This window comes from Trichechus manatus, unplaced genomic scaffold, assembly GCF_000243295.1.
Source record: "Trichechus manatus latirostris isolate Lorelei unplaced genomic scaffold, TriManLat1.0 scaffold00067, whole genome shotgun sequence".
In the NCBI taxonomy this organism is placed as follows: domain Eukaryota; kingdom Metazoa; phylum Chordata; class Mammalia; order Sirenia; family Trichechidae; genus Trichechus; species Trichechus manatus.
The window spans coordinates 10,845,541-10,906,837 of record NW_004444003.1 but is presented as its reverse complement, the minus strand read 5'-3'; the positions used below and the strand labels follow the sequence as shown (position 1 = coordinate 10,906,837).

At 36.6% G+C, this 61,297-nt stretch overlaps 2 protein-coding genes across 4 annotated transcripts; one reads left to right on the top strand and one right to left on the bottom strand.

Annotated features, from left to right (window-relative positions):
• Positions 1 to 3,720: 3,720 nt before the first annotated feature.
• KIN (Kin17 DNA and RNA binding protein) lies at positions 3,721 to 33,014 on the bottom strand. 2 transcript variants are annotated; one of them, XM_004379704.2, is made up of 13 exons: positions 32,858 to 33,014; positions 28,903 to 28,997; positions 25,239 to 25,282; positions 25,032 to 25,154; positions 24,074 to 24,255; positions 21,027 to 21,075; positions 20,122 to 20,182; positions 17,058 to 17,187; positions 15,488 to 15,538; positions 10,444 to 10,512; positions 9,538 to 9,637; positions 7,896 to 7,996; positions 3,721 to 4,621 (listed from the first exon to the last, which is right to left on the bottom strand). In XM_004379704.2, exons 1-13 carry the CDS (start codon positions 32,969 to 32,971, stop codon positions 4,559 to 4,561), a joined length of 1,182 nt encoding a protein of 393 aa, XP_004379761.1. In that variant the 5' UTR covers positions 32,972 to 33,014; the 3' UTR covers positions 3,721 to 4,558. The 2 variants fall into 2 exon arrangements, with proteins under 2 accessions (XP_004379761.1, XP_023590158.1); XM_023734390.1 differs by lacking the exon at positions 28,903 to 28,997 and having other exon boundaries at positions 3,889 to 4,621; positions 32,858 to 32,974.
• A 130-nt stretch (positions 33,015 to 33,144) lies between these two features.
• Positions 33,145 to 56,319, top strand: ATP5F1C (ATP synthase F1 subunit gamma). Of its 2 annotated transcripts, none has more exons than XM_004379701.3 (10): positions 33,145 to 33,303; positions 44,256 to 44,290; positions 44,838 to 44,969; positions 50,131 to 50,335; positions 50,866 to 51,009; positions 51,132 to 51,196; positions 52,383 to 52,538; positions 53,013 to 53,109; positions 55,486 to 55,522; positions 56,183 to 56,319. In XM_004379701.3, the coding sequence occupies exons 1-9, from the start codon at positions 33,248 to 33,250 to the stop codon at positions 55,490 to 55,492; spliced, it is 897 nt and encodes a 298-aa protein (XP_004379758.1). In that variant the 5' UTR covers positions 33,145 to 33,247; the 3' UTR covers positions 55,493 to 55,522; positions 56,183 to 56,319. The 2 variants fall into 2 exon arrangements, with proteins under 2 accessions (XP_004379758.1, XP_023590157.1); XM_023734389.1 differs by lacking the exon at positions 33,145 to 33,303 and adding an exon at positions 33,886 to 34,292.
• The last annotated feature ends 4,978 nt before the right edge of the window (positions 56,320 to 61,297 follow it).

The following is a 61,297-nucleotide window of genomic DNA, read 5'->3' as shown; positions in this document are numbered from 1 at the left end:
TTGTGCTTTTAAATTCCTGATAATTAAACAACTTTTCTTAGGGTTCGACAACTGTTAATACAAAGAAACAACTAAAATAAGAGAATTAAAGAATGACTCACTCATGAATCAGGAGTTATTTTAGTATCTACTGGTATAATGTCTTATGCAAATCACTTTACATATTTTAACGGGATCACTTAATACCATAAACACTGGCACCTTCTCTTCAGCCTTATCCCCAATAGAAATAGATAGTGACTCAAAAGACCCAGTAAAAGCCAAGTAAAAATTACCTTTCTGTCTGCATACATATAAATGCTTGTATGCTATAAGAATTTATATCATTTTTCTTTTATTAATACTTTTTCATACTGGCCAGGTCTACATTGGTGACTTCTTCTGAAATATCCACCTAAGAGAAAGAAAACTCAGGGATGCTTCCCTTCAATGGTAAAATGATTCAGTTCTCCAAATAACATTGCTGGGGTCACTTCAGTAAACCTAATGACTAACTTACAGTCAAGGATGATTCATATTTTAAACCCTGCAATTCCACTTTACTGAAGTAGGAGCCTAGGTATAATGCTACTGTGATCGTTAAGATTGTGTGTCAACTTGGCTGGGCCACGATTCTCAGTGTTTGTTATGTGATCACTCCCATGATTGAGTATGCTATGAGTAGCCAATCAGATAAAAGGGAGTTTCCTTGGGGGTGTGGCCTGCATCTGAATATAAGCAGATGTTCTGGCTTTTTGCTCACTCTGGATCCTGTGGCTGCCTCCTGTCATCTCACCTCTGGTTCTTGGGACTTGAGCTGTCAGCTTATCTGCTGAACTTAGGATTCGTCGATCTTCACAGCCTGTGAGCAGAGCCCTGCTCTCTGACCTGCAGATCTTGGGTTCGCCAGCCACTGCAGCTACATGAATGAGGAGAAACCTTGCGGTCTTGCCTGCTGACCTTGGAATTCATCAACCTTCACAGCCTGCGAACAGAAGCCCTGCTCTCTGACCTGCCAATCTTGGGCTCACCAGCTTCTGTGGCTGTGTGAATTGGGAGAGGCCTCTACCCTGATCCATGGACCTAGGACATTCTAGCCTCTACAACTGGGTGAGCTGTTTCCTTGATATAAATCTATATATATTTATATGCTTTACTGGTTTTGCTTCTCTACAGAACCCAGCCTAAGACAGGTACCAAATTAATATTCTCTGAGGTCCAGCAAAATCAGGGCAGATTTTTAATCAGTTGTTCCAGATTATCAAAAGCTTCTCTTTACTGGCTTATTATTGCATTTCAATATCAATTCATGGAACACTGTCAATTCCTATACAACAGGCATCTTGAATCTATACCTCTTCTCACTTTTATATCTCTAGCACTAAGGCACTCCCTTACATACCAGAGGCACTCAGGAAATGTTTGCTGAATGGATTTGACTCAAATGTGTCAGCAAAAACTGATACAGAAGTAGATGCTAGAAGACAAAGAAAAAATCAGCATATAAGGCAATGAGATTCAATGACATTGCAATGAAGAAAATTCAGGGAATCTGATTTTCCAGGACAGCAATGCCAATAATTTGATATGATCACAAGCAAGGTGATCTAAGTAATAGCTAATGATGCTTCAAATAGAAAAAAAGAAAAAAAATCAATACAAGATTTGATTTTGGATGTCTGAAGTCATTTTGCTTAACATAACCATTATTGACTTCTAAGAACTTAGGGGAAAAGTGTGTCCTATAGTCTATCTACACTCATATTTTGTGCCTCAGATATTTTTTAATTGAATTTAAGCTAAAGTATGCTACTTTATTCTGAGATTCTTTCACGAAGATGCTGGAGAAAGGAATTAAATGAACATGAGATTAGTAGGAGGCAGAGATGAAATACTTTTTCTAAATACCATTGAGTTGATTCCAAAGTTACAAATTTTGGAGGAGGCATATGTAATCTGTCATGTTTTACTGCATTACTATCAGGGAGAACCATTCTCCTTATTAAAACTCTTCACGCCAGACTTATACCAGGCCAGACCTCAAAATATTGTTTCTACCTACTGCCAGTACCACTCACTGTTGTTAAGCTGCCACTGAGTTGATCCCAACTCCTGGCAACCCCACGTGTGCAGAGTAGAACTGTTCAACAGGGTTTTCAACACTGACCTTTCAGAAGCAGGCCTGTCTTCCAAGCTACCTCTGGGTGGGTTCGAATTGCCAACCTTTCAGCTAGTAGTCGAGCACTTAACCATTTACTCCACTAGACCTCAAAATATTGCTTGCCTCCCTCTACTGCCAGTACCACTCACTACATTTATTAAACACCTACTATGTGCTGAGTATTGTATCTGACATTTTACATGTATTTTCTGTAGTTCTCACAACAACCCTGCAAGGACCCATTATTTCTGACAACTGATAGATTAAAAACATTGAAATTCAAGAACACTAACTTTTCTAAGATTAGAGTTAGTAATCAGAACAGCCAAAATTCAGTCTTAAGTCTGCCCAACTCCAAAACCCAGACCCTTTCCATGATACCATGCTGTCACTTCTGAAACACCTTGATTCATTCAGGAAGAACATTTTCTGTAAAGCTACTAATATCTTCCTATTACTATTTCTTATATTGCCTCTTACAGTTGTTTCTGCTTACCAGCATATATTCTCCCATCTTCTGATAACAGAATTTATATTTTCTTGAGGAAACCACCCCTTCTCATTCTCTCAGTCCAAGAGAGATGGCTCAGGGGTTGGCAAATGAATCAGGTCTGGCCAGTCAGTATATTCCAGTCTTATCTGGAGTATGGTATAGGTATGGTCCAATAAGACTCAATTCCAGGGCTTTTGTTTGAACTGCTATACAAGATAATCTTTCACTGGTGTTGCTGAAGGATATGATGTAAACCTGGAGATGCTAGTAGTCATCTTGTTATTCTGAGCGCCTAAGAATGGAGCCAACAAAGAGGAAGCCAGAGATGCAGAGAGGTCTGATAAGTGTTTATACTCTGATCTCATGGCACCTGTAGCTAGGGTCTACTCCTTTTCAGCTATGTAAACTTATACATTTTCTTTTTTTGAATAAAAAAATGTGAGGTGTGTCTTCTATCTTTTCTACCCCTAAGTTATACACTATTCTACTTATTAATAATGTATAGTTCAACATTAGTCCCTGGGTGGTGCAAATGACTAAGTGCTCGGCTGCTAACTGAAAGGTTGGAGGTTCAGGTCCACCCAGAAGTATGTTGGTAGAAAGGCCTGGTGATCTATTTCTGAAAAATCACCCACTGAAAACTCTGTGGAGCACAGTTCTACTCTGACACACATGGGGTCACCATGAATCAGGATTGACTTGATGGCAACTGGTTGGTTGGTTAAGTTCAATGTTGCTGGTAGGATCACAAAATGGCACAACCATTTTGGAAAACAGTTTAGCAGTTCCTCTAAATATTAAACATAGAGTTACCATATGATTCAGCAATTCCACTCCTAGTTATACGTATACCAAAAAAACCTGTTGCCGTCAAGTTGATTCTGACTCATAGCGACCCTATAGGACAGAGCAGAACTGCCCAATAGGGTTTCCAAGGAGCGGCTGTGGACTTGAACTGTCAACTTTTTTGGTTAGCAGCCTGGGCTTATGACCACTGTACCACCAGCACTCATATATATACCCAAAAAAACTGAAAACATATTTTCACATGGATGTTCATAGCAGCATTATGTATAATAGCCAAAAAGTGGAAACAACTCAAATGTGCATCAACTGATGAATGGATAAACAAAATGTGGTATATACATACAATAAATATTACTTAGCAATAAACTGGAATGAAGTGCTGATACATGCTGTAACATGGACGAACCTTGAAAATATTTTAAGTGTAAGAAGCCAGTCAAAAAGACCATTCATTGTATAATTCCATTTATATGAAATTTTCAGTGAGGACAAAGCCATAGAGAAAGAAAGTAGGTTAGGGACTGCAGAAAGAGGGAATTAGGGAATTGACTAGTAATGGGTCCAGGGTTTCTTTTTTGGGGTGATGAAAATGTTCTAAAATTAGATAGCAGTGGTGGTTGCACAACTCTGTGAATATATACTGAAAATCACTGAATTATACATTTTAAATGGGTGAATTGTATAGCATGTGAATTATACTTCAATAAAGCTTTTATATTTATAGTTCAACTTTTTAAAATCTACAGTTACTATATTTATAGTTCAAATACTGCTAAAAATAGAGGGTATGTAAAGGATATCCTCCAATAATATGATTCTAAATTGTCTTGTATAAAACACTTTACAATAACATCCTTTTAATAAAGATAAAAAAAATCATCAAAAAATATTACAAAGGAAACAAAAATAACAAAGACAAAATTACATAGTCTTGATACTTCATAAGACATAATTAGATTTTTATATAAGTTTAGCGCAACAACTATACAGTAGTATTTAAATAAATCCATTTGTTTTATACAAAAGAAACACCCTAACACAGTAGAGTCTCATAATGCCTTAGAGAACACCAATTTGATGCTTTGGGATTTTAATGTGTTGTTAACAAATTTTCAAACTCAGGCAAGTTTAGATATATCTTCATATTGAATTCCTTCAACTCTGCGTCCTTTTAAAGGGCCCTACAAATTAAAATAATTTTTAAAAAAGGTTAAAAACACACATATACTTAAAAGATGAGAACATGACATCATACTTATGGACACAAATGTACCTTTTCCATATCACTAAAGTACTACTAAGGTAGCTAATATTTCTATACTTCTAAAAATTTTAGAAATCATCTACAGCATTCTTATTAGGAACTACTTTCTTCAATGGTATTTGAAAGAATTCTGAGCTGCTCTATTAATAAGTACTATGGCAGAGATTCACTAGCTGTTCAGTATCTCTTCTGCTCCCTAGATAGTTACTGCACTTCCTAGCTCCCCTTGTAGTTAGGTGTGGCCATATGACAGAGCACTAAACCTTGGAAGTGAACAGAAATGATGTGTGCCACTTCCAGACCCAGGCAATATCCTCCCCTACACAATCCGTCATGCTCACTTCCCTTTGCCTGATGCACATAAACATGGCAACCAAAAAAAGGCCCTTGTGGAAGATGGTAAACGTATGAGTTGGAAGGATCCTGGGTCTACAAATCACCACTTAGAAAAGGTTACTCCCTGATCAAGAATACCCATTTGTACTTTTAGAATGAGAAGTTAATTTCTATCACGTTTGTGCCATTATAAACTTGGAGGTTTCTTTTTTACAGCAAATATTTTAAGTAATACAGATACTCATACTCAAATGGTAGTTGGCCTGGTTTAGCTGTGATAGTTAGGCTGGCCTATATTATAGAAAATAAATCCAACTTTAAATACATTCTCTTCTTTCCTCCATACCCAACAAAAAGGGAAAGAAGAAAATCTGACTAATTAAAGACAATACCTGTCATAAAAGCTGATATAACCTAGGAAGACAGCGGTTAAGAATATGGCCTCTGGAGCCAAACTACCCCAGTTCAAATTCCACCTTCAGCGAGTGATTTATCACTTATATATCATTGGGTTGTTGGGAGGAATAAATTAATTAATACAGATAAAGTGCTTAGAACAATACCTGCAAAATAATAGGAGTGTGAGCGTAACAACCATCAACTTTCATTATTATTAAATCTTTTGGTTAAAATTTAAAAGTTAGTCCTCTCTCTTGCAAAATATAAGATGATGAAGATGACATGGTAACTATAGCCCTGGACTAAGATTCTGACTTTTTTTTTTAAACTGAGAATCATACCTTCCTGCAAAGATGCTTTATAAAATATCATTCTTTTTAATATATAATAATGATTTTACTTAAGGGGAAAAGTTCTCAGATAAAGCATGACCCAGGTTGAATTTTTCAATATCACATTTAAAGGTCTATGGTCAATTACACTTATCTGAAAGAACTATAAATCTGGGGAAGAAGAAGGAAGCCAAAGATTTGGGTTATTAGGCAAATAGCTAAAAAGCCGAGGCTGATTTTGAACAATTTATTACCTATTAAAAAATATGCTTAATAAATGGGTAAATTTCAAATATGATAACTGACACTAAAATTTAAGATGTCAGAAATTATTAAAAAAAAAAAAGCAGAAGAAATCAATTAAAACATTCATTTGCTTTGTGGTCATGACTCAGAGAAAACATGGGGACATACGAGACACACACACAACATATTTTATGTGGGCAGGTTACTAAAAAAAAAAAAAGAAAAACTCAACAGGGAGGTTTCCTCTTCCAAAGGTACAGGCTGGTTTGCAATCAACAAAGCTTTTTATGTGGATTTGCATATAAATTCTATGGCAGTGCATGGGGTATTAAGAATTAATAATAAGGAATTTAAGGTCTTATGTAAGCTGTCTTCAGAAGGAAAGATCAGAAACTTGCCTTTCTCCTAATTACCTAATTCTGTTTAGAACTCTGAAGTACTAAACTACATATCTTCATCTCTAAATGACAGAATTTTTCATCTCCAGTACAGTGATTTTTAGTATTTTTTTTTTGGGGGGGGGGGAGGATTAATACATTAGAAAGGAAGATGAAGCTGTGGGTTTACAATGAGGGAGGTAGGAAATTAACTCTTGATGAAAATCTTACAAACTGTGAACCAAAGACTTCTTGATTGAACCTAGAATATCCTCAATAGTAATAGGTTGTTTTGTACATCTCTTAGATGAAAACATGAAGCAGGATCTAAATTTCATAGTATTAACAAATTAAAAAGTGGAAAATAATCAATCTATCAAGGAAATATGGGGTTTTCCATGACCTTATACAGACTGTGTCAAACAGAAAAATCTTCTGAGTATTGTTTTTTTTAATCTGTTGATTAAGTCAGACTGATAAACTTTTCCATGCCAGGTCAGGCTCCCTCCCTCCACTATCCTCTCTGTATTATGTGACAGTTTTTAGGCTACCACTGTCAAAGACAGGGAAAAAAAATGCCTAATTTACTTAAATGTGCATTCTTATCAAATAAGGACCTAAATGGTTTTTCCAGAAAATCTTCCTGACACACATATTCTAAAACATGTCCATGGACGCGTTTAGGGAGCCTGTGAACTCCAAAAGAGTATACAAAATTTGGCAATTATGTGTAAATTTTTGGAGAGTCCAAAACTTTCACCAGACCTTCCAAGGGGACTATTATCCCCCAAAATATAAAGGCCACTGAACTGGAGATAAAAAATTCTGTCATTTAGAGATAAAGACACGTAATGTGGTACGTCAGAGTTCTAAACAGAATTAGGCAATTAGGAGAAAGGCAAGTTTCTGATCTTTCCTTCAGAAGACAGCTCAGACCTCACCTGGCCTCACTCACAAGACCTGTCAGTGAACTACCATCTTTAAACAAACTACTTTACTGATCTCTGCTAAATGCTTTATGAAAGAACATAGGACATAAAAATGTTGATCTCTGTGGCTCTTTCTCCATTAACTATAACTATACTTTGCCCACTATTTTGACTCTGCCAAATAGTTTTATATTAGGTAAGTGAAAAAAAGGTCAGGATACAAAACTGTACATATTGTATACAATTTTATAAAATAAAAGACTGGAAAGAAATAGATCAAAATATTAAGGGGGATTATCACTGAGTTGGAAGATCATGGGTAATTTCTTAAATTATTTATACTAACTTGTATTTTTCAGGTTTTATACAATAATTAGAGATACAATGCTTTATACAATAATTAGAGATAAAATGGCATTCATTGGGGAAAACAAGCTTATAGATTTCCAAACAGGAGAGAAGGCAAACAAGACTTAAACTCTAAAATAAAACCAAGATCAAGTCAATGAAAAAGAACAATGGTATATTTTTAAAGCATTTTAAAATTTCTGTCTTTGTGTAAGCATACGTACAGTTTCAATAACTATAGTAGCTGAAAAACTCTTTTCATTGATGGATTCTAGGGTACCTTCATTTCCTCTGTAGCCTCCATTTAAAACTAGAATTCTTTTTCCTACAATAGAAAATATAAAACTTAATGCAAAGAAAATGTCTACTTCTTTTTTCATTCCATTACAGCAAAATGAAGTTATATCGAATGAATATAACTAAAACAAAACCCTTCTCTTAGAAGTTTTAATCATTTAAGTACTGTGTAACATTCTTAAGTATAGTTTGTGGATACTTTAGTATAACATTATAAGACTCCTCATTTATTTCACTTATTTTTTAAAAGGATATGTTTTAGTTTTAGACTGTAAGGAGTGTAAGGTACTTGGAGGAAATGCTCAGTCCACAAATAACCAGAAAACTTTTAGCTTACTTTGTCTTCTGTTAAAATTCGTAAGATGACTCCGCAATTTTGTAAAAATTTAAACATATCCCTACCATATGACAGAGCCATTCTATTTCTAGGTATTTACCCAAGAGAAATTATAAGTCCATATAAAGACTTCTACATGAATGTTCACAGCAGTTTTTTATTTTTAACAGCCAGAAACTGTAAAACGTCCACTAACAGGTGATTGGATAAACAACCTGTGGGATATTCATATAAAGAAATACTACTACTCAGCATAGAAAGGAATGAACTATGGACATACATGATAACATGGATGAATCTAAAATAATTATGCTGAGTAAAAGAAGCCAAACAAAAAAAAAAGGACATACTGTATGATTTCATGTGCATAAAATTCTAGAAAAAATGCAAACTAATCTATAGTGACAGAAAGCAGATCAGTGGTTACCCAGGAAGAGAGAGGAGGCAGAACAAAAGAGGCGGGAGGGATTATAAAGGGAAATGAGGAAACTTTGGGGGCAATGGATATATTCATTACCTTCATTGTAGTGATAGTTTCACGTGTTATGACTTATCATATCGTATATTTTATATAACTCGTTGCCATCAAGTCAATTCCAACTCAGAGCGGCCCTATAGGACAGAATAGAACTGTCCCATAGGGTTTCCAAGGTGAGCAGCCAAGCTCTTAACCACTACGCCACCATGGCTCCATATTTTATATATGCGGTTTACTATATGTCAATTAAAAAAATTTTTTTAATCCATAGGATTAGTTTTATTTTACAAGGGGGAAAAAGAGTGAGATGGGGGAATAAGAATAAAGAACACGGTAAGAGGACACTTTACAGACTGATATTATCGTTGCACCAAAGTACCCAAATGGAAAGACAATTAAGGGGAAAAAAATGCAAAATAATACACACTTTCACATTATAATCCAGGTAGCTAACATAAACATAACCCTAATATGAGTGATTTTAACCATATATGTCTATGTTTTGCTTCAGAAAAAAAAAAGTATTCTGAAAAATGAAGAATTCATTCATGTCACACAACAGCTTTATGAGAGGATTGATAAACTACCAAGTAATCTGAAGTCAAATAAGGATCAGTTATACTGGCAGTGATATATTCCTAAAAAAGGAAACTTCTCTCCAGAACCATCAAGTAATGTCAAAAAACTATGGTTTTAAGAATGGAATCACTCATTTTGATGGCATACATATTAGATGGTCTACAAAAAGATTTACCTGGTGCTGGTATTACTGTTTCTAAATGAGTTTGGTCAAGTTTCAGCTTGTCTCCAGAATCAATCATCTTTACAACAGCTGTATATTTGTCAATTACTTCCTGTCATGTAAAATTAACACTTTTACAGGATGAACACAAATTTAAAAGGAGAAAAATAAACAGAACGAAAACAAATGAAACTCCAGTCAAAAGATAAGTTGATTCCTTCTGTAAATGACACTATTTTATAGATTCCATATACAGTTTCTCAGCATATAGTTCTCAATCAAGAACTCAATTCAAACCTTAGTTAAGGTTTTCAACTGGAAAGAATAAGAGACTAGTGATCTTAGAATAAGACCTTAAGATACACAGAGCAAGAGGGGTTATTTTGCCTAGCTTAAATTATAGTAGAAGGGCAATTCATGCATGCACAAGGCTAGGTGCTAGGATGAAACTGTATTTAGGAAAAACAAAAGGGAGAAAACAACTAGAGTGTTCATATAAACTTTAAAATCCTAGAGCAGTCAAAAAAGAGATGCCTGAGAGATCAGGCAAAAACACAAGAAGCACATCTTTGGAACTCTGGGGGCATAATTATACTGCCCATCATTAACGAAGAGAATATATCTTACTCACTATATCAAGGCATGCATACTGAGTTGTTTCTTTTAAGAGGCATCGATGGGATATCATATGTACATATACAATTTGCCCAAGTAAGAAAACAGACCAAGGTTAAGTATATACTATGGTTGCATATGAAATATTTTTCCCACAATTATGAATTTAACTTTCTTTTTATGGAGCCATCAAGAACCTCAATGCCTCTGCTACTAGGTGTTGGTTTCAAGGAATACCAAACAGCTTCACTAGTCACCCACCAGCTTTTTTCACAAATTCCATTCACAGCTTCATGTCCTTACCTTAACAATACCCTTCTTCTTATGATATTTCTCGCCAAGTTTTTTGGTTATAATTTTCACAATGATTTCCTAGAAAATAACAACAAAGTATAAAGATGAAAAGAAAGACATAAATTATCTTTTCTATTTTACTCCTTTATTTTAAATCATGTGCTCTGGTAAATAATAAATTGTGGTGTTCTCGAAAGATTAGATAGGAAACTTGGGGGGCTGTGAGTTTATGTTAATGGGTAAGAACAACTCAGAAAAGGAGGGTGAGAATGGGTGCATAACTTGAAGAATGTAATCAATTGTACATGTAGAAACTTGAATTGGTGTTATGTTCTGCTGGGTATATTCTCAACAACAATAAAAAGAAAGAAAAAAATTATGGTGTTCTAAGCCTTCCTAACAAGGCAAAACATTTCCTTGGTCATCTTTCATTCCTTCTTTCTCTTCTTTTACTCAACATAATTACCAAGAAGGAAAAAATATACATATATAATGGCTGCTTTCCACAGTAAAGGTTTCTTGAAATCTAGGACTTTTATCTGTAAAATCTAGACTCATCATATCTTTCATAGATGGCATCTTTCTTTCTCTGCATTCAAGGAAATGAAAAGTGTCAAGTATATTGTACTGTTGGTGTTCACTGCTGATAAAACCTTACATTGCAAAGGTCTCATTAGGAAACTGCAAGGAACTGAGCCTTTGATTTTATGCAGGGCATTTTTCATAATGTTATTTTCTTGTTATGTTGAATTTTTAATACAGACAGGATTCCTCCAGATTAGCTCTAGCTAAAAGTATCTCTTTTCTGGGCATCTAATTCTCAAACGGGCAAGAAATCTGGGCTTGTTTCATATTAATCAATTCTGAGTTTACTGCTTTATCATTGTTTTCCTGATTAGCTTTCTAAAGTCTGATAATGAAAATTAAATAGGCTGACTTATTGCTATATTCACGGCAGTGACTCTATATTTGCTGCTTCAAGTAAGTATAACAAAGAGGTACTAGATGGTCACAAGTACTTCATCAAGCCATGCTAAAAACTCAGTAAGGACTTTGTGGAGAGAGTATTTAATAGTAGAAAGACATCTTTAAGAGATGACTTCAGTTGTTATATTGTGAAGCCTCTACTCTACTTGTTGTCAACTGCTGTCAAGTTAATCCCGACTCATCGTGACCCCACGTGTGCAGAGGAGAACTGCTCCATAGGGTTTTTAAGGCTGTGATTTTCAAGAAGCAGATTGCCATGCCTGTCTTCGGAGTTGTCTCTGGGTGGGCTCAATTTATCAATCTTCCAGTTAGCAGTTGAGAGTGTAACAATTTGCACCACCCAGGGACTACTCTACTAAGACTTTCTCTAAATGAAGCCAATTAATGCCAAAGCAGCTTTTCTGATTTAGCCAGAGAAAATTCTGGGCTAAATTTCTCAAAGGCACTTATGGATTCACACTATAGTAATTTGAAGACAACTTATTATATCACTGTACTTATTGACCCTTGCCCACAATAGATCTGTTCAAAATATTTCTTTTGTAAGTTTAAAAAATAAAGCCCTACAAGTCTATCTCTGTGAACTGCTGGTTATTTTAACAAACATACTGCCCATTTCAAGCTAAGAGACAGGTTGAGTCATTACAGCACTATCTGCAGGATCCTCACTTTCAACGTAACATCCAGTAAAAGCTATGAAAAAAACATCAGAATTATGAGAAAATTATCAAATAGAAAATAAAATTTAATTGTAAGTATTATCAGTGGGAAGAGATTTTTCTGGACTAATTAAAACTCAGAATGTTTCGCTTTTATTTTTTGATTTTTGTTTTCTTTTTCCTTTAGACCAACGGTTTTTAACCAGGGGCACACATCAGAATCACTTGGGAGGTTAGTGAAAATATGCACTTCACCTCAAAAGACTGGATTGGGGTAGTATAAAGCATATGTATTCTGAAAAGACTTCTCTAAGAAATTCTGAAGTACACTCTGGTTAAGAATACTGCTTTAAACAGAACTGTTCATTATATTTTCATAAATAATATATGCAACTATTAATATTCCAATGCCAGCTAGTTCAACAGGGAAAAACAAAGCATAAACCACACAATAATTAATAGGCAGTTTCTTCCCTATAGGTCCTTCCTTTAATCATTTTATAAGAAAGAAAAGTAGATTTTTCCATCCCATGAAATAACCCTCGAATTTACAATGACCAAAACTTCTACTAACAGATCAGTGAATCAGGGTGACTAACAGAGGCAGTACTGTTTGGTAGTTGAAAATACAACCTATAGAAAGAGATTGCAGGGGAAATCCTGGCTCACCACTCGCTAAATGACCTTGAGAAAATTACTCAATTTTTACATCAACGGGAATAATAACAGTAACTACCTTATAGTTGTTATGAGAATTAACTGAAATAATTTATACATAGTACTTATTTTCCTTCTAACACAGCAAGTATTTCCATATTAGATAAGTTATTTCATGATCCTTCACATTATCATCAGCTAGGAATGCTTCCCATTGTATAAGACATGGAAGCTAAATTATTTTCAAGCTAGTAGAAAAATGGCTACAAATACCTGAATTAGAACTTAGGACTTTTTTTTTTTTTTTTAATAAATAATATACAATTGAGTTTTTGGTGAAAGTTTACACAGGAAGTTAGGTTCCCTTTTGACAATTTCCCTACAAATTATTCAGGGACATTAGTTACATTTATCACAATGTGGCAACATTCTCTTTAATTAAATTCAGTTTTTTCCTTTTCCAGTACTCTAGTTTTCCTGTCCCCTTATCTTCTCATCTCTGCTTTTGGGTAATTGTTGACCTTATGGTCTCATACTAATGGTTTTTAAGCAGGGCACCGATCTTACGGGTAATAGCCTTTATTTTGTGTGCTACTCTGCTATTTCACTAAAAGGTGATCTCAGGGGATAGGTTCAGTTCTAGGTTTAAAGAGTGTCTCAGGGTGATAGTTTCAGGGGGTCCTCTGTTCCCTACTGTTTCAGGTTGTCTGACTTTTGTAAATTTTTGAGTTCTCCTTTATATTTCTCTCCCGTTCTATCCAGGACCAACTATCGTGACAATGGTCAGAACGGTCAGTGGTGGTAGCTGGGCACCATTTACTTCTTCTGGTCTCAGAGTTGATGAGGCTGTGGCTTGTGTAGACCTGTTTGTCTCTGCGCTTTGGGTTACCATCTTACTGTTTTTCTTCTGGCAAGTAGAGACCCCGTAGTTGTGTGCTGGATGGCCGCATGCAAGCTTCTAAGACCCCTGACGCTACTCAATTCACTAGGATGCAGATGATGATTTTTGTGAACTATGTTAGGCCAACTGACTGAGTTGTCCCATGAGATCATGGTCCTGTCTTCAAACCCAGAAAACCAATGGTGGAAGGTGTTTGGTTATGTCTGAGGAGTTTCCATATTTGTGTCTTCAATGAATATATGTGCCTGCATCCACATATGTGTATTTGCACATACCTATAGATACTTCTATCTATCCTCACCTATGTACACACCTGTACAATTTGCTATACTCATCCATATGTGCTGAAACACTCGTTTTTCTTTGATTGTGCTGTGCCGACATCTACATTTGGTGCCACTTTCCTAGTCTCTACAGTACAAAACATACTTTCCCCACTCCCCTCCTTTCCCTGTTAACCACCAATGAGGATTGGTCCCTATATATTTACCTATTTCTGTCTGCTTATAAAAGAGGAATCATATAAAATCTGTCCTTATATGTTTGACTTAGTTCACTTAGCATTATGCCCACCAGGTCCATTCATGTTATGTTTTCCCATTCTTTATGGTTGCTTAGTATTCTATTGTACGTACTACAATTTACTTATGCATTCATGCATTGATGGGCACTTCACTTGTTTCTATTTATTTATTATTGTGAATAAAGCAGCAATGAACACAGGTGTGCAGATATCTATTCATGTCATTATTTTTAGGTCTCTAGGGTATACACCTAGTAGTGGGATTGCTGGATCATAGGGTAGTTTTATTTCCAGTTTTTTGAGAAAGCGCCCTACCATTTTCCATAGCAGCTGTACCATTTTACAGTACCACCAGCAATGGATAAGGGTTCCAATCTCCGCACATCCTTGCCAACATTTGTTTTTATCTGTTTTTTTAATCAGTACCATTCTAGCCAGGGTAAGATGGTATCTCATTGTAGTTTTGATTTGCATCTCTGTAACAGCTAATGACTGTGGACATCTTTTCATATGCTTACTGCCTGCTTGGATATTGTCTTTGGTGAAGGTTCTGTTCATGTCCTTTGCCCATTTTGTGGTTGGGTTGTTTGTCTTTTTGTTGTTGAGTTGTTGCAGTATTTTATAAATTTTAGAGATTAGAGCCTTATTGGATATAGAACCTTGGACTTCTTGACCTTCAGGGCTATTATTGAACTTATTTCTCAAGTCAGAAAATATCTAAATGAAATATTACTTTTTATCCTCCTGTTATTGATTAAACCAGACTCTTTAAGAACAATTAAGGCACTTCGAGAGTTTTATGAAAACTTCACATCTCAGTAAATTCCAGAGTATCAATAAATAATAATTTTAAAAATAATAAACAATAATAAATAAGCAATAAAATGCAAAGCTTCCCTGGGTTTGTAAAACTAAAACCTGCTTTTTTTCTAAAAAGTACCTAAACAGGTATTCTAAGTTCAGTAAGTCATAAGTTGAAGACAAATATTTCTGCATTTACAATTCTACCTTTTAATCTCATTCCTGAAAACACAACCTTTTGTCTTATAGGAAAAAACTGAAAATAACTCCAGCCTTCAATTTAAGGTGTCCATTAACAAATTTTGCATTAAACTCATGGAGCATTACTGGTCTACAATCAGGAAGTAATACTCTAACACAGGTGCAACCAACAATTAAAAATGAAATAGAAAATTCATTAAAGCTATAAGTCTAGCTATATAATTTACATATATTTGAAATATTTCTTTATTTATACTAAATGCTATTTAGAACGTTCACTTAAAAGTAGATATGAAGCTTAAGAAGCTCCCATTGAACACTTACAGGCTGTAGCCAGTAGTCTGTTCGGGCAGTTCTTTTCTTTTCCTCTTCAATCTATAGAACACATAAAACATTCATAAAATTATCTTTCTAAAATCTTCAGTTTACTTCAAGTACCACTCTATTTAGCAAAAGAACATCATAAAACACATACTTCTCAGAAGATAAATAACATAATTCAAAAGTTCCAGTACATACAAGTAAACATTATGTGAAACTAGTGTTTAATCAAAATAAACCTTAGGGGGGAAAAAAAATTAATAAACCAAGTCACTGACCAAGAAAACAAAAAATCTTTATTTAGTCAACACTGTAAGGCTATCTGCCAGTACAATACTAACCTCTCCCAGCTTCCTCCTCTGTGACTGTCATTAAGCTAGAAATCACGTGATGTTTTCATGTGTTAAAATACACCCACTCCTCACTTATATCTTTAGGTTCCAAAGACCAGGTTGTTATGCAAAAACTAGCATTATGGAGGATGACTACATCATTAAATAACTGTCAAATCACATCATTATATACCTGCCAAATTACATCATATACCTGCCAAATCACTAAGGATCAAAGCCCAGCCAAGTTGACACATAACCTTAACAGCCTCGCACCTCGGCATTCGTTACTGCCAGACATACGTTGTTAATTCGCAAAATAGTCGGATAGTAGATTTTTTACTATTGTTGTAAATGAGAAATGTCAGATACTGAGACAGTTGATAAGCAAGGAGTAGATGTGCTTACGTAAATGCTACTTTAGCACAGCATGGAAAGGTATACAGTCTGACGGTAATTTGAAACTATTTGATAATGTTGATAAAGTTTGTGAAGAAAGGAAAGAAAAATAACTAAGAGATGTCAATAAAAGGGTGATCAAAGGAAAAAAGTGCTGTCTGGCCATTATAGCTCCGTATCATGCCTTTTCCTTCTCAACTACTTAAAGTTAACCCTAAGTACCAACTTTCAGTGCAACTGAACAACATAATTTGTTGGTTAATTCTAAACCTCAACCTAAATCCTCCAAATTTCCAATATGAACAAAGAACAGTTCAAATTTAGCATATATTATATTCAAAAGTAGGTGGATCTGGCTTTCCATTTTACCTGGAATTAAATTAAAAAGATCCCTGCCATGGTATACAATACCTCCATGATGTTGACCTCACTTCTCTAACTTCAAATGATACCACTCTTCCCTCTGTGCTCACTATGCTCCAGTCACACTGGCCTTTCCTGCAGGCCCATGGAGGATCCCAATAACACAAAGCTACCGAAGATGAAAACAGACTTCATTTCTAACTTCAATCGCCACTAAAGCCCTTGTAACTAAACCCTACTGACCATAATTGCGCAGAGAGTTTCAACGACAGCACTTCTGGCAAGAAAAGTAAGCCTATTTTGAGGGCGGCTCCAACGCCATTCAGATTGAACTGCAGCTAAGTTCCTTTGCTGAAACTAGCATATGTAAATTTTTCTAATTTTATACTTATCTAATAATTGGAAAAATGATTTAACTTTTCTTAGGTTTGAATTACATCACTCCTCTGCTGAATCAATTAGCAGTTCAAAAACTGTACCTCCATGATTTCATCAAGTGCAGATTTCTTTTTCTTCTTTTCTTTCGATTGGGCTGAGCTATGAGAAGATTCTTTTCGTTTCACTGATCCTGCGGGCCCTATCGTCTTCAACGCACTTGGCCCCAGAGAACTGATGAAAAGAAGAATCATACTTTTTATAAACTACACACAGATAAATTCTTTATAATCATTTGTATATATGACTCCTCTCTCACAGTAGTGGAGGGACCATACATTTTTTTCCAGTGCTGTAGCAGTAACTATCTCATGACTCACATAAAACAGACGCTCAATTAATATTTGTTGACAAAATGAATCTTACCAGTCTAATCATCTGTCATATTTACAAAAAAATGAAACAAAGATAAATATTTGCACAAAGCTAACATGAAGATGAAAAGAAAAACAAAGTCTGATTAGTAGAAAATACAGTTGTTATTAGGTGCCATCGAGTCAGTTCTGATTCATAGCGATCCTATGTACAACAGACCGAAATACCGCCTGGTCCTGCGCCTTTCTCACAATCGTTACTATGTTTGAGCCCATTGTAGCAGTCAGAAAAAGTGACAGGAAAATAAATCCCAACTGCTATAAAAATACACCATAATCTCAGAGAAAAAAAAATTAGATGTGTCTTTCAATTGTATTATCTGGACACTACTTACATTTTGTTTTAGATACTGAGAACTGACAGAACTTGGCAGACTAGAACTAATATTTTTACTAATGGTATCAAGCCTTGGCATACGGATGCAGTAGGCTGAATAATGGCCCCCCAAAAATATCAGGTTCTAATCTCTGGAACCTGCAAATGTTATCTTATTTGGGAAAAAGGTCTTTGAAATGCGATTAAGAGAAGGATCTTGAGATGAGGAGATTGTCCTGGATTATCTGAGTGAGTCCTAATGCAATCGTATGTGTCCTTATAAGAGGGAGGGAGAGAAGATTTGACACACTCAAAAGAGAAAACGATGTATAGATTAGACAGCGATTTGAAGATGCTGGACTTGAAGACTGGAGTGATGTGGCCACAAGCCAAGGAATGCAGGCAACCAAAAGAAGCTGGAAGACACAAACGATTCTCCCCTGGGGCCTGTTGAGGGAGCTCAGCCCTGTAGGCACCTTGACTTCAGGCCAGTGATACTGACTTCAAAATTCTGGTATTCAGAATTATGACAGAATTGTTGTTGTAAACAATCTAATGTGTGGTAATTTATTATAGCAGCCAAAGGAAACTAATACAAGGGGTGATAATCTGAGGGCCACTGAAACCAATATTAACATTCACCTATACCCAGGAGTAACGAATAATAAAGGAAAACAGAAATAAACAAGGGTCTAAAACTATAATGTATATATGTATTATAATATAAGCCAGCCCATCTTCTAGATCATTACATTCCAATAGTAGGAAATTCTTTCCAAATGCACCACATGCAGAACTCAACTAATTTCTTGATGATATCTAACGCAGGTGCTAATTTTGAAATATTCTTTTGATCAATATTATGACATTTGTCAAGTCATTCTGAAGCAGCTACATATTGTTGTCTCAGACTCTCTTATTTTCTTCAACTCTCCTAGCCATTTATTTAGTCATGCAAATAGGCACTAGCCTATACCCTAACCGAAAAAGCTGGGTTAGGTCATAAACAATATGTAAAATACTAAGTAAAACAGGAAAGATCACTCAGCCTTAAACTAAATTCCAGTAGATAATGGCAGCTTCTTGAGGTACAAGTATTTTGTCTTATTTATTGTTGTCATGGTTTGAATTATGTCCCCCCAAAGATGTGTGTATCAATTTGGCTGGGCCATGATTCCCAGAATTGTGTGGTTGGCCTCCATTTTGTGATTGTAATTTTATGTTAAAGAGGATTAGGGTGGGACTGTAACACCACCCTTACCCAGGTCACAACCCTGATCCAATGTAAAAGGAGTTTCCCTAGGGTGTGGCCTGCACCACGTTTTACCTTACAAGAGATAAAAGGGAAGCAAGCAGAGTTGGGGACCTCACACCACCAAGAAAGAAACAACAGGAGCACAGCACGTCCTCTGGACCTGAGGTTCCTGCGCAGAGAAGCTCCTAGTCCAGGGGAAGACTGATGACAACTAGGACCTTCCTCCAGAGCCAACAGAGACAGGAGGGCCTTCCCTTGGAGCTGACACCCTGAATTTGGACTTATATAGCCTACTAGACAGTGAGAAAATAAATTTCTCTTTGTTAAGGCCATCCACTCATGGTATTTCTCTTACAGCAGCACTAGATGACCAAGACAATTGATTAACCTCCATACATAACTGAATGCATTACACATCACAAACGGTCAATAAATATTTGGTGAAAGAATACAGAAGAATAGCAAGAAAAAAGAACATGAAAAATGGATAGAATTATTTGACTACACGCTATACTAGGGTTGGCACACTATAGTCTGTGGACCAAATTGAGCCTGCTGCCTGTTTTTGTAAATAAGGTTTTATTGGAACACAGCCATGCTCATTCGTTTACATACTGTCTACAGCTGCTTTCTCACTACAACAGCAGAGTTAAGTGGCTGCAATAAAGACATATGGCCAACCAAGCTTAAAATATTTACCATCTGGCCCTTTATAGAAAAAGTTTGCCAACCCCTGCTCTGTACTATACCACCTAGAAGGGAAGACAGTTTTTAATGAGCGCCTCAGAAAATCACAATACAGCAAGTAAAACAAAAAATGTACCTCTCAGCTAACATGTAGACTGATAAGTGGACTCTGACAAAATAATACACAATATTATAGTGACACAAAAGCAACCATTAAATGGAGAAGGATTCACAGAGAACCAACATTTTATTCATGTGAAGCATTTAATCAAAATGAGCCTTTCCTCAAAAGACAGAATTATCTCATCACAGACAAATAAGAACAGTTGCTAACAAAAACTGCAACAAACAAAAGCCAAAAATAAAGAAAACTGCAGCCAGAAAATACTGATTCAAAATATCGCTGCTTTTAAAATGCAGCAACCAACACTTCAGAAAAATTCTAAAGTTTTAAGATAACTATTAATGTAGCTCACCTTGATTTGGAGGATGTTGCTCCTCCTGAACTACATGCTCCTTTATTCAAATTAAATGTAACTGAAAGAAAACAAAATTGTTATTCCATACATATTTCAGGAAAATTATAATAAAACTTATCAGACAAGCTACCCCAGTGTACTCACATAGACATTTATGGACACTTTGAATAAATGAGTCAAAATACTCCCATTCAGAGATTACAAATTCCTGTGAAACATACTAGACTGATGCTACAGCAGAAAGTGCTGGTTGCTTCCTGTCTTCTCCCTTGTTAGCAGTACTCTATTTTTTTTTCTTTTAGGTGTCTACACCTCTCACATGTGGCTCAGGGAAGATCACACCATCTTCAGCTCTGGGGTAAATTCTGATTATGTAAATCAATCAAAATGATTCCATTCCCCTTTCCAGTGACTGTTTGTAGGGAGACATGTGGCACAGTTCTGACCAATGTCATTCAAAATGAAGTTTGCTGGCGAGGGGGAGGGAAGTGCCTTCTAAGAAAAGTTTCCTTGCTCATTGGGAGACTCCAGAAAAGATGCTCTCCTGCATCCTCTGGATAATGCGGTGCCTGGACACTGATGGCTGGATGTGCTGGAAGCCATCTTATGTCCAGCTGCTGACAGTATGGTGTTCAGAACCACCCACCTCTAGGATTCTTGTTATGGCAAGATAATACATTTCCTTATTGCTTAGGCTAATTTTAGCCAGTTTTGTTACTTGTAGCTGAAGGCGTCTCATTCAATTCATTAATATTACCTGTTTATATTACAGATGAGAAAAATGAGACCCAAACAGATTAAATGTCTTCCTCTTAAACATGCTGCTAGTTTTTGGCAGAGCCAATACAAAAGCATATACGTTAAAAAAAAAAAAAAAAAGAAGGAAAAAACAGTACAACTACCTTTCTCTTCATCATTTTCTCTGCTTAATTCCGTAAAAACGGGGGCCTCCTACATAAATAAATAAATAGGTTTGAAGGTTTTGGTTCACAGTGCATTTACTATCAATATTCAACAGTCCTAAATTATGACTTGCTACCTATGTTGCAAGACAGTTCTAAGAGACAACTCTAAAATTATTAAGACACTAAATAAGAAATCATATGTATTGCAAATATGCACCCAATAAAAATTAGTCTAAAGGAGAGAAAAGTAGTCTTTCTGTACCAAACACAGAAGTTTAGCTACATTTTCACTACTATTACAATTTAAACAGGAAACAAAAACAAAAAAGTAAAGTAATGAACTTTAGGAATATTAGATTGGGGCTTACTTTAATAAGCAAAACCTTTCTACATCATGGGATAATACAGTGTAATGATTAAGAGCCTAAGACTGGGGGAAAAAAAAAAAAACTCAAAAAGCTGCATATAAATTCCACCTCTGCAACCTATTTGTGATTTTTGTCAGTCTTATCACTTTCCTTAAGCCTCAGTTACTCCACCTTTAAAACAGGTATAATATATATACTTAGAATTGTTATAAGGGTTAAATAACAAATAGGAAACACTTAGCATAGATCCTGTCATAGTAAGTGTTCAATAAATGGTAATAGTTGTTTGTATTAGTAATAAAAGCTGTTCTTGAAAGCTAGCTAAAATATTCTTTTCCTAGGTAATGTCCCATATTAAGATTTCACAAAGGAAGGCAAAAGAACATCTTACTTTTAAAATAATTGATACATTTAAACACAGAATGATCAGTAGGCTCTCACCTGCCTTTTAGGGTGAAGATACTATTTCTATCTGAAAAGTACAAAATAACTTGAAGGTTTTAACTGTATTAAGCTAAAACGTTTCAAAACAATAATGTTATTCCAAAGAGTAAGCTACTTTATACAAGATGTGATTCTTCTTAATTTCCACAATAGGAAATTAAAACGTTTCCTCTATTGAAAACACAGATTTAAATTTTAAAAAGGTTAGAGAATTTCAAGAATAAAAAGCTTTCAATCTTAAGCAGGAATTTAAACAATTTTATTATTACAGGACTTTAATCATTGTTCTTGTTTTAATTTAATCTAGAAAATTCTTAAAAGATTATGTGACTATATGTGTATTAATATAATAATACATTTACATACAAACTCACTTGGTCACCAAGACGTTCAATTAACACAGTACAAAAGCTGATTCATAAACTCGTCCTTAAGTCTTATCACCTGTTACTTCCTGCATCACTCCTTATAATAAATGGCTTATATAAGACATGTACGATAATGATCAGAGCAGTTGTACTCATAATAGCCAAAAACTGAAGACAAGCGAAATGTTTTTCAACAGAATAAACTGTAATACATTCATAAAATGGAATTTTACACAATGAAAAGATAGTGAAATACTGCTAAAGAACATGGATGAACTGCACAAACATTATGTTTGAGTTAAAGAAGCCAGACATGAAAGAGGCATACTGTATGATTCCATTTATATGAAGTTCAAGAATATACTCAAATAATAAATAATGGTATGTCAGAACAGTGGTTACCTCTTGGGGACAGAAGTTAACTGGGAACAGGCAAGAAAAGAATCTTCCAGGATACTAGAAATGCTCTCTTGATCTGGGTGGTAGTTATACAGGCATATGTTTGTATGTGTGTGTAAAAATAAATTGAGCTGTATACTTAACATTAACATGCATCATACACTTTTTTACGTTAAAAAAAAAAAACCAAACCCACTGCCATTAAGTCAATTCTGACTCATAGCGACCTGAGAGGATAGAGAACTGCCCCATAGGGTTTCCAAGGCTGTAAATCTTTACAGAAGCATACTGCCACATCTTGCTCCCAGGGAGTGGCTGGTGGGCTCAAACCATCAACCTCTCGGTTATCAGCTGGGCACTTAACCACTGCGTCACCAGGGCTCCTTACCTCAATAAAGGAGTCCTGGTGGTGAAATGGTTAAACGCTCAGCTGCTAACTGAAAGGTAGGCGGTTCAAACCCACCAGTGGCTCCATGGAAGAAAAGACCTGGCGATCTGCTCGCCGTTCAGTTGATCCCAACTCATAGCAACCTTAGAACACAGAAGAACTGCCCACAGGGTTTCCAAGGCTGTAATCTTTATGGAAGCAGACTGCCACATCTTCCTCCTGCAGAGCAGCTGGTGGGTTCAAACTGCCAATCTTTCAGTTAGCAGCAGAGTGCTTTAACCACTGTGCCACCAGGACTCCTTTCATAAAGATTACAGCCTAGGAAACCCTATGAAGCAGTTCTACTCTGTTATAGAGGGTCGCTATAAATCGGAATTGATTTGACGGCACACAACATCAACAACATCTCAATAAAAAAATTTTTTAAACACTAAATGGCTCATGTACACACCAGGCTGTATTTTCCTTCTCACACGCAACTTTTAGTATGAAAGCTCCACAAGGGCAGGGATGTTTACATCTTTTGTTCACTGCTGTATTCCCAGAGCCCAGAGGAGTGCATGGCAAACAGGAGGCACCTGATACACATTTGTTGAAATAAATGCCTTGATCTAGTAATCCTAACACTGGAACCACCTTTACTATGCCCTCTCTTCCCCATTTACCTGAGTTTCACCCATTAATTCTTTAAGACTCTTCAGCTCTAAGGTTGATCTACCTTCACATATTCCTTCTCCTCCCCAGGGTGAAGTAAGTTTTGGCCCTCTACATTCCCACACACTTTATCTCCAGCACTGCATTAATTACTCTACTCACATATCTGTTTATACGTCTTCTTCTACATTATATGTTACCTCTATTTTAGATATAAGGAAACTGAGATTTAGAAAGATTATATAATTATACAGGATCATGAAATTAGTAAGTCAGGAATTGATCCCAGGTTTGTCAACCCCAAAACTTGTGCTTTTATGGTATGCCATGTTCTTTCTCCTCTTAATTAAGGAACAATATCTAAAAAAAAATCTGCTTCTTAAGATTTTTTATGTTGCCTTTATAGATGATGATATTTCCCACCTGTTCTTTCCCTTCCAGACCTCTTCTCACTTGTTCTTCAATAAATTTGGCAGTTTTTTCTTCATCATCAAGGTCCTGCTTCTTCTTTTTCTCTAGTTCCAGTTGCCGGCGGATAGTTTCTGGGTCCCTATCTATGTACTGAATATACCAACCTTTTGGTGTCTCATCTACTTTGCACAAGCCTTAAAAAAATAACAAATACCATACATTTTTAGACAATCAAAGTTAAACCTAAGCATAAATAAAATACTCTACCTCTGCATTATTTACTCACTTTCATTTAAATGTACTTATTCAAACATATTCAAATATACAAATTGATGTGCACATGAATTTTTCATATTTAAAGTTGATGAGATTTAGATACTTTAAATGGAATTTTTTTTAATCTTTTTAAACAGAAAAAGAATGCTATTTTGATTTTTCTACTAAGCTAAGGCAACATATTTAAACAAGGCAAACACATGAAACAAGCGTTATTTCACATAGTTATTTCTTAACTGTGTCTCAATATTAAACATCCAATAAGTTCATGATACTCTATTAACTTAAATTATTCCCCTAAAATGGAATAAAATAACACAGTGAATAAAGTAATACACTGACACAAAATTTCTCCTTTCTTTTCCCAAATTCTTCATTCTACGAAGACTAGGAAAAGCAAATTAAAAACCACCTTAAGAGGGAATAAGAAAAGTCTCGTAAAGTAAGATGAATATGAGGGAAAACAACTGAAGAGATTGTTAATAACTCTTAATCTAAATGAGAGGATGCTTCAGTGTTAAATCCTCACATTGTCTAAAGAACTACTGACATTTGTATTCAACTGTAATAAACAAAATCAATCCTCTCCCCCAGTTTTTTAATTGCCCTACTCATCCTCATTTCCATAAATTTACATAGCAATTATGACAGTTCTTTCTCTGCAATGGAGCCATATAACAACTATTATGCTTACCTTCTCTGCCCAACCACTTAGTAAAATCAGTCAGAGTTTCCCACTGAGTAGCATTCATATGGATGTGCTCTCGATGGCTGATATATTCATTATATACAATGTTGTTGTGAACTCTCTTAGTTCCTATGATCAAAATATGACATTGTTGATTCTGAGAATACTATAAAATTAGAAAATTACTATTTACACAATACTTAAGAGGCTTACCAAAGCGTCTCCTGAGAAGTTCTAGAAAGTCATTTCGAAATTCCCTGATAAGGAAAGAAAGAAAAACATTAAGGTAATTTCTACAAATATATTCCTGAAATTTAAACAATCATACAGTGTTAATGCTCAAATGATTTATGAAATCTGTATGTTATGAACCTATAAAAACTGACAAGAAAAGAATACCAAAAGATTATAGATTTCAAGAAGAATTAAAGTTAAAAGTCAGTTTGGAATTGAAATGTTTTGTCTTGGCAAACCAGTTAGCAAAAGTTACTACACATGTTTGCAGATGGTCCTACAAGAAGTCTTTTAGTGCTACTGAATGTGGCATAACCACCTCACTTTATCTATAACAACACTACCCTTATTCCAATGAAACTGGTACTTGATGTGTTCTTCTGAGAGCACACTGTGTTAAATGGTAGATAAACATAGGTGAATAAAGTATAAATCTTGACTTTTAAGAAGTTTACGATCTAATGAAACCAATAATGGTGAAGTGAAACTGAAAAACAGATGTAACAAAACATAAGAGTTGAGAGAGATTCCTCAACTCATAATACGGACACTATAAAGTGTAAACAGGACTTTCCCAAGTGAAGAAGGAAGAGAAGGTCATTCTCAGCTAGCACAGAGACATGAAAGCATGGCACATTTGAGAAATCACAATAAATCTAAATGGGCTGAAGTTTAGGACAGATAAAAATGAAGATGAGAGTGGGGGTAGAACAGAATAATGGGAGGACAATGTGGCTAAAACATAAGGTTGGGATGAATTTTTGAAGTGCCTGAAATGTCATCCTAATGAGGTTGGGCTTTATGCAGGCACTAAAGAATTTAAGTTTGGGAATTAATTTGTTAAATCTGTGATTTAGAAAAATAATTCTTGTGGACAATACAGAACAATAATTCTCAAATTACAGTACCCAGCATCAGTATCACCTGAGAACTTAATAGAAACACAAACTCTGAGGTTTATAGCTTAGGAGTCTGAGAAGTTATTAGCCAGCAGAAGATATGAAGCAGGGTTGGAGGAGGGAATACTGAGTTCAACTTTAGAAATGCTGACCTTGAGATACCCTTAAGACACAGAAACTAGAACTGTCCAGGGGAAAAAAAAAATCTGTCACTCAAGACAAATAACAGAAATGAACATCAAAATTTCTGAGTTATCAACAGATAATAAAGGTTACAGTTAAAAGGCTGAGATAACACATGGAGACTGGGTAGAGCGGGGTGAAAAGAAGTCAAGTGGGCATCCAGAAGAACTTTTTGACATCTGAGGAGCCGGAAGAGTAAGAGGAATTAATGAAGAAAGTACGCACAATGGGAGTAGTAGAAGGAAAAGCATGAAAGAACACGAAACAGAGGCGTTTCAGTTAAGAGTTAACAGCATTATCCACTGAATAAAGATCAAGGAAGATGAAGATAGAAAAAGTCATAAGTGACTCTTCAGTAGACTGATAAAGGCAGAAGTCAGGCTGCAGTGGACTGAGGAAAGAACAAGGGGTAGAAAGGAAGGCACTGAATGTGGATGGATGGCTCTTGGCAGAATGGTATTTCCCAAAGTGTGCTGTACGTACCCTGGGGGCATTCAAGATGATTTTAGGTGGTTCACAGACAGTAAATAATTTTTTACTTTTTTTGCTGTGCTATTGGCACTGATGGTGCAAAAGCAATGGCGAGTAAAACTGCTGGTGTCTTAACACAAATCACAGTAGTGGTACCAAACTGTACAGATAGTCAGTGTATTCTTCATTGCCACGTACACGTGGTAAAAAAATCAATGCTAGTTTCATCTAGAATGTTCTTGATGAAGCACTAAAAATCATTAGTTATATTAATACACTTCTTTCCAATATTGTGTCATGAAATAAGAACTACACATAAATTGCTTCTGCTGCTGTATGATGGTGGTCTTGAGGAAAAGCATCTATGTAACTGGTTGAGGTGTGAGCTGAACTACCTTTTTTATGAATCACCATTTTTACTTGAAAGAATGGCTGAAAAATAAACTATGACTATCCCAACTTGGATATTCAGTAGACATTTTCTCACATTTGTCACATCAAGGAAAGAAACTGACAGTATTTGTTGTTAATGATAAAAGTTGAGCTTTCAAGCAAAAATTAGAATTTTGGGGAAACTAGTATCTGCCACTGCAAATTTAAAATACTTCCCAATACTTTAAGATGTTTCTAATCAGTTCAGTGTTATTAATGCATACAGTTTTACGATATTCTACAATAAAATGTGTCACCACTTGGAAGAGTTGCATAAGTCAGTGAACCAAAAATTTCTAAATGGCCGATGCATGATATTACAAAATCACACAGGACTGTAAGATCCATTTAAGGCAAAAGATAGATCAATGGATTTTAATGTAACAATTCAAAAACTTCACTGATACAGTTTCAGATTCTACATTACAACTAACCTTAAGAAACTACCACTGGCTGCGTTTTTGTGTAGTATCAAAGAAGAATATCCAAAATTATCTGAAAAGGCCATTAAGACATCACTACCCCTTCCAACTACATATCTCTATATGCTTCAACCAAATCATTTTACAACAGACTGAATGCAGAAGCAGATGTGAAAATTCAGCTGTCTTCTATTAAGTCAGACACTGAAGAGATTTGCAAAAATGTAAAACACTACTATCCTTATCACAATTTTGTTTTTTTGGTTAGGAAAATACAGTTATTTTTCATTAAAAACGTTATTTAATTTAACATACAATAGGTTTATTATTGCTATTTTTAAATGAATTAGTAACAAAATATTTAAAACTTCTCAGTTTTAATTTCTAAATATCAGTAGATACAGCCCATATAACAAAAACTCGTTGTGGAGGACTCCAATAATTTTTAAGAGGTAAAGGGGTCCTGAGACCAAAACGTTTGAGAACTACTGGTATAGAAGTTTGGAAAGAACAAGATGAACAGAAGCAAGAATAATAAAAATAATGACAGCAGTAATAATTAACAGCTAATGTTAATCGAGTACTGAGCACTGCCCTTAGCACTTCAAAACTATTCATTTAATCTTTACATAAACTCTGTGAAAGAAAAACATTACTAAGAGGAGAGTACTATTTTTATTCCCACTTTCCAGATGAGGAAACTAAAACACAGAAAAATTAAGTAGCCCTCCCATAGTCACACAGCTCAAAAGAAGAGGAGCCCAGATTTGAAGTCAGGTAAAGTAGAGGATCAGCGGAAAACTGGCAGGCCCTCAATGAGATGGAATGACACAGTGGCTGCCAACAATGGGCTCAAAACATAGCAAAGATTGTGAGGATGGCGAAGGATTGGGCAACATTTTGTTTTGTTATACATAAGGTCACTGAGTTGGAGCTGACTCCACAGCACCTAACAACAGTCTGACTCCAGAGACTGCTCTTAGCCACAACTGTTTTTGTTTTAGAATAATAGTTTAGTACATTTGAAGCAGAAGAAAAGACTAAATTGTGAAAAACACTTTTGTAATAATTTCGTACTATGATAAACTGTCAAAAGAAGATAAAAACTGAGCAGAAAGAAAATATAGCTATGTTAATATGCAAGGAATAACACAACATTCAATACATAAACTAACCATGTATTAAATGTTCAACTGAATAAAAGTTATGATATAAGAATGTCTTTGAGTTACTTACTCAGAAAAATAATCCATAAATTGCTGAGGATTTTCTGAAGCCAGCAATAGTTGTCTCTGATGAGATTCGGACATACAATGACACTTAAAGCCATTCTACAAAAATGTAAAGGCTGTAGTTAAATTCTGATTTCATAAGTCATCATAATGGGCTCTAAATAAAGTATTTAATTAAACCCTAAAAGCTGCTGATGATAATTTGTAAAAGAAATAAGCAAATCACTCATGTTCTATAGTTGTAAGTACCTTATCAGTTTTTTTTTTGTTTTATTTTTTTATGGTGTTGAGCCTTGCAACACTGCTAATCAGAAATTAATCCTTGACATTACTAAAGAGACAGAAAAATTCTGCTTTAGAAAACAGACATTATAGGGCACAACAACAGAAGACTGATTTTTTTTTTGACTTAATTTAACAACTTCTTCTTGAGTACCTACTTCATATAGAGTGCAATGCAAGTGCTTAGAGGAACTACAATGAAATAAAATGTGTCATTAATGAATTCCTTTAGGGAAAGGATTTCACTCTTTCTTCTGCTTTAGCTCATTTTTCAAAATACATGGTTGCATATTACATAAACCTTGTATTAAACATATTAAATTTGTACCTTCTTCATATGATTGTAAGAAAAAAAAAATGCAAGCTTTAACTTAGTATCTTCTACTTAATATTTGATCTCATTCTTCACTAGTAAGGATTCTTGGATGGCAAAAGTGGTTTGCGCCCTACTGGTGCAGTGGTAAAGAGCTCGGGTGCTAATCAAAAGACTAACAGTTTGAATTCACCAGTTGCTCCTTGGAAACCCTATGGAAGTGACTCGACAGCAGTGGGTTTGGTTTTTTGGTTTACTAGCCTAAACGCTGGTGGTTTGAACCTACCGAGCAGTGCCACAGAAGAAAGTCCTGGTGATCTGCTTCCATAAAAATTACAGCCAAGAAAACTTTATGGAACAGTTCTACTCTGTAACACCTGGGGTTGCCATGAGTCGGAATCGACTTGATGCAACGGATTTGGTTTCTGGTTTCGTCACTAGTAACATAAATGAAAAATGTGCCTCTCCACCTGTATTCCCTCTCTCAGTTAACAGCACTAACATATCCCCAATCCCTCACCCAAGCCAGAAATCAGTACAGTTAGACTAGATTCCATCTTCTCTACATTAAATTTAGCACTAAATCTCTGCTGCCTTCTTAGTAACTTATCAAGCCCCTCTGCTCAATCCCATTGCCTCTGTCCTAAATTTCAACATCCTATCTTGCTTAGGAAACCCTGGTGGCATAGTGGTTAAGAGCATGGCTGCTAACCAAAAGGCCAGCAGTTCAAACCCACCAGGCTCTCCTTGGAAACCCTAGGGAGCAGTTCTACTCTTCCTATAGGGTCACTATGAGTCGGAATTGACTCGACAGCAATGGGTTTGGTTTTTTTTATCTTGCTTAGAGTGGTTTCCAAATCTTTAGTCATCCAAGAATAATTTACACAATTTGTGCCTCATCTGTGCACTGTGAGAGTCATGCTTATTACTTAAATTTATCTTAAGAGAAAACTTAGTATCAGTCTCATAAATAAAAAACCAGGTTCACACTCTATACATTAAAAAAAAACAACAATAAAATGAAAACAAAATGTCATTAAATTCTAGAATTAATGTTATTGAACTTCAGAAACCCAAAGGAGTTGGGAAGGGAAGGAAGAACATCTTGGGGATGTTCTATGTTCTAACATGCAGAGATAGAAGACACAGAAGGGAGTTTGTAGGGGGCCAACTTCGCCCTCCCCGAGGCCATCATCCCGGGTAGGAAACGTCAGCATAGGCCCAGAACCACCACAAGAGCCTTTCTCTGAAAGTTGGTAACTAAAGGAAAGAATTATGCATCTAGCCTGCCTTTTCCATAGGAACTGCATTTTGGGATAACATTTAAAGATAATCAAATATCACCTAAAGCACAATACAAGTAAATAAGTAAATAAAGATGACCAAATGGCCCTAAAACCAAAACCAAACCAAACCCGTTGCTGTCGAGTCGATTCCCTAGTTGATGAGAAAAAGCCCATTTCTACTAAAGAATATCAGCTAGTAATGAATGTACAAAGAATAATTGAATGAGAAAAATAATCACTCATAATGAAATAAATGATTTAGGCAAGGATGCTAAAAACAAACAAACAAAAATAAACCTACAGCTGTCAAGTCAATTCTGACCCATAGCAACCCTACAGGACACAGAAGTGCCCCACAGGGTTTCCAAGGCTGTAAATCATAACAGAAGGAGAATGCCACAGCACTCTCCTGCAAAGTGGCTGCTGGGTTCCAACCACCCACCTTTTGGCTAGCAGCCGAATGCTTTAACCACTGCACCATCAGGCCTCCTTAAGGATGCTAAAACATATAGGTAAAAAGTTGATGGCAAACTAGATACGCTGGCATGATTTCAAAGTATTACCCTGCTAATATTTGTTCTCACAAGGGGGAAACTATTACTTTATAAAATTACAGGCTGTCATCTTTACTCGATAATTTTAGCACTACGAGACATTATGGAATTCTTCATATGAAGCAATATGAAATGCACAGGTTTCCTCATGAAATATTCTTCCCAAAAACATTTAACCTGAATCTAATCAAGTCTTTAGATCTAAGTTCCAATTTACAGGAACTACAACAACAATAACCAAAATCGATTCATGGCTTTTCACTGGATATTGTTGTTGGCAGGTGCTGTGGAGTCGGTTCCAACTCACAGTGACCCTATGTACAACAGAACAGTCGGATATTTATTAGTATTTTGGGGGGAAAAAAACAGCTTTAAAACACATGTGAAGGACAACTGAGAAAATGTAAATATGGAATGTGTACTAGATTACATAAAGGAATTTTTATTAATTTTGTTACGTATGATGACATACATAACATGCTTATGTATAAAAAATTCTGGTATTTTAGAGATAAATACTTAAGTATTTGGAACCCTGGTGGTGCCCTGGTTAAGAAGTCAGCAGTTCAAATCCACTAGCCACTCCTTGGAAACCCTATGGGGCAATTCTACTCTGTCCTATAGGGTCACTATGAGTCAGAATTGACTCATCGACAAGGGGTCTGGGGTATACTTAAGCATTTAGAGGTGAAATATCCTAATGTTTGTAATTCACATACTTTAAAACATTACAGAAAAAAGGAAATATGGAAAAATATTTAAAATGTTAAATATGGGTAATGGATATATGGATACTCATTATACTAGTTTGTTTTCTGTGAGAATTCTAACTTGATTTAAATAGTTAGAACTAAAGAGAAATGAAAGAGAATAGAATAGATAAACAGGCAAAGAGAATTTAAGTAACTTGGCCAAGATCACACAGCTAGTACGTGGCGCAACTAGGCTTTATAATTCTGACAGTCTGACTCCGTAGTCCATAATCTTAACCACAATATTATTCTGGGCTTGGTACACTGTCGGTGCTCAATAAACGCTTGTTAAATAAGTAGTGTGGAAGAGTTTAGTGTTCCTTTTTCACCTAATCCCGAAAAGAAGTGTGAATCCCAATTATTGTTTCTCTTAGGAGTCATGTCAAGTCAGACAGATTGTTATTGCTAGAGAGCCCGGCACTGCACTATTCACGCTCCGGTTTTAAGATAGCTTGAGTACGAACACTTCCTCGAGAGCTGCAAAACCTCTTCTTATTTCTTTTTGGAGCGGGCTGGGGAGGAACAAGGTGTCAAAGGTCACTGATTTCCAGGTGGGACTGGGGGCTGAAGAAAGGACGGCTCCACTGAGTAGTTGATTCGCCCTATGCAGACCCCAGAAACAGTCTGCCAAAGATGCATGACTAGGTATCTGAAACCCATACCCTTAACCCCCAGCGTCAGGGACTTGAACTCAGATTTACAAAGAGGCCCCTCCTTGTGCGAGGACAGGGCGTGGGCACTGAGGAGACGGAGCCATCCCGGGCCCCCTTACCTCATCCCGGCACTGTTTCTGGCACATCTGGCAATACCAGCGAAGCTTCTGAAGCCCTTTGGATTTGATCCTGTTGGCAATGGCCTTGGGGGTCAGAAAATCTGACTTCCCCATCGCGACGACGCCACCGGTAACTTTTGAAACCCAGGTTCTGGCCAGCCGGAAGCGGAACGGGGTGGCGGAGGGCGGGGCAAACACTGAAGGCTGCTGAGTGACGAAAGGAGGTGGGCACTTAAAAGGCTCGTTCCCAAGGCTCGCGAGTTTTCCCTCCGTCTGGCGGCAGGAAGCGAGACCGAAGAAGACCGTGAGGTGGTAGCGACTAGGGAAGCTTCCGCGCATGCGTGGTGAGGCTCGTCTGACCGACCTTCAGCAAGGCTGATAGCAAACACCATGTTCTCTCGGGCAAGCCTCGCTGGGGTCTCGGCTTGGGCTCTGCAGCCGCAATGGTATGGCAGCTTGCGGTAGGAACCGGAGAATTGGGAGGGATGGAAGAGCTCAGTCAGGTGGGAACGAGAAAGGAATGGAGGCGTGTAGCACGGACCCGGAATCTCAGGGCTGGACTAGGCCTCCTTGTCCCAGCAGAGGCCCGGTGAAGCTGCAGAAGCGCCTTAGAACCCGCAAGGGCGCGCAGAGAGGCTGGAGACGGCAAGTCAGTGCAAGGTCACGCCATGTCTCCTGAGGCTTATTGGGGCGGGGTGAGGGGCAAGAGGAGTGGTAATCTTAGACTTTGGGATTGAGTAATTTCAGCACGTTCTTGAATTCATTCATCTAACAAATGCTTATCGAGTACCTACTACGTGCCAGGCAACTAGTATTGTGGAGTCCTTAGCAGAGCCCCCAAGGTGGGGGTGGGGGGGGTACCTAAGAAAAAGTGTAGAGGAAGGTTGTGCTTTATGTCCTTGACGTCTTTTGAAACCTTCCAGTGGTGGGCAGAGTTTGAAGTGGGCCAGTGCAGAGCACCAAAACAAAACCAAACCTGTTGCCATCGAGTCGATTCCTACTCGTAGCGACCCATAGGTCAGGATAGAACTGTTCCATAGAGTTTCCAAGGAGCGGCTAGTGGGTTCAAACTGCTGACCTTTTGGTTAGCAGCCGAGCTCTTAACCACTGCGCCACCAGGGCTCCAGTGCAGAGCACAATAAACCTATAAGTTCGATTCAGTCAGAATGTTTATTAAGCACCTGCTATTTGTATTTAGCAGGCGCTCTGATAGGCACTGGAAAAAGGAAGATGAAATTAAAAGATGTTCTCATGGGCTGATGGTAGTTTTGATGCAGAAGGGACCGTAAAGATCAGTCGGTTGCAAGGAGAAGGGAAAGACACCTCATACTGTCATGAAACCATTATGCTGAAGTAGTAACCCTGCGAGGTCATGAAATTGTCCCAGAGTCCTGAGGGAGGAGGAGATATGTGCCATCTGTTAACAACCATGCAGGTAAAGGGTGCTGCAAGTTTCAAGGATTTTACAGATTGCTTCCTGAAAAGATTGCATAGCAGAAGGCCTAGGAATAGGCAGATAAAACTTGGTTTGTGGGTGGTACTATGTAATAGGATGAAGTGTTTTTAATCTTACGGTCTAGAGGAATTTTTGACGTAGTACTAAAGGGATTATTGCCTATAGGCTGTGTCATAGCAATTCCTTGGTTTTGTAGTAAGGGAGATTTCTAAGGAACTAAATTAGATTTTAGTATCCTAATTATGTGAAGGGACTATAAAGCATTAATTGAAATAGATACATTTTTCATTAAGCAAAGAATTTATAACAATATATAAGATTTTCAGAGGAATGAGGTAATTAAATCTAAAGTGTAAAAGTACATACAATTTTTGGTGGACTTGCATTGGAAGTCATTTTTTTTTTTTCCTAAAATTGAAACAATTATGGGAATTCAGTCACTGTAGTTGAGTTCTCAGCTTCCAGGTTGTACTATTTGTTAATCATTCAGCAGTTATTTGTTGCGTGCCTACTCTATATCAAGTTGGCACTGTCATTAAGTCCTAAAATGTGATGATGAACAAATAGCCATGGTCTCACTGAGTTTCATGGTACTTGAGAGCACAATTTCTGGCACACAACATAGATCAGCTCTCCTTCCCTCATCTAACTGTGTGCTAATGTTATCTGTCACAGTATTTTTGGAACTTTCAGTAGCACCCAGGTTGATCTTTAAAAAGTAGAAAGAGTTTCTGCAGCTAGGACAAAATGTTTTACATAAAATTTTAGAAATAATGAAAGAAAAAAATAAACACTTGTAAAACAATTTGAAGCTCTTTTAATAAAAATTGTTTTAAACGAGAGTGCTAATCTGAGACAACTACTGCTAGGGCCTAAACTGGAACCTCAATCAGCAAATAAAGGTCATAGTCTTGACCTTAATCCCTTTGGAACATTGGTTTTAAATCAGAACATTGGTGCTCCACTATGTTAAACATAGCCTGTTCTCTTCCTTGTACATCACTTAGGGTGCCTAATGTCTTTCCTGCCTTTTCTGCCCTTTCTCTGCCTGTTAATATTATTGTTTTTTAAATTCAGAAATTAAAACCAACTTAATGTTTCACACTCCACAGAACTGGGGTGGAAAGAGGGATTAAAAACCTTTGCCTTTACAGATCCCTGAGGAGGCAGGGGATTTGATTACTGAACACTTCTAAAAGTACAGTTAATTATTATAGCTATCGACAAGATGCATTAACACAGTGGCTGCAACAATTGGTTCAAACAGCAATGACTGTGAGGATGGCACAGGACTGGGGAGTGTTTAGTTCTGTTATACATGGGTCGCTATGAGTCAGAACCAACTCAACAGCATCTAACAACAGCAGCAACATAATTATAACTATACTAACTAGTTAGCTATCATTAATGAAGAATTAGGCTTAATTGAAATCATGGTGAATTATTTTATACTTGCTTTGAGTATCAGCAAAATACCTTAAGTTTTTTGGAAATTAAACCCATTTTAAAAATGGGTATTGCGAGGTAACATTTAAGAAAATAGAAGAAATTTGAGAAAAAGAGTTCCTGATTTTACTGTCCTCAAGTCTGAGAAAATACATATCTATTTCCTTGGTGTTCAATAGTCCCTAAAACGGTGCTATTTTATAATAGGATACCAATGGCCGTAAGTCGAACAATCCATTTGATTCTCCATCCACTCTGTTTGATACATTTCAATTTCTCAAATAATCTCTAGAGGATTTCTTGTCGTTTGGTGCCGTCAGGTTGGTTCCAACTCATAGCTATCCTGTGTACAACAGAACGAAACACTGCCTGGTCCTGTGTCATCCTTAAAATCGTTGTTAATCTTTGATGTTCATCAGGAAGTGCTTCAAATCCTCTTTGCTTTTAGCAAGGAAGGTTATGTCACCTGCATATGCAGGTTGTTAGTAAGTCTTCTAATTGAGAAATTTATCTTCTCATTTGCAAAAATTGTATAGTCAAAGAGTAAGCTCCTCCTAAATATAGTTCATTCATTTCATGGTTATTCTGCACTCAAATTATACCTAAAAAATAAAGTTGTAGCATAGACAGATAGCCCTAAAGCTAGGTGAAGGCTAAACATGAGAGTGCTTTAAAACGTGGAATTAGGGCATGTGCACAGCATAAAGAATCATAAAAGATGCTGTCTCTTCAAACCTCACCTGTCATACGTACAAAAACAAAACTTTGTGTTTCATCTAAACATGGCATGTAGTTCAAATTTGGTCCATATGATATTCTCTGACTAGAAACTTGCGTCAATTAAATTGGAGTCTTTGCCTAAAACCATAATGTCAAAAATGTCACTTCTTATAGTGTATAACTTTAGAGTAATAAATAAACCCTCCGGTACCCTATCTATTTATCCTTCCTCTCTGTCCCGCCGCACCCCTGGCACCCACTGATCTTTTTTACTGTCTCTGTAGTTTTGCCTTTTCCGAAACGTCACGTAATTAGAATGATACAGTATATAGCCTATTCAGACTGACTTCTTTCACTTAAAAAACAAAACCAGTTACCATTCAGTCAATTCCAACTCATGGCGACCCCATGTGTGTCAGAGCAGAACTGTGCTTCATAAGGTTTGCAATGGCTGATTTCTTGGAAGTAGATCATCAGGCCTTTCTTCTGAGGTGCCTCTGGGTAGACTCACACTGCCAACCTTTCAGTTAGTAGCAGTGTGTTAACAGTTTGCACTACCCAGGGACTCTCACTTAGCATTATGCATTTAAGGTTACTCCATGTCTTTTTTGTGGCTTGATAGCTCATTTCTTCTTATTGTTGAGTAGTACTCCATGGTATGGATGTACTGTACAATGTTTGTTTATACATTCATCTATTGAAGTACAGCTTGTTTGCTTCCAGGCTTTATTGATTATAAATAATGCTGCTATAAACACTGTCTTGATTACTGTAGATATATAGTAAGTTTGAAGTTGAGTAGTATCAGTCCTGCAACTTTGTTCTTCATTTTTGTGTTGGCTGTTGTTTGTCTTCTGCATTTCCATATAAACCTTAGAATTAGTTTGTTTACATCCACACAATAACTTTCTGGGGTTTTGATTGGGATGTGTTGAATCTATAGATCAAGTTGGGAAGAATTGACATCTTAACAATATTAAGTCTTCTTATCCATAAATATGGAATATTTTTCCATTTATTCAGATATCCTTTGATTTCTTTCATCAGAGTTTTGCATTTCAAATTCCAGTTGTTCGTTGCTGATAAGTAGAAATGTAGCTGACTTTTGTATATTAACATTGTATCCTGCAATCTTGCTATAATCGCTTATTAAATCCAGGAGTTTTTGGTCAATTCTTTGTACTTTTCTACACAGACAATCATATCATCTGCCAACAGAGACAGTTTTATTTCTTCCTTTCCAATCTGTGTGCTTTTTATTATTTCCTTTTCTTGTCTTAATAGTGTGTGAGAGGGGACATCGTTGTCTTGTTTTCAATCATCTAGTTTCTCAACATTAAATATAATGTTAGCTGTACATTTTTTGTAGATGTTCTTTATGAGGTTAAGGAAGTGTCTCTTTCATAGTTTGTTGAGAGTTTTTATCATAAATGGATGTTAGATTTTTGTCAAACTGCTTTTTCTACGTCTGCTGATGTGATCATATGATTTTCTTTTAGATTATATTAATCGACTCTTTAAGGAGCCCTGGTGGTACAATGGTTAAACAGTTGGCTGCTAACTGAAAGGTTAGGTGTTAGAACCCACCCAACAACTATGCAGGAGAAAGACCTGGAGATCTACTCCTGTAAAGATTACAGCCTAGAAAACCCTATGGGACACTTCTACTTTGTCACATGGGGTCTCTCTCAGTTGAAAATCAACTCAACAGTACCTGACACGACAATTGACTCTTGAATGTTGAACTAGCCTTGCATACCTGGATAAATCCCACTTGATTGCCGTATTTAATTCTTCTCATACATTGTTGGATTTGATTTGTTAGCATTTTGTTGAGGATTTTTGCGTCTGTATTCATGAGATATTAATCTATAATTTTCCATTTTTGTGATTTGTCTGGTTTTGGTATTACAGTAATCATGGGCTTAGAGAATTAGGAAGTGTTCCTGTACAGGATTGGTATCATTGCTTAAATGTTTGGCAGAATTCACCAGTGACGTCGTCATCAGGGCCTGATGTGATCTTTGTTGGAAGGTTATTAATTATTGTGGTGCAGTGGTCACGAGCTCAGCTGCTAACCAAAAGGTCGGCAGTTCAAATCACCAGCCACTCCTTGGAAACCCTATCGGGTAGTTCTACTCTATCCTGTAGGGTCGTTGTGAGTTGGAATCGACTTGATGGTACCAGGTTTGGTTTGGTTTTATTATTGATTCAGTTTCTTTAATCGATATAGGCCTGTTATGGATTGAATTGTGTCCCCCAAAAAATATGTGTTATAAATCCTAACCTCTGTGTTTGTGGTTAGGAAACCCTGGTGGTGTAGTGGTTAAGAGTTCAGCAGCTAACCAGCAGCTAACCAAAAAGGTCGGCAGTTCAAATCCACCAGGCGCTCCTTGGAAACCCTGTGGGGCAGTTCTACTCTGTCCTGTTGGGTCACTATGAGTCAGAATTGACTAGAAGGCAAGTTTTTTTATCTGTGGTTATAATCCCATTTGGGAAAGAGTTGTCTTTGTTATGTTAATGAGGAAGGATTAGTGTAGGGTGTGTTTTGAGTCAGTCTCTTTTGAGATATAAAAGAGATTAAAGAAGCAAGCAACAGAAGTAGAAATAGGGTAACATAGATGCCAAGCCACATGGAGATCTCTAAGGAACCAGGAAGCAGAAGCTGAAAAGACTAAGGACCTTCCTCCAGAGCCTACAGAGAGCCTCCCTCTAGAGCCTGTGCTCTGAATTTGGATTTCTAGCCTCCTACACTGTGAGAAAATTTCTGTTTGTTAAAGCCACCCACTTATGGTATTTCTGTTGTAGCAGCACTAGATCACTAAAACAAGGCCTATTCAGATTAACTTCCTGCTGTGTGAGTTTTGGTCGTTTATGTTTTTCAAGGAATTGGTCCATTTCATCTAAGTTAGCAAATTTGGGGGCATAGACGTATTCATAATATTCCTTTATCATCCTTTTAATGTCTGTGGGATCAGTAGTGATGGTACATTTTTCATTCCTGATATTAGTAATTTGTGTCTTCTCTTTTTGTCTTAGTTAGCCTGGCTAGAAGCTAATCAATTTCATTGATCATTTCAAAGAACCAGCTTTTGGTTTCATTCATTCTTCTATTAACTTTCTGTTTTCAATTTTACTGATTTCTGTTCAATTTTGCTTTTCTTCTGCTCGCTTTAGGCTTATCTTGCTCCACTTTGTGTAATTTCCTAAAATGGGAGCTTAGATTATTGATTTTAGATCTTCTTTAAAATGTGTACTTAATGCTGTAAATTCCCCCTTAGCACTGCTTTTGCTGCATCCCACAAATTTTGATAAGTTGAATTTTTTTTATTTAATTCAAAATATTTTTAAATTTCTCTTGAGACCGCTTTGACCCACGTGTTATTTAGAAATGTGTTTTTTAATCTCCAAGTATTTTGGATTTTCCATCTGTCTTTCTCTTAATTGATTTCTAATTTTAATTCCATTGTGGTCTGAGAAACATTTTGTATGATTTCTATACTTTTAAATAGTTAAGCAGTATTTTATGGACCTGATTTTGATCTTTTTTGGTGAACATTATATATGAGCTTGAGAAGAATGTGTACTCTGCTATTGTTGAAGTTTTCTATAGATGTCAAGTAGATCCAGTTGATTGATGGTGCTGTTTAGTTCAACTAAATCCGTACTGATTTTCTGCCTGCTGGATCTGCCAATCACTGATAGAGGGATATTAAAGTCTCCAGTTATAATAGTGAATTTGTCTATTTCTCCTTGCAGTTCTATCAGTTTTAGCTTCCTGTATTTTGACACTAGTTGTATATCCATTAATGATTGTTAGCTCTTCTTGGAGAATTGACCTTTTATCATTCAACCCTCTTTGTCCCTGATAATTTCCCTTGTTCTGAAATCTGCTTTGGCTGCAATTAATATAGCTACACCAGCTTTCTTTTGATTAGTGTTAGCATAGTAGATCTATTTTGATCTCTATTTGTTGTACTTTATTTTTTTTTTTAAATCTTCCCCTCTTTTTCTTTCTTCTGGTTTTAACTGAGCAATTTATATGACTCCATTGTCTCTTCTCCTTTAGCATATCAACTGTAGTTTTTTAAAAAATTATTTAATTGTGGCCACAGCAACCATTTACAACTTTTACAACTAATCTAAGACCACTTATAAATAACATTATACCACTTCATGGGAAGTGCAAGTACCTTATAGCAAAATATCCCCAATTCTTCCCTCTTGTCCCTTAATAGCATCACTTATCCATGTGCTATAATCACCCATTGCATTGTTGTTATTATTAGTTTGAATAAAGTTACATATTGGATCAATTAAGAATAAGAAAAAGAAAAGATTTTATTTTACCTTCATTTATTCCTTTTCTCAATAGAAAATCTTTGAAAATTTCTTACAAGGCAACAAATTTCCTACATTTTTGTTTGTCTAAAAGTATTTCTTCTTAACTTTTGAAGGATAATTTCATTGGGTACAGAATTCTAGGTTGATTTTTTTTTTCCTTTTAACACATTAAAAATTTCACTTTATTCCCTTCTTGCTTACATGATTTCTGAAGAGAAGTCGGGGGTAATTCTTATCATTGTTTCTTTATAGGAAAGGTCCCCCCTCCCCCCTTTTTTCAAGATCTTCTCTTTGTCTTTGGTTTTCTGCAATTTGAATATGCTATACCTAGGTGTAGTTTTTTTGTTATTTATCTTGCTTGGAGCTGAAATCTGACGTCACTGTAACACCTGCTTTTTTTTTTTTTTTAACACCACTTTATTGTGAACATCTTTCAGTGTTGTTTTCTATATCATTTTTCATGATATTCTAATATTTCATTGTATTGATTGGCTAATTAATTAATATGTCTCCTATTGGACACTTTTGGTTGTTTTTTATTGTTTCCCTGTGACAAACTGCTCTGTAGGGAACAAACCACATACCTAAATATTTTCCATGCACCCTTGGAAGCTTTGAACTTTTTTAAAGATTATTTTACATTTTATTTCATGGATTGAGATGAGCCTAACAATATCTCTAGCTTATTGTCAGTATTTCAGTACAAGCTTATTGTCAGTATCTCAGTACAAAAATCCTCAACTTAGGAAATATCCAGAAATACCTATTATGGTAATTTTTGCAGATTATTAGGAAGCCATTCATACAGTATTTTTAATTTGCATCAGCAAACTGGTAGAGGTTGAGTACCTGGAATCCTCAGAGATAATCCAATTTTTTTTCTCTAGGTGTAGAAATAATATTATTTTACTTTATTTTTATATTTCTGTTAGATCGTTTTAAAATTTAGAGATTATTTGGGCACTTGAAAACCTAGAAAATACACCTTCATTTTCCATGAAATAAGTAAAATAAAGACAATTAACCAAGTAGCTCAATAGTGTGTATATTGCTTTGACTGAATGGCTTTTTAAAAAACTTGTGTCATATTTTTGTTTTAAATGTTACTGTTAAGACTGTTGTAAAATGATACTTAGGATCCCAATTGAATAGAACAGAGTAGCAGCTGCTCCTTCCAGCCTGGGCTTTTGGGTTTATTATCTCCATCTACTCTGCTCTCTTCACTCATGTGTGTTACCTATCTGACCCATGTAGACATTTGAATTTTTCATTATTTTTTTCATTTGTTCTAAGTCCTTTCCTTTCCACTTTCTCCTTTTCCTTAGCTTCAAGTTCCATCCTAAAACAGCCTTCCCTTGATCCTTACTTTTAGGTTACCACCTTACCTACCTCCTTCCTTCCATCCCAAGCTCTTTGAAAATACCATGCTGCTTTCACTGCTTCTGTGCACAGTTCTTACTCATTTGCTCTTTTAAGCCATTACTGTCACTTAAATGTTGGTTTGTTGACAAGTTTTGTTCCTAATCTTCTTTAATTCTACCAGCTTTTTTTTTTTTTTTTTTTTTGGTGTGGCATCAACTGCCATGTCTACTGATAGTTTCTTCAATCCCAAAACCTCTCCTTATTCCCAGACATTGGACATTTTCATCTGGCCCCATAGTCTTCTTAACTGTATCATACTCAGAATTCATTATTTCCAGGGAAATCATCTTCATCAAGTTTTCCTATCTTGGTTAATAATATGCCATCTACTCTGATCATTAAATTAGAAACCTTTATTTCATCCTTATTTTCTTCTTGACTCTAGGAACTTGCTCCCAACTTTGCCAACACCTTAGTCCAGGTTTTTAACTCTTTTGTCTGAAAGCTGCAGCAATCCCGTATGCAGTCCCCATGTCATCAGTAGTACAGCTTCATTGTATGCTTTTCACTGCCATCCAAGGTCTTTACTGAAAAACTAATTTGTGGGTTTTATAAATATTCACTGTGTCCCTACTACCTGTAAAATAATTAAACTTATTAACCCCAACCTTTGTCTCCAGCTTCATCTTCTACCATTTCTCACTGTTACTTCTTTCAAAACTAGATCTCATTCCCAGAATGCCCTCCATAGACCCTTTTTTATGCACAAATTTACTTGTTCTTCAATTCTCCCATGAAACTTTCCCTGACCAATACAGGTGCTTTGTATGATTTCAAGGGCTGAAAGGTAATTTAACGTGTTATAACATACTGTCTTATCCACTAGACTTAACTTTTCTAGGGCAGAGATCCTCTCATATTCATCTTTGTGTCTAGCACCTAGTACAGTTCCTCTTATATAGTAAGTGCTCCATAAATTTCTGAGTAATGAAAGAACTATGAAGAATTAATCAGGATGTTTACTCTTGTCTTTAACAGTTTTATATCTTTTCAGTTGTAAGATTCCTACCTGAGGTTTGATGTAAAGACTGGGACCTTAGGAAGGAAGAAAATAAACCTATGTGACAATGACACTTAATAAAAAAGAAAAATGAAGTTATTTAGGGACCATAAGTCATATGTATTATGTATTCACATGGTATTAGTGTTTTAGTTATGTAAGGATGGCAGGGTTAGAAAAAAGTCAAATCATTTTGACTTTTATGCATAAGTCACCTGTCTCTTGTATAAATACTTTAAAGACTGTAGGAAAATATTTAATGTAAACTTTATGTTTTCATTATGGTTTTAATGTTGTATACTTCTTGTGGTCAGAGACCATGTCCTATTCACCAGGGAATATAGCAGCTGCTGAGTAAATGTTGAATTGACTTGGAAAAGTTAACAGTTCTTTCAGACAAACTATACTTTCACACATGTAGTCATGTTAGAATATATAGTCAACTATAAGTGTTATTTGAGAAGATTGCTGTGAACTAAGGAAGTCAAGGAATGCTTTTCAGAGGGGGCAGAGTGGTTAAAAGCTGGGCTGCTAACCAAAAGATCGGCAGTTCGAATCCACCAGCCGCTCCTTGGAAACCCTATGGAGCAGTTCTACTCTGTCCTGTAGGGTCGTTATGAGTCGGAATCAACTCGACGGCAGTGGGTTTTTGGTTGGCTTAGATCTTAATACAGTTGGATAGCCTAGCCAGGGAAAGGACTTTTCTGTCCTAGAAATAATAATACAGGCAAAGACACAGAGGTGGGAATAGAGCATATGTGAATGCCATTGTGACGTTAATGGAAAGTTTGTGTTAGATAGGTAGGATAAAACGAGGCCTTTGATACAGGGTTTGGTATCAGTATTAAGGAATTAAAGTATATATAGACATTCATATATATTCAGAGTGCTGTATTTGATAGATTATTTCTGTGGGGCATTTGTTAAATATATTAACTTGGAAAGTTTTTCTTGTATAATGGAGCTACTTTTCAAAAATACTGAAATGCTCTTAAAATCTTTATTCTCAGGACCCAAGTTCGAAATATGGCAACTTTGAAAGATAGTAAGTATTTTCTTTGTTTCAGTATGTGAATTAAAAGACAAATAACAAAACATACTTTCAAAGATATACAGCTTTAACCCATTATGTATTTGGTCAAAATTGATAAAATGAATCTTTGTTGTATTTGTGAGACATTGGACCTGTTTTTGCAAAAGACCAGTGTATGAGGTGACATACGAGAAAATTTTGATCTGATTCTGTATAATGATAATTATATAATTAGAAAATATTATTTATCCATGTATGACAATAATGTTACAGAATATATTGTTAAAAACCATTTTCAGTATCTTTTAATGTTTTAAATGTATAACGTACTGTCATCTTATGTTGCCATTTTGCTTGTCCTAAGTAGCAGTTAGTCTTGATCTCCTTTTACTAGTATTAGTTCTAAAAGTAAGCTTAGTTTAGCATCATTCATCCACTGTGTATTAATGATCAAAGTGCTATTTATTTCACTTTACACTTTAGAAAAATATTTCAATAAATTCACAAATGAAATTATCCTGTAATTCCTTTACCTTAACAAGGCACTTGTATTTTTCAGTTACCAGGCGACTAAAGTCGATCAAAAACATCCAGAAAATTACCAAGTCTATGAAAATGGTAGCAGCAGCAAAATATGCCCGAGCTGAGAGGGAGCTAAAACCGGCTCGAGTATATGGAATAGGATCTCTGGGTAAGAGAAGAGTATAATTCACAAACTAAAAAAAACTGATTAACAGAAAGCTCTCATTAATAATGACTTTTATTACATGCTTATGATGATGCCAGGCCTGTTCTGAGTTCTTTACATGTACTCATTTAATTTTTACAACAATCGTATGAGGTGGGAACTGTTATAGCCTCTGCATTACAGATGAGAAAAACTAAAGCACACAGAAGCTAAATAACTTGCCCAATGTCACATATGGAAGTAGCAAAAAGCCCCTGTGTAAACCTACATGGTTTGGCCTCAGAGCCCAGGTATTTATTAACCTAAGTGACTAAATTGGCATTCAAAATACTCTGAAATTTTTCCTACTAGATTATTATACTATCAAAAGAACTTGGAAATGTAGTACATCAAATTCAAGTGCTTGATTTCATCCTGTTACCTTGTAATGTGGTGATATTTTGGGACTGCAGGATGCTGGGAGGTGGGAGGTGGTACTTGCAGTGAATGTTGACTGTGTAGTCATGGGTATGCCTCATGATGTGGAAGCAGGGAAAAAAGCTGAAAACTTTCATTTTAAGATACTTTTCTTCATCCCTGTTCCTATCCGTTTATAAGACTGAAAACATTTTTCCTTTATAACGTTATATAGTACATTCTTGGTTAATCTTGTTATTGGAGAAGAGACGTGACATGGTGCCAGTACCAGTTGTTATCAAATGGATTCTGACTCAATAGCAACTTCACATGTCAGAGTAGAACTGTGCTCCGTAGGGTTTTCAATGACTAATTTTTCAGGAGTAGATTGCCAGGCCTTCCTCTGAGGTACCTCTGGTTGAACTCAAACCACCAACCTTTTGGTGAGCAGCTGCACGTTAATTTTTTGTGATACGTATTTCACTACGAATTTGTTTCATCTTGGTAATAAATAAAATAGTGAAGCTATACTGGAAAGAAAATGAATTGAAAAATTCCCGTTTTAACTCTTCTCTTTAACTGTTAAAATTCCCATTACAACTTTCCTCACTTATCGACTAACTCGTTTATCCAACATTTCACATTTACGACAGTAATAAAAAATCTGCTATCCGACTATTTTGCGCATTAACAATGGATGTCTGGCAGTAATGAGATGCAAGTCGAGAGTAACGCTGCTGTGATAGTTAAAGTTGTGTGCCACCTTGGCTGCGCCATGATTCTAGGTGGTTTTGGCAGTTATGTAAAATGATGTAAATGATGTAATTTGGTAGTTGTGTAATGATGCCATCCTCCATTTTCGCAAAACGACGATTTCATATAATGACGTGGTCTTTGGAACCTAACCATGTTGAGGAGAGGGTGTAATTATATTCCCTCTCTTAGCTTTTACATTATCATTCTGTCTCCTACTGATTTAAAGCCACCTGAATACTTTTTTAACTTTATAGTACTGAAAATTTTACACAAATATGAAAGTAAAGAAAATCATACAGTGAACCCCCATTTACCCACCACTCAGCCTCAGTAATCTCAACTCAGGGGTATCCAAATTTCAAGTTTTGGTTCATGTCTTCTTAAGGAAGTACTTTAGTCACTGCTCCTCAGTGCTGTTTTAGCCTCTTAACTTGTGTCCTTCTGCTCTTGCTCCACTAGTCTTTTCTCTACCCTGCAGCCATGATATTTTTAAGTCATGAACCAGATCGTGATGCCCCGTCCAAAAATTTTTAACAGCTTTCCTTTATAATTAGGATATAATTTTTATCATTGCCTACAAGCCTGTGGTGCCCTGGTGGCACAGTGGTTAAGCGCTCAGCTGTTAACCAAAAGGTTAGTGTTTCGAACCCACCAGCCGTTCCGTGGGAGAAAGATGCGGCAGTCTGCTTCTGTAAACATTTACAGTCTTGGAAACCCTATGGGACAGCCCTACTCTGTCATATATGGTTGCTATGAGTTGGTACTGGCTCAACAGCAATGGGTAAAGTTGTTATAAGGCTGTACATGATCCTGTACCTCTGTGACCTCATTTCCTACCACTCCTCCCCTTGCTCACATTGCTGCACTTCCTTTTCTTTCCTCTGCTTAGAATACCCCGCCCCCAACAGTCTCATGGCTTTCTGCCTCACTTCATTTAGGTTTCTACTCAAATACTACCTCCTTGGGAGGCCTTCTCAAACTACCTATCCCAAATTATCCTGTTTTATTAGTTTATGTACTTTCATTGGAAACCCTGGTGGCGTAGTAGTTAAGAGCTACAGCTGCTAACCAAAAGGTCGGCGGTTTAAATCCACCAGGTGCTCCTTGGAAACTCTATGGGGCACAGTTCTACTCTGTTCTATAGGGTCGCTATGAGTCGGAATCGACTTGACAGCAGTGAGTTTTGTGTTGGTAGTTTCATTATACCTCTTCATTTTTTCATTCTCACACGTCACAATCTGACATATTATGCCCTTGTCTACTTGTTCTATTATTTGACTATCCCAGTAGAATGTAAGCTGCTTGAGAACAGGGACTTGGTAACAGTGCCTGACTCATAGGTATTCAGTAAACATAGGAGTAAATGAAGGCTAAAGAAAGATGGCTTTTACCAACAGAATACATAAGTGCAATGTTTAAACATCAACTTTAGAAGATGGCAAAATTTGTTTATTTCCAAATTGAAGATAATATGTATCTGTGTATTATCTGTCTATTCATATGTCTATGTAATAATATACCTATGTATTAGGTGTAGAATTCCCTTGTGTAGTTTTCTTGTGTTCTTCGATGTTTTCTCAAGCATGCATTTATACCTCTTAAGAAAACCTACTATGAGGAAATGATAAGAGTGTAAGGCCTCAGTTGAAATGACTTCTTGCTTTAAAAATGCCATATTTAGTTTTACCTAGCTGATATATCTCCACCAAACCCATTGCTGTCAAGTCAATTCTGACTCATAGTGACCCTATAGGACAGAGTAGAACTGCCCCGCAGGGTTTCCTAGGCTGTAATCTTTATGGATGCTGACTGCCACATCTTTCTCCTGTACAGTAGGTAGTGGGTTCAAACCGACCTTTCAGTTAGCAGCTGAGCTAACCACTGTATCACCAGGGCTCCTAACTGGTATACCAGACCTGTTGCCGTTGAGTCAATTCCAACTCCTAACGACGCTATAGGACAGTAGAACTGCCCCATGGGGTTTCCAAGGAGCGACTGGTGGATTTGAACTGCCAACCTTTTGATTAGCAGCCAAGGTCTTAACTACTATGCTACCAGGGCCCCAGGGCCTAAATGGTATAGAGAAGAGTTAATAGACTAGGTTTTAGCAATCCTTATCAGCTCCAACCTTCCTGACTCCCACTGTATGCGTAACACAATTCTAAGCACATAGTTGGTGGTTCAGTAAATGTTGGTTGACTCTCAAGTCTAGCCTAGAGTAAGGCACTAATTTTCAGTTCATTTAGGACTATATCTTATTCATAATTGTATCCTTGGGTATCTGGTAAATGTAGAATGTGTGGTACAGTGGGCACTTAATATGTGCTCCTACAAGGAGCCCTGGTGGCTGAGTGGTTAAAGTGATCAGCTCCTAACCAAAAGGCCAGCGGTTTGAACACACCAGCAACTCTGTGGGAGAAAGATGTGGTAGCCTGCTTCTGTAAAGATTACAGCCTTGGAAATCCTATGGGGCAGTTCTACTCTGTCCTGTAGGGTCTCTGTAAGTGGAATTGACTCCACGGCAACAGGCTTGGTTTTTTGATTTGGTAGTATCCTACATACTGAATTACCTTACTTAATTACTCAGTCAAAACCTATGGTTAGGTCAACTTTGGGAAGGAAAAAGTTTCTTTACAGATTACCCTCTAGCTTATTGATATGAAAAGGAAAAATCATTTTATCATTGTTTCTTTTCACTATCATTCATTTCACTTTTATTTCACTGTCACCTTTTATGAACAAGTATAATCAACTAGTCTGCCCCCCCACACCACCAAGAAAGTCCCCAACCACAGAATTGTTCATTTACTAAAGAAGAACCTTGCTGAGATATCTGATTAGAGTATTTGTGGCATAATAAAAATTCAAGTTAAGACTGCCAGTCAGCTTGTAAGACCTTCAAACTGAAAAGGTACTATTAGATATTAAGTGGCAAATATTTTTAAATATTTTAAAATTTAAAACATTATATGCTGTACAATATAAAACTCACATAAAAAGAGACTTAAATGTTAGCTCTCCCCACTCCCCTAGTTGTAGGGTTATTTATTTCTCTGCTTTTTTTTTTGAGGAGAGGGAGGCTTCAGATGTTGAAATTTGAGAATCACTGCCCTACACTGAGAAAAGTAATACTAGGAATTTTATGAAAGTAGGTGAATATGGCAGCCATGAAAATTCACCTTGTAACTACAGGGAGCATAATTGGTGCCAGCTGATGAAATCTGTCATTGTGTACCCAGGCCACACTTCCCATAGGCTGCTCCCAGCCAGTGACTACGCACAGGAGGGATACTAAGGCAGGCCTGTTCTTGGGAGACATGGGGCTCCTCTGATTTGCAGTTTTGGCTTGGGGCCTCCCAAATAGCCTTGCCAAACTTGGCTTAAACTGCACAGTGGTCTAAGGAAGTGTCCACCCAACCTTTGTGCTCTCTCAGCTTCCTTCCTGTTTTCTCTCTGAGGCATTTTGCCTAGAAAAATCCCTGCACATTTAATCCCACCTTGGCCTCTGCTTCTTAAAGGACTGGACCAACAAAGTGAGGTTGTTAAAGTAATCGTCAAAGTAAAGTGGCATCAAAGTACACGGTTTTTGTAAGAATCTGATATGCAGATTATATAAGCAGCTCATCAATATTTGCTTCCTACGCTTTTGCTTGTATAGTGGAGATTTACGCTCTCTAGACTAGAGTCATATCTAGGTAAGTGGGTATACCTCTGTGTTTGGTCTCTTTACAAGTACTTTAATTGTACTAGACGTTTCTTGTAGTCAATATTTAAAATAAGTTGGCCATTAATTGGCCTTTAGGGACCTCTGCCATATAGAGATTTAGACCTTTATGGTTTTCAGCTTGACTGTAAATGGACTAAGTACACAAATGCTTTGATATTGTTAATCATATGCCACCTAAATTTAAATGTATTATTTTGAAAACAGCCAACTGTTTTGTAAGTTAGGGATTATTTCTGTATTTAGTGTTTATTCCTTATTAAAAAATTCTTTTTGTTTGTTTTTAAGCTCTCTATGAAAAAGCTGATATTAAGGTGCCTGAAGGCAAGAAGAAACACCTCATTATTGGTGTATCCTCAGATCGAGGACTTTGTGGTGCTATTCATTCCTCAGTTGCTAAACAGATGAAAAGTGAGGTGGCCACGCTCACAGCAGCTGGAAAAGAGGTTATGCTTGTTGGAGTTGGTGATAAAATCAGGGGCATACTTCATAGGTAATTTAAATATATATTATGTTCAAAAGGGTGCACGCATAAATAAATGGAAGTTTCTTTGGTAGTTTATTTAAGCAGAGTATCTTTTTTAGTTACCTATTTTACAGTCAGAGAGTGGCTTTTGTTCTTTCCAGAATGTATATTAGAATATAGATTTTCCCTCTTTTCTACTTGTCTTTGCTTCTCCTTCCGATACAGTGAGAATATCAAAAGCTATTGCTATTCCAAATGAGAACTTTTAGGATATATCACAGCCTGGAAATATGAGAAATGAAAAACAGTTAATCAGGATTGGAAGAAGAAAAATACAGAAATATAAAAAAGAAATGCCTTATTTTTAGTCCTTATTAGTTCTTTGCAGATGCTGAAGGAAAGGAGCAAGCATGATCATGTTTGGAACAACTTAACTCAGGGAACCCCTTCACCCCCAGATTTGATCCACGGTGATAATGTTTATCCTTGTTCCCTATGTTCGTCAAGCAGAAGTATTTTGTTAAAGTATTTTATGTGATCTTTTAATTTTCTTGTAGGACTCATTCTGACCAGTTTCTGGTGACATTCAAAGAAGTAGGAAGGAAACCCCCTACTTTTGGAGATGCGTCAGTTATTGCCCTTGAATTACTAAATTCTGGATATGAATTTGATGAAGGATCTATCATCTTTAATCGATTCAGGCAAGATAGATTTAAAAATCAAAGCAGTTTATTTTCATGAACTGAATTGTTTAAGGAAATGTCTGCTTAACAGTTTAAAACTTACTATTTTGGAAAATTATATTTGTTTTTGTTTTTTCTAGGTCTGTCATCTCCTATAAGACAGATGAAAAGCCCATATTTTCCCTTAATACCATTGCAAGTGCTGGTAAGTAGTTTTTGTATGACAGGTATTTTTGCTATATAAAGAGGAGAGATTTGTACATTAATGAGAATATTGTTTGTTAGGATGTCCTGTTTTCAGCAGTAGGAAAATGATCTAGGCTGGAGTAGCACCATCTGTTAGTAGCTTCATGCTGTCTTAGTTCATTCATCGTTTAAACAAATCTTACTCCGTTCCTTCATTGACTAAACAAATGAGTATATATTGAGGGCCATGATAAGACATGTTACTATCTATGTAAGGGGACTATACCTAATTACAATCAATCGGAAGCTCTAGAACAGATTTGAACAGTGTTTGAAATTGATTTACCTTGGCCTACTCAGTTGTCTTATTTTATTGTTTGAATAAAGTCATCACTGCCAACTGAAATATCCAAAAATAATATTCTGGAAAGGATTTCATTTTTTAAGGCTTCTCCCCTTCTCTGTACTATATTTCATCTATTCTAATGCATACACTTTTTAACATTTTAACATCTCTGAAATTGGCATACCTCTAATAGGCAATGGCATGTCATGGGTTTTTAATTAGCCTTGTTTTTTCTTTCTTAGTGGTTATACCCAATAACATCTTAAGTCTGATCAAACAGTACTGTCACTTAACCCTAGCGAATGAATCTGAAGTATGCTGCTAAATTTCTACAACATAAAAATTAAAATTCACATCAGCTTCTAATTCTCCCTGTCTTTCATAGCCTTAGAAAGGGTTTCCCTTGCTCATTTTCCAGACTGACACTTTCAGATTTCGTCAATAATCAAATGAATAAATTGAGATTTTTGTATAACACTATACAGGTTTCAGTTCTTTCATTAATTTATTAAAATAAAATAAAAAATCTGTTGAATGCCTGCTGGCTTTGTCCCTGGCACTATACTAGGTGCTAACCAGTGGCCTTCATATCCTTGAAATTTAGTAAAGTTATTGAAATTTGGCTTCCTTAATTTTTATTAAGCACTACAAGTAAAATATCAAATAATTTATTTACACATTACATTTTGCTGGAAATCTGCTATAATATAATCTATTAGAACAGGTTCGTTTATCCTATCTTACATTGACTTCTACTCTGTAATTGTTTATGAAAGATATTAATGTTAGTAAGCTGGTTTTGATTAAATCAGTCTTTGTTCTGTGGAACTTCAAAGAAATTTATCATTTGTTTTAACAGAGAGCATGAGTATCTATGATGATATTGATGCTGACGTGCTGCAAAATTACCAAGAATACAATCTGGCAAACATCATCTACTACTCTCTAAAGGAGTCCACCACTAGTGAGCAAAGTGCAAGGATGACAGCCATGGACAATGCTAGCAAGAATGCTTGTAAGCATACAATATATCTTTTCTGAGAACTCTGTTGCTGGAACAGTGAAGATCCTAGCATCAAAAACAATGACGTCTTTTAAATAGACTGGGATACAAGAGAGCTAGGATCTAGCCCTGGGCTTTGCCATTGACTCTACAGATTTTTTGACCAGTTACTCTTTCTCTGAATTTTCTCATCTGAAAAATTAGAAATTATTTTCTGCCTTGTAGGGGTAAGTATTATCTTTTACTTGAGGAAGCAGTAGGTTGGCAAGTATTTTGAAAAGATATCCTATAGAAGATATAAAAACATTTTCATAAAACTTTTTGAGAAGCCAATTATTGTACCAAGATACCCAAACAAGAACAGACACCTTAACTTGATTTCCTCGCTCATATTTTTAAATTAAGCAACATACTTCTATGAATGAGTTTATGTATTAATAATACGTTTTTCTAGTTTTAGATTTTGTTATCTATTTTTGTTTGTAGCTGAGATGATTGACAAACTTACTTTGACATTCAACCGTACCCGCCAAGCTGTCATCACAAAAGAATTGATTGAAATCATCTCTGGTGCTGCAGCTCTGTAAGTAATTGTAGATATCCTTCAGAGTTTTTCTCATCTCTCCATTCTCCTAGTTTAACCTTTGTATGCTTGAAAGTTTTCTGTTTTGTCTGTTAAAGATGAGATGATCCATTGCTTAACCTTGTAGCTTTACTCTTAAGATACGAAAACCTCACCAAGTCATTCTGATTTTTCAACGGAAACGCTCAGGCTTGATCTCTTCTATTTAGGAATTAGTATATTAGCTTTCACTGTCCTAAAGCTTTAGGAATAAGGATGTGGATAATTCAGTATCATTTATAATATCTATGTCATTGGAATTGAAACATTATAAACCAAGTAAATGAAGCTTTCTGAAATATAGTACTGCTTTTGGTTTTGTTTTCATGCAAATCAATAAATCATTGAATGGTGGCAGGTTCCAGGAATTTTTGTTAAATTTTTTTTATATCAGTACCAAAAGATAGTATACCCGTTTCCTCAAGAAAATTCTTGTCTGTCTAGAAGATTTAATGTTTATGAAACCAGGATTAAAATAATGGGAATTTTATTCAAAAAAATTATTGAACACCCACTGTGTGCAAGTACAATGCACAAGTACTATGTGCTAGGCACAGTAGCATCATAGAGAGAAGGATATGATCCTCCATTTCAAGGCATTTGTATTCTAATAGGATAAGAGCATACATAATTATGATAAAAGATAAAATGTGTGGCTAGTTATCTTTGACTCATTCATGCTCATCTCCAAGTAACTGGTCACGTCTTACCTTTTGAACACCTCTTAAATCTTTTTCCTTATTAGGCCTACTTTCTTAATTCAGATCCTTGTTATTTCTCTCCCAAATTAAAAAAACTTATATTTTTAGTCTCTTAAGTGCCAGGCTCTGTACTAGACACTCCTCAGTGGTAATGTATGTGCTCTCATAGGCCTCACAGTCTTCATGGGGAGGACAGACATTAAATAAGAAAATTAATTCCAGTAGAGCAGGTCAGCAAACTGAGCTGGAGTTAAGAATGTTTTTACATTTTTAAAGGGTTGGAAGTTAAAACATTTTATTAAGAATTGCCTTTTTATTTGTGTATTTCTTGAGGCTAAGGAGACCATGTCTTACTCAACTTTTGTGCCCCCATCACCTGGCACATATGTCCTTAATGTTGGTTGAATGAATGAAGTGCCATAAATGTATTAACTGGAAATTTAGAAAAGGGAGAAATAACATTTTATTGGGAACCAGGGAAAGCTTCATCATTAAAGTAACATTTAATTCAATCCTTAAAAGTATCATCTCTCAAGACGAAGAACTGAGTAGAATACCAAAGAGAGAGAAATAAAACTGATGAAGCCAACAAAGACTATTCTATAAGTTGTTAGCTGGCTCCATTAGCTTTGCTGTGTCCTAAGCACCCTTCCTCCTTTCTTACTGTGCTTTCTAAGCGTGGCTTTGTTAGGACTAACCCATCTCTTAGCCTGGTCACTAATGTTGTATTTGCATGATAAGAGTACAGTGTGTATTGAATGGCCTGTCACTATCCTCCTTGCTATTTGTCCCATTGCCAATGCTGATTTCTTCTTTGATGTTGTATGTGAGAAGCCTGGGGAAAGGAAGTACATTCTGAAGGGTTCCTAAGACTCAGTACTTCAGAGGGCTGTGTGAGATGCAGAGAACCCAAGGTCCTTTTTTGTTCTAGAAAAGGGAGTGCTAGGAATGAACAGTGAAGATACAACTTTGGCAAGATTGAGGACAAGCTCTTCTTTCTCGATTAGGAATGGGGAGAACTGGACTAAAAAGTAGCAGAATCAAAGGAAGTAAGGAGAGGGAGATTGTGGCAAAAAACTCATAGTAAAAAAAAGAATTCAAAATTTGGATAATTGGAAACTGACTTAAATTTTCACTTTCTTAAAGTGTAGTCTAAATCCTTACGTAAAAAGTTAGCTTGTTTGCTTCCAGGTTCAATCGCTTACATGAATGGATTAGCACACACTCTAATCTCTATCAGTTATTCTGGTTAAAGACTTTAATATTTAAAACAAATACATTTAGTTACTTAGTAGTAAAATAAAAAACATGAATAAGCAACAAATTTTGAAGTGCCAAGTATTAGTTGCCAGCCTGAAAATTTTAAATATATTATTTATAGAAAAAAATAGTGATTTCAATTATAGTTCTATAGTATTGCTTACTTGCATGAACATGGTTTTGTTCCTTCTAACCAGATTAAAATCTATAACTTTTTTAACAATCATTGAATGTGTTTTTAAGAAATATTTTGTTATTTATGTGATATATTCAAGGTAATGGGTAAGGAAATGGACCTTGTTAGTTGGAAATTATATGTGCATGGATTGCTTCTTGACATGCTTGTTTTGTCTTTTTCTTCTAATATAATAACCAGGGATTAATGAAAATCAAGTGTCATCCTCAGACAGGAGGTAAAGTGGTACTGTTTTACACATTCTCTTCATACTCCTCCAGAAAAGAAACTCAGCCAGATGTAATTGAAGTTAATTTAGAAATTGTGAAACAGTTTCTCTAAGATACTTGGGTTGATATGGGTAATGCTAGTGGGCTTTTTTTTTTTTTTAGATTTGTATTTATTAAATGTGTTGGTCATAGGAAATCTAGATTCAGTGGTCAGATGAGACATAAGGAAATAAATATTGAGGATAGAGACTTAGTAACTATTTTAAAGATACTAAATATACATTGGTTAAGAGTGGTGGTTCTCAAACTTTATGGTCTTAGGACCCCTTTTATGCTCTTAATGTCTGACTTAATAGAAGACAGCTGGATTCTTATTTATTTCTGCAGTAATTCTGCTATGATGTCATGTATCATGTGCCCTCTGGAAAACCCACTGTACGCTTCTGAGAATAAAACAAACACTAACACTATTATGAAAATAGTTTTGACCTCACTGACCCATGAAAGGGTCCATGGACCAAAATTTCAGAATCACTGGTGTACAGTAACATTTTATAATGTAAATTCAGTTCATTAAACCCCACTTTAAATACCTATCATCTCTTGACAGTAACATTTTCCAGAAAAATATTGTTTGATTTTTACTTGTTCTGTACTTTGTTTTTCAGGTAAAGGAGAGAAATTAAGTCAGCTGACTTTGTTTCGCCTGCTGCTGTCCTTGTCAGAAGACACTGTTGGTCCATTGTTCAAATTATTAAAGACAGCAAGATATTTGTAAATTATCTTACAATAAACAACTTACAATTTAAAAAATTCACTTTTTAAAATTATATAGTAATAGTAATGGTTTTTAAAATGAGATGTTAAAACATTTAAAATATTAACATGCTATTGTAAATTTTGGTAAGATAATTTAAGAGGCTCTTCTGACCTTATAGCTCTCTTATAACCTAAAAAAGTCTAGTCAAGGATATGTTGATGTAAGTAACAGGCTCAGCCCAGGTTTCCATCCTTTTGCACCTTCAAAGAACAGTCAACAAAATTAAAATGCTCCTGGAGTCATTGCTGTCTCATATATGGGATGAAGAATTCCAGGCATACACTTAATTCCGAACAGTGAGTACACAAATTAGGGCCATGGAGCTAAGAATGAATTTTACATTTTTAAAGCATTGTGAAAAAACGAAGCCAAAGGAAAAATGTACAACAGAAACCGAATGTGGCATAGAAAGCCTAAACTATTTACTATTGGGCCCTTTACAGAAAGTTTGCTGACTCTCGTTCTGAGTTTTTATTAGATGCCTGGTAATCCACGGTTGTATGCCCACAATTGAGAGTAGGTAACTAAAAATCTGATTAGCTCTGCACTTGTGAAACTCTTTAACCATGAGCTTCACTGAGGGGTAATCTAGTTGGTCCATTTATTGGGACACCCCCAATATGAGTACCTTTAGGTCTTTCCTCTTAATCTCTGGTTTTAGGACTCCTTTTACACTCTTAATGTCTGACTTAACAGAAGAACTTGATCAGGTTCTTCAGAGAAGACTGTAAATCTCCTAAGTCTGCCTGAGTGCCAGCATCTGGGAACAAAATGTGGGTGGGGGTGGGGAGCTAGGAATCTCAGCATTCATTAACTTAACCCCCACTGTTTTCAGGACACTACATGCACCAACACTTGGAAGCCCTGGTATTCCTCAGTCCAGAAACCTTTTATTCTCTCCAAAAAATAAACCTCTGGGCTTCTGCTGGAATAAGCGAGAGGCAGTCTCCCAAGGATGCAACATGGGGGAATAGGATCTAAGGATCCTTTAAAAACTATGCTACCAGTGTTTTAATGTTGTGTCTTCAGCTCTCCCTGTCCTTGTTTATGCCTTTTTTAAAAGTACCTTTACCGAAGTTTTAGTGGCATAGGGGAGAAGTGAAATTGCATATTTGTAAGTTCGATTTGCCATCTTTAACAGAAGTCCAGAAGAAATTGTTTCCAAGATGGGGGCATATTATTGCATATAGTTTTAAACGTGGACATTCCATACTGACAAAGAGCAACCTAGAAAAAGGGAGTTTCCAATTCATAACTATTATAAAATGAGCATCCTTGGGCAAGTCTGCACACTTGTGTATTTCTGTAGATTAAATTGTAGATGGAAGTAACTGGCTCAGCCCAGGTTTCCATCCTTTTGCACCTTCAAAGAACAGTCAAGAAAACTAAGTTAAAATGCTATGGGAGTGAGTCATTTGCTGTTTCTCATATATGGGATGAAGAATTCCAGCATATACTTAGTCTGAATAACCAGTTCTGTAGAAGTGGAACTGATGAGTCAAACTGTGGGTTTTAAATTCTAATAGACACTTCCAATTGCTCTTAAAAAGACTGTAAACTTGTACCAACAGCATCTAAGGTTGATTCCCCCTACTCTAAAACTTTGGCTTTGGCTATCTTTAATCTTCTTAACAATCTGACGGTTGAAAACTAATTGTCTAGTCAGTCACTGCCCATTTTTTATTGAGTTTTTATCTTTTTCAAATGTAAGCTATTTGCATATTCAAGCAATACAAGCATTTATAATTTGTGTTGCAGTTTAGAATTAGGGAAATTTGTGTAATTGCTATTGGATAAGAATTCACTATTCAGTTTTTCATTCTACTTTTAAATACCATCTGCTTTAGGCTGGGTTTTCTAGAGAAACAAAATCAATGAAGTGTATATATATACAAAGAGAGAGAGATTTATCTCAATGAAACGGCTCACATGGTTGTAGAGGCAGGCAAGTCCCAAGTACCTGGGTCAGGTGTCAGGCTGGAGGTTTCTCCTAACTCATAGCTGCAAGGGCAACGAAACCACAATTGGCGGATCAGACAAAAGGCCACTGGCTCAGGCTGCAGAGTCTGGTGAATCCCAAGATCAGCAGGTAAGCTGCTAGCTCAAGTCCCAAGAGCCAGAGGTCAGATGATGATGAGCCAGATGCAGGATCCAGAGTGAGACCCTTGCTGGAATATCCATTTATACACTAGAGGCAGGCCACACCCATAAGGAAACTCCCTTTCAACTGATCAGCTGCTCATAGCACATCTCATCATGGAGTTGATTACATCATTACATAACTGCAAAATCAAGCCCAGCCAAGCTGACACACAACCTTAACCGTCACAGTTCACCCCGTCAACCTGGCACTTAGACATACCTTAAACCAAACAAAATTCCTAAACAAAGACAATTATAAAGTCATTTGTGGGTAACAGGATACAACTAACATATGTACAACCAAAAATGCACTAGCCATGTTTACATTTTATATAGGTGAAGAAAACAAAAAATATTTGATGCACACGTATGAGTAAGAAATGTAACAGTCTTCTACAACTGGTCACATGGTCATAGATGGTATATAGAACTACCTTCCACCACCCATTCCTTATTCCCTTTGCCCTCAGCAAGCTCCTCAGCTGGTGATGGTTCTTTGCCTGGTGGGGTGAGTCAAACCTTCATTCCTAAAGAATCTCGGCCATTAGTACTCATGTCAGAATTGGGTTGTTGTAGTTTTCTACTGACTTTAATCACAGGGCATGGCAGTACTAAGAGACGCCCTAGGAGATCTCCTGTATTCCAGACATACTCTTCTTCACCTCCATTATGTAGTATCAAACTGATTTCCTCTTGGTAATCAGGATCAATCACACCAGCCAATATGGTAACTCCCTTCTTTGCCTGTTGATCTAGAGGCATGAGGAGCCCAAAGTGGCCAGGTGGCATTCTTAACTTCCAGTTCAATGGACTCAGTGTTGTGTCTCCAGTTGGGAGTATTCCTCCCTTTGGAACTAAGACGTCTAGACCCACAGAGAATAGGATTGCAGGGACAGGAAGCAAAAATTTTGTGAGTGGGTCACAAGAAGTAATAGTGGTGCCACTCCTATTTCCACCCCTTGATTCCTGGACCCATGAATTCCAGCTATGGTAGAAACAGCACCATATACTGGACACCGGTTTAGGGCATATATAGCCTCCTGGAGAACATTACACCAACCCTGCAAAGTATTGCCACGTAGTTGGCACTTTGTGTCTTCAGAAGGTCATTCCTTTGTTCTATCAAGTCAGATGCTTCAGGATGATGGGGAACATGGTAAGATTATTGAATTCCATGAGCATGGGTCCACTGCCGTACTTCATCTGTTGTGAAATGAGTCCCTTTATCCAAGGCAATACTATGTGGGATACCATGATGGTGGATGAGGCATTCTGTAAGTCCATGGATGGTAGTTTTGGCAGAAACATCGCTTGCAGGGAAGGCAAATCCATATCGAGCGTCTATCCCAGTGAGAACAAAACGCTGCCATTTCCACGACGGAAGCAGTCCAATATGATTAACCTGCCACCAGGTTGCTGGCTGATCATCTTAAGAGAGAGTGCCATATTGGGAACTCATTGTTGGTATCTGCTGCCTGAAGACTGGTCACTCAACAGTGGCTGTAGCCAAATCAGCCTTGGTGAGTGGAAATCCATGTTGCCGAGCCAATGCAAACCTCCATCTCTCCCACCATGGCCACTCTGTTCTTCAGCCCATTGGGCAATGACGCGAGTGGCTGGGGAAAAAGGATGACTGGTTTCCACAGAATGCATCATTCTATCCACTTGATCGTTAAATCTGCATCTGCCGAGGTCACCCTTTGGTGAGCATTCACGAGACACAAATATCTTCACTTCTTTGGCCCATTCAAAGAGGTCTATCCACATACCTCTTCCCCGTAACTCCTTGTTTCCAATTTTCCAGTAATGTTTCTTCCAAGTCCCTAACCATCCAGCCAAACCATTGCCCACAGCCCATAAATTGGTATACAGTTGCACATCTGGCCATTTCTCCTTCCAAGCAAAGTGAATAACCAGCTGAACTTCTTGAAGTTCTGTCCATTGGGGTGATTTCCCTTCACCACTGTCCTTCAGGGAGGTCCCAGGAAGGGGATGTAGTGTTGACGCTGTCCACTTTTGAGTGGTATCTACATATTGTGCAGAACTATCTGTAAACCAGGCATGAGTTATCTCTTCTTCAGTCAACTGATCATAAGGAACTCCCCATGAGGTCACAGGTGCAGACTGGGAGATGGAAGGTAATGTTACAGGAGTGGAGACCATGGGCATTTGGACCACTTCCTCATGCAACTTACTTGTGCCTTCAGGTCCTGCTCAGGCCTGATCTTGTATATACCACTTCCATTTCATGATGAAATGCTGCTGTGCACGTCCAACTTTATGTCTCTGTGGGTCAGACAACATCCAGTTCATGATGGGCAGCTCAGGCTGCATGGTGACTTGGTGTCCCATGGTTAAGCGTTCAGTCTCTACTAAGGCCCCATAACAAGCCAAAAGCTGTTTTTCAAAAGGAGAGTAGTTACCTGCAGAGGATGGCAGGGCTTTGCTCCAAAATCCTAAGGGTCTGCACTGTGATTCACCAATAGAGGCCTGCCAAAGACTCCAAACAGCATCCTCTATCTGCCACTGACACTTCAAGGATCATTCAATCAGCCGGATCATATGGCCCAAGGGGCAGAGCAGCTTGCACGGCAGTCCGAACCTGTTGCAGAGCCTTCTTTTGTTCTGGGTGCCGCTCAAAACTAGCAGCTTCTTGAGTTACTTGATAAATAGGCCAGAGTGGCACACCCAAATGAGGAATATGTTGCCTCCAAAATCCAAAAAGGCCTTCTAGGCATTGTGCCTCCTTTTTAGTTGTGGGAGGGGACAGATGCAATAACTTATCCTTCACTTTAGGAGTATCTTGACATGCCCCAAACCG

What these genes read in the sequence shown, in the direction of transcription:
- ATP5F1C (XM_004379701.3), top strand. Translation starts at nt 33,248, where the DNA reads ATGTTCTCTCGGGCAAGCCTCGCTGGGGTCTCGGCTTGGGCTCTGCAG. An exon ending in ATCATCTTTAATCGATTCAG is followed by an intron (nt 51,010 to 51,131) that starts GCAAGATAGATT and finishes TGTTTTTTCTAG; the next exon opens with GTCTGTCATCTCCTATAAGA. An exon ending in CAATGCTAGCAAGAATGCTT is followed by an intron (nt 52,539 to 53,012) that starts GTAAGCATACAA and finishes TTTTGTTTGTAG; the next exon opens with CTGAGATGATTGACAAACTT.
- KIN (XM_004379704.2), bottom strand. Translation starts at nt 32,971, where the DNA reads ATGGGGAAGTCAGATTTTCTGACCCCCAAGGCCATTGCCAACAGGATC. An exon ending in CACTTGATGAAATCATGGAG is followed by an intron (nt 15,539 to 17,057) that starts GTACAGTTTTTG and finishes TGTGTTCTATAG; the next exon opens with ATTGAAGAGGAAAAGAAAAG. An exon ending in AGAAGAAGGGTATTGTTAAG is followed by an intron (nt 9,638 to 10,443) that starts GTAAGGACATGA and finishes TTTACATGACAG; the next exon opens with GAAGTAATTGACAAATATAC.